Consider the following 64,612-nt stretch of genomic DNA (forward strand, 5'->3'; position numbering starts at 1 on the left):
ACCAACGAATACCGAGCCTATATATCTCTCTAAAAATACCCTCAAAGTAACTCGAGCCAAATGAAGTATTAATTTTGTTACCTCCACGTGGTGGCGTGCGTGTGCATCATAACGTGAAGGCTACTCCTGTCATTAACTCTTTTCTTAACCTGAAGATAACCTAGGAAGGTCGAAACGTATCAATAAAAGTATTAATACCCATAACAGCCATTCTGAGATACAGTCCTGTTATTCATGGGTAAACGTTTGTTTGTTTTTTATTAATTTTGCACAAAGCTATCGAGGGCTATCTGTGCTAGCCGTCCCTAATTTAGCAGTGTAAGACTAGAGGGAAGGCAGCTAGTCATCACCACCCACCGCCAACTCTTGGGCTACTCTTTTACCAACGAATAGTGGGATTGACTGTAACATTATAACGCCCCCACGGCTGAAAGGGCGAGCATGTTTGGCGCGACGGGGATGCGAACCCACGACCCTCGGATTACGAGTCGCACGCCTTAACACACTTGGCCATGCCGGGCCATGAGTAAACGAATATCCCAAGCGTTGATGATGGCTGACTATTTCTATTAATAGGTTTATAAATGACTCAATTTTAAAAATGTGTGCTTTACTTAGTCAAGTGTTTCCTTGGTTTACCCTTAAAAAATATTATAAGATTTACATTCATTAAGCGCTATTTAACTCAAGTTTCACCTAGTCTATCATTGGTAAATTCTTTACGGCTAGCTCAGATGACTCTCGTGTAGCTTTGCGCGAAATTGAAACCAATTCGTTCCCAAAGAACTACTAAAAGGTAGGAAACTTCGAGAGTTTTAGTCACCAACGAACACACACAGGAGACCAAGCATGCTTCGTAATGTATAAATATATATGCGAGTGTACGTCTATTTATCATAAGTGGACAAAATGAGTAACGTAACCATGTGCGATGTGAGCTGTTCACTTGTTTCGTACAGTGAATATGCTGTTTAACTGTCGTGTTAATTTTTCACAATAATCCACTTAAACACACATAAAAAATAATTTATTTATGAGTCTTCCTCACTCTTACCTTCAAAGTTGATGTCGCAAACCACGTTGTGAGAACATTTTTCATTCAGCTAATTATGTCTCATATAAATTTACTGTTTCTCAAAAACTGTGTTCGTCTAATTAATAGATTCTAATTTCTTTCTTTTAATTTAAGCTAAAAGTCAACTGCCGCTGTTTCTCTATCTAATTTGAACTTTTTTCTTTCTTTCTTAAGAGCTAATCATTTGCTTTAAAACTGTGGGCGAAAAGTCTGGTCGATCAGCAAAGACGTTTTGAAATCAGTTTTTGTTAGGTTTTTTCTTTTGTTAACCAGCTAATAAGCTTGTCACGTTACGTTCCAAGAATGTGTTTAATCACGTCTTACGGTGGCATTCTCGTATATCTTCAAATTAATTTTCGTATGTTTGTTAAAATTAACCGAAACGCGATCTACGGGCTAATATGCTGTAGAAAGAAGGCGATCGCTTTGTACAATAGAAGTTGTGTCTGATAGTGTAAGAGGGCAGGGCAAAATTAATTTATTAACAATATTTGGGCTTATAGATTGAGATTTAAAATATTTATCAGTTTTTCCAAATACGTAATTTACACTCTCCTTTTAAGGGCTATAAAGTTTAAAGTTTGGGGTTTGATCCCCGTGGAGATCACGGCGTACTGCTTCAAGCAAAGGAAACCTTTTTAATTAACTGTTTATAATTTATTTACGAGTCTTTGGTTAGTATGTTTTACGTTTACGAACGTGATGCAAAAGCACGTGATGCGACTCCTCGCGAAGTACACGGCAGATAACCAAATATGGCGTTGTCATAAAATACTCACATGCGCCAAAATGCTAATAATCTTTAGAATATCAGTGCATGGGAGTATTCTATCGCCATCTGGTATAACAATTTAACATGATATAATATATAAATATTTCTTATATAATTCAAAAGTATCAGAGTGCTACAGCAGAAAGTTCATAGCTCTAAAAACCTGGTTTCGATACCAGTGATGAGCACAACACGCATCGCCATTGTGTCTCTTTGCGCTCAGCTACACAAGAAAACAACAAGAACAACTGTAATTAAAAGATATTCGTTTAATTAAAACTCATCTACGTATTAAGAATAAAATCAATTTAGTTTCGTATCGCCTTGTATTTCTTTGATTTTATTTAGATAATTAAAGTTCCTCAGAGGTAACTTTTGCATTATTCTCGCAACCTTAATAGATGCTAAATTATTGTGTTTGTTATAATAGCTATATTGGCTTTAAATAGAAAACTGTTTCCAAATCCGAAGGATTCAGTAACCTTGTAGGAGGTGGTGTTTCTTGGACATAATTTCTGAAGATAAATTATAATCTATAAAAGCTGCAGTTAATTGTGACGTTTAAGGTGAACTCCTTTCTACAAACTTGATACGATAGCAAATTACTGTTACTGGAAATTTAAAAGTATGATTTCTAATCTGTGCAGAATTAAAAACCAAGTGATTCTTATATCTTTGATATAAAAGTTGTGCAACTCGCTACTACATTAGATATGTCATAAAAACGGAACTTTATCACGTTACAGAAATTGTAATAAAATGTATACTAGCAGAACATTAGTACGTCATAGAAATTGTAATAAAGCGCATACAAACACAACACTAGAACGTTATAGAAATTGTAATAAAGCGTATACAAACACAACATTAGCACGTTATAAAAATTGTAATAAAGCGTATACAAACACAACATTAGCACGTTATAGAAATTGTAATAAAGCGTATACAAACACAACATTAGCACGTTAGAGAAATTGTAATAAAGCGTATACAAACACAACATTAGCACGTTATAGAAATTGTAATAAAGCGTGTACAAGAACAACATTAGCACGTTATAGAAATTGTAATAAAGCGTGTACAAGAACAACATTAGCACGTTATAGAAATTGTAATAAAGCGTATACAAACACAACATTAGCACGTTATAGAAACTGTAATAACGCGTGTATAAGAACAACATTAGCACGTTATAGAAATTGTAATAACGCGTGTACAAAAACAACATTAGCACGTTATAGAAATTGTAATCACGCGTATACAAGAACAACATTAGCACGTTATAGAGTGTAATAAAGCGTATACAAACACAACATTAGCACGTTATAGAAACTGTAATAACGCGTGTATAAGAACAACATTAGCACGTTATAGAGTGTAATCACGCGTATACAAGAACAACATTAGCACGTTATAGAAATTGTAATAACGCGTGTACAAGAACAACATTAGCACGTTATAGAAATTGTAATAAAGCGTGTACAAACCAACATTAGCACGTTATAGAAATGTAATAAAGCGTATACAAACACAATATTAGCACGTTATAGAAATTGTAATAAAGCGTGTACAAGAACAACATTAGCACGTTATAGAAATTGTAATAAAGCGTGTACAAGAACAACATTAGCACGTTATAGAAATTGTAATAAAGCGTGTACAAGAACAACATTAGCACGTTATAGAAATTGTAATAACGCGTATACAAGAACAACATTAGCACGTTATAGAAATTGTAATAACGCGTGTACAAGAACAACATTAGCACGTTATAGAAATTGTAATAAAGCGTGTACAAACACAACATTAGCACGTTATAGAAATTGTAATAAAGCGTATACAAACCAATATTAGCACGTTATAGAGGTGTAATAAAGCGTGTACAAGAACAACATTAGCACGTTATAGAAATTGTAATAAAGCGTGTACAAGAACAACATTAGCACGTTATAGAAATTATAATAAAGCGTATACAAACACATCATTAGCACGTTATAGAAATTGTAATAAAGCGTATACAAACACAACATTAGCACGTTATAGAAACTGTAATAACGCGTGTATAAGAACAACATTAGCACGTTATAGAAATTGTAATAACGCGTATACAAGAACAACATTAGCACGTTATAGAAATTATAATAACGCATATACAAACACAACACTAGAACGTTAGTAAAACTGTAATAACGTGTATATAAACACAACACTAGAACGTTGGTAAAACTGTAATAACGTGTATACAAACACAATATTAGCCCGTTAGTAAAACTGTAATAACGTGTATACAAACACAACACTAGAACGTTAGTAAAACTGTAATAACGTGTATACAAACACAATATTAGCCCGTTAGTAAAACTGTAATAACGTGTATACAAACACAATATTAGCCCGTTAGTAAAACTGTAATAACGTGTATACAAACACAACACTAGAACGTTAGTAAAACTGTAATAACGTGTATACAAACACAACACTAGAACGTTAGTAAAACTGTAATAACGTGTATACAAACACAACACTAGAACGTTAGTAAAACTGTAATAACGTGTATACAAACACAACACTAGAACGTTAGTAAAACTGTAATAACGTGTATACAAACACAACACTAGAACGTTAGTAAAACTGTAATAACGTGTATACAAACACAACACTAAAACGTTAGTAAAACTGTAATAACGTGTATACAAACACAACACTAGAACGTTAGTAAAACTGTAATAACGTGTATACAAACACAACACTAGAACGTTAGGTAAAACTGTAATAACGTGTATACAAATACAACACTAGAACGTTAGTAAAACTGTAATAACGTGTATACAAACACAACACTAGAACGTTAGTAAAACTGTAATAACGTGTATACAAACACAACACTAGAACGTTAGTAAAACTGTAATAACGTGTATACAAACACAATATTAGTCCGTTAGTAAAACTGTAATAACGTATATACAAACACAATATTAGCCCGTTAGTAAAACTGTAATAACGTGTATACAAACACAACACTAGAACGTTAGTAAAACTGTAATAACGTGTATACAAACACAACACTAGAGACGTTAGTAAAACTGTAATAACGTGTATACAAACACAATATTAGCCCGTTAGTAAAACTGTAATAACGTGTATACAAACCAACACTAGAACGTTAGTAAAACTGTAATAACGTGTATACAAATACAATATTAGCCGTTAGTAAAACTGTAATAACGTATATACAAACACAACACTAGGGACTTTAGTAAAACTGTAATAACGTGTATACAAATGCAACACTAAGAACTTTAGTAAAAACTGTAATAACGTGTATACAAACACAACACTAGAACGTTAATTAAAACTGTAATAACGTATATACAAACACAATATTAGCCCGTTAGTAAAACTGTAATAACGTGTATACAAACCAACACTAGGAACGTTAGTAAAACTGTAATAACGTGTATACAAACACAACACTAGAACGTTAGTAAAGGCTGTAATAACGTATATACAAACACAACACTAGAACTTTAGTAAAACTGTAATAACGTGTATACAAATACAACACTAAAACTTTAGTAAAACTGTAATAACGTGTATACAAACACAACACTAGAACGTTAGTAAAACTGTAATAACGTATATACAAACACAATATTAGCCCGTTAGTAAAAGCTGTAATAACGTGTATACAAACACAACACTAGAACGTTAGTAAACTGTAATAACGTGTATACAAACACAACACTAGAACGTTAGTAAAACTGTAATAACGTGTATATAAACACAACACTAGAACGTTAGTAAAACTGTAATAACGTGTATACAAACACAATATTAGCCCGTTAGTAAAACTGTAATAACGTGTATACAAACACAACACTAGAACGTTAGTAAAACTGTAATAACGTGTATACAAACACAATATTAGCCCGTTAGTAAAACTGTAATAACGTGTATACAAACACAACACTAGAACGTTAGTAAAACTGTAATAACGTGTATACAAACACAACACTAGAACTTTAGTAAAACTGTAATAGTGTATACAAATACAACACTAAAACTTTAGTAAAACTGTAATAACGTGTATACAAACACAACACTAGAACGTTATAGGAGTATATTAGGGCTAATACAAAAATTATTTCGGGCGCTTAGAAAATATATTATTTTTATAAACGATAAAATATAATAGAAAGTTACATAAAATGATTCTAAAAAATCGTCACCCTCTCTAGGACGTAAATTTCAAGTATTTCATGCTACGTGGTTTAGGTTTCTGTGATACTTTTACAAACCCTGTTTATAACACTGATGTAACGAAATATTTCAACAAGAACCGACACTGATTACGTAGCTCAGCACTGAAAGTGTAACCACAAATACATGTTTAACCTCCAATGTTTTTTTTTTATAATACACCAGATCTGTACACGTAAACATTTGAAAACAAGGAGTGTTAAAATATTTGGTAGTTTATGGTTTAGTTTGTTTTGAATTTCGTTCAAAGCTACGCGAGGGCTATCTGCGCTAGTCCTCCCTAATTTAGCAGTGTAGAACTAGAGGGAAGGTAGCTAGTCATCACCTCCTACCGCCAACTCGTGGGCTATTCTTTTACCAACGAATAGTGGGATTGAACGTCACATTATAATGTCCCCACGTCTGAAAGAGAGAGCATGTTTGGTTCGACGGGGATTCGAACTCGCGACCCTCGGATTACAAGACTTGCGCCATAATTATGTACTCCGTGTGTTCAGTGTCTGTGAATTAAGCCTTAGATGTAGGCCTAAGGCCGACACGTCGGTACATCAAAGTTCTTTCCTTTTACTCTTGTAATTTTTATTCCTTTAAAACTTCAGTAAATTACCAATCATCATGTAATCTTTACCTTTTTTACAATAATATTACGGTGTTAAATGTTTAATTATTTATTACTTTTAACTAATTTGACGTTATAAAATGTTTAAGGATTTGTTACTTTTTAACTACTGTTACGGTATTAAATGTTCAATTTATTATTAGTTTTTAAGTAATATGAAGTTATTAAATGTTTAATTAATTGTTACTTTTCCATTAACATTACGTTGTTAAATGTTTAATGTATTGTTACTTTCAAACTACCATTACGTTGTTAAATGTTTAATGTATTGTTACTTTCAAACTACCATTACGTTGTTAAATGTTTAATGTATTGTTACTTTCAAACTACCATTACGTTGTTAAATGTTTAATGTATTGTTACTTTCAAACTACCATTACGTTGTTAAATGTCTAATGTATTGTTACTTTCAAACTACCATTACGTTGTTAAATGTCTAATGTATTGTTACTTTTAAACTACCATTACGTTGTTAAATGTCTAATGTATTGTTACTTTTAAACTACCATTACGTTGTTAAATGTCTAATGTATTGTTACTTTCAAACTACCATTACGTTGTTAAATGTCTAATGTATTGTTACTTTCAAACTACCATTACGTTGTTAAATGTTTAATGTATTGTTACTTTCAAACTACCATTACGTTGTTAAATGTCTAATGTATTGTTACTTTCAAACTACCATTACGTTGTTAAATGTTTAATGTATTGTTACATTCAAACTATCATTACGTTGTTAAATGTTTAATGTATTGTTACTTTCAAACTACCATAACGTTGTTAAATGTCTAATGTATTGTTACTTTCAAACTACCATTACGTTGTTAAATGTTTAATGTATTGTTACTTTCAAACTACCATTACGTTGTTAAATGTCTAATGTATTGTTACTTTCAAACTACCATTACGTTGTTAAATGTTTAATGTATTGTTACTTTCAAACTACCATTACGTTGTTAATTGTCTAATGTATTGTTACTTTCAAACTACCATTACGTTGTTAAATGTTTAATGTATTGTTACTTTCAAACTACCATTACGTTGTTAATTGTCTAATGTATTGTTACTTTCAAACTACCATTACGTTGTTAAATGTCTAATGTATTGTTACTTTCAAACTACCATTACGTTGTTAAATGTTTAATGTATTGTTACTTTCAAACTACCATTACGTTGTTAAATGTTTAATGTATTGTTACTTTCAAACTACCATTACGTTGTTAAATGTCTAATGTATTGTTACTTTCAAACTACCATTACGTTGTTAAATGTCTAATGTATTGTTACTTTCAAATTACCATTACGTTGTTAAATGTCTAATGTATTGTTACTTTCAAATTACCATTACGTTGTTAAATGTCTAATGTATTGTTACTTTCAAACTACCATTACGTTGTTAAATGTTTAATGTATTGTTACTTTCAAACTACCATTACGTTATTAAATGTTTAATGTATTGTTACTTTCAAACTACCATTACGTTGTTAAATGTTTAATGTATTGTTACTTTCAAACTACCATTACGTTGTTAAATGTTTAATGTATTGTTACTTTCAAACTACCATTACGTTGTTAAATGTTTAATGTATTGTTACTTTCAAACTACCATTACGTTGTTAAATGTCTAATGTATTGTTACTTTCAAACTACCATTACGTTGTTAAATGTTTAATGTATTGTTACTTTCAAACTACCATTACGTTGTTAAATGTTTAATGTATTGTTACTTTCAAACTACCATTACGTTGTTAAATGTTTAATGTATTGTTACTTTCAAACTACCATTACGTTGTTAAATGTCTAATGTATTGTTACTTTCAAACTACCATTACGTTGTTAAATATCTAATGTATTGTTACTTTCAAACTACCATTACGTTGTTAAATGTCTAATGTATTGTTACTTTCAAACTACCATTACGTTGTTAAATGTCTAATGTATTGTTACTTTCAAACTACCATTACGTTGTTAAATGTTTAACTGATTTTTATCTTTCCATTAACATTAGGTTGTTAAATGTTTATTAATTGTTACTTTTCCATTAACATTACGTTGTTAAATGTTTAATTAATTGTTACTTTTTAACTACTATTACATATTAAATGTTTAATTAATTGTTACTTTTTAACTACTATTACATATTAAATGTTTAATTAATTGTTACTTTTTAACTACTATTACATGTTAAATGTTTAATTAATTGTTACTTTTTAACTACTATTACATGTTAAATGCTTAATTAATTGTTACTTTATAACTACTATTACATGTTAAATGTTTAATTAATTGATATTTTTAACTACTATTACACGTTAAATGTTTAATTAATTGATATTTTTAACTACTATTACACGTTAAATGTTTAATTAATTGTTACTTTTTAACTACTATTACATGTTAAATGCTTAATTAATTGTTACTTTATAACTACTATTACATGTTAAATGTTTAATTAATTGTTACTTTTTAACTACTATTACATATTAAATGTTTAATTAATTGATATTTTTAACTACTATTACACGTTAAATGTTTAATTAATTGATATTTTTAACTACTATTACACGTTAAATGTTTAATTAATTGTTACTTTTTAACTACTATTACGTGTTAAATGTTTAATTAATTGTTACTTTTTACCTACTGTTACATGTTAAATGTTTAATTAATTGTTACTTTTTAACTACTATTACATATTAAATGTTTAATTAATTGATATTTTTCCATTAACATTACGTTTGAAATGTTTACTTCATTGTTACTTGATTGAATGTTTGCTTTGAATAAACTTATTGAGTTTTCGTTTAATCATGCTCGTGTCACGAATCATCTCGCAACCAGTTCATATCAAGAGCGTTAACTTCATAAAAGACTTGGAGGGATGGTGGACAGAGAATGCTTGATTAGAAATGTCTCACATAAGCTAACCCTGAACTTAAAAGGAGTGACCTCCCCTGTCGATTCTTCCAAATTGACGCTACTGGATGGTATTTCTGATTTCATGAGAAAAAGTGAATATTAATACATTTGTCATCATTCATGTCCAGCATAGATTTTTTCATAATCTCCAGTAATTAAGTCATAATAATAGATGTTTTGTAAAGTCAATAGATTAAACATATATTTATCCTAACATCTACTGTTTGTTTTCGCGAGGTTATTTAGCTCAAAAATGACTTACCTCCTTTATTTTAGTAAAAAATTTGATGCCGTTTTTCATGATTATAAGTTTTATGTGACAAAGCTGGAATTCAAATTTAGATTTCATAATTGAAATGAAAAATCTCAGTTACTTTATAAAACGTTAGAAATAAAACTGAGGACCAGAAAACGTTTTATGTGAAAGCGGTTCACGACGCACGAGAAAAACAAAACGACTAAGATAAAAAACAACAAAAGTTAGAATTTATTAACAGAACGGTTGTTGTTGTTGTTGTTTTGAATTAAGCACAAAGCTACACAATGGGCTATTTGTGCTCTGCCCACCACGGGTATCAAAACCCGGTTTTTAGAGTTGTAAATCCGCAAACATACCGCTGAACCACTGGGGGGCTTAACACAACGGACTAGGTAACATGAGTTTGCGTAATCAGGTCAAGCATGGCCAGGTGGTTACGGAGTTCGACTCGTAATCTGAGGGTCGCAGGTTCGAATCCCCGTCGCGCCAAACATGCTCGCCCTTTCACTATATATTGGTACAAAAGTACCCCAAGAATTAGTGATGGATGGTGCTGACTAGCTGCCTTCTCCCTAGTCTCACACTGCTAAATTAGGGACAGCTAGCCCATATAGCCCTTGAGTAGCTTTGCGCGAAATTAAAACAAAAACATTCGTAACAGACCAAAGAGTTACTGAATATATTTGATACCACACGAGTTTCAAAAAGTACTAAACACTAAGTAAGAGTGGCCGCTTGTAAGAAAATATTTTTTAGAAAAACAGGAAAAATAAAATCATCTTCTCCTATGGGATTCCTTTGAACAGTAAAACCGGTGTAAACACAGCGTGTACTATCATTATTCTAAATGACATTGATTTAATGTATCACTTCGAGCTTTGGTGTGTTTTCAGTCGAATTACCAAGACAATTTCTTGCCAGAAGTTTAACCCCAATTCGTTAAGCATTCTTCCAACATGTTCACAAAGAGTTAGACAGACCCACTAATTAAACCGATAACCCATCAATTCCGTCAAGCTACGTTATAGAATAACTCTGTACTACTAATTTCACTAAAGCAACTCCTATGCAAATAAACAAGAACACGGAAAGACACGCGCAGCTCTGTAATAGCATGTCACTTAGACAGTACCCACGAAGAAATATAATCAAGATAGATCGCGTCGATGAATGTCAAATTAACATGAAAACAGCTCGAGATCTCTAAAAGGAGAACCTTACCACAAAGATGTTTGTGTCTGGAGCAAACACAGGAAGAAATTCCCCAGGGAACTGTTCCAACAGAGGTCGCAAACCAACTATTATCGAGATGGTGACAACCTACTGCATTCCAACCATGTGGTAATTTCTCGGCACACCACTATATTAGCTCAATTATCCGCGGCTCACTTTTGTAACTGGGTGAACGTTATCTCTGATAACTAGCAATGAAAAGTAATTTATTTTTATGTATGTTTTTTCATGTTTACATTTGGTTTGGAAAGTAATATGGCTTTGCACTTTTCAAAGAATTTGAGTAAAGAAACTCATAAATAAGTTTCATTCAAAGAAAATATTTATTTAAGTAAATAACCGTCTCTGCTCTCGTAAATTTCTTTGTTTATTTGAAGTTAAGCACAAAGCTACACAGTGGTCTATCTGTGTTCTGCTCACCACGGGTATCGAAATCAGATTTCTTGCGTTGTAAGTCCGCAGACATACTGCTTTGCCACAGGAAACTGGAATGTGATTACACCGTATTGAATACATAGAGATATTCTAAAATTAAATACATAATTCAAATATTTTCCTTCAATACGTTTGGAGGTGCAGGTGTTTTCTTATAGCAAAGCCACATCGGGCTATCTGATGAATACACAGAGGAGAAAAGAACCCCTGATTTTTAGGGTTGTAAATCTCTAGACTTACCGCTGCACCAGCGACCTACACTAAATTTGAAATATTTAAAATACTAACATGAAAAAAAGTCTAGCTTTATTCTACTAGGAAACTCACAGCCTGAACAGTTACCAAATTTATATTGTTTGTTTTGAATTTCGCTCAAAGCTACTCGAGGGCTATCTGCGCTAGCCGTCCTTAATTTAGCAGTCTAAGACTAGAGGGAAGGCAGCTAGTCATCACCACCCACAGACAACTCTTGGGCTACTCTTTTACCAACGAAAAGTGGGATTGACCGTCACATTATAAGGGTGAGCATGTTTGGCGAGACGGGGATTCGAACCTGCAACCCTCAGATTACGAGTCGAGTACCTTAACCACCTGGCCATGTCCGGGCCTCCAACTTTATACGATTTATAGCGCATGCAAGTATATATGAAGGGCATTCCAAACTATTTTCTAAAAACCAATAGAATACCGTGAGTTACCAGAAATATCAGGTGAAACACTTTAAGACGTGAAGACTGTATAACTTATTGTAAAAGACTGTTATTATAACTAAATATGGACTATAAGCATTAATAATCCATAACCTTAATGGTAATGAAATTCTACATAATGGTTGGTTCTTAGTTGTTTTGGTATTCACATATACTGATAATGATTGAAAGGTTCATTTTGTTGCCGTTGTAGTTTTATCACCTTCCTTCATCAAGAATACTTAAAAGTTTGAACGAAAGGTGGAGATTAAATCCCTTCTTCCTATATAACTTAATGGCATTTTCTATGACATCATTAAGAGGATTCTCACTTCCACGATATCTACATCAGTGACAGGCAGAAATGGTGTGCTTTCTTTTAATTTTGAAATTAAGTCTTTTTTTTTTTAAATTTCCAAAATCGCTTTAGGAATTCTAGTAAAAGCGTACTTATATCTCTTTTGTTTTATACGGGAAGTTATAAAGAAAAAATGTGCCATTAATTACGTGTATTAGCCACGTTTTAATCGTTACAGAATGAATTACGTGGAGTTTCAGAATATATACTTACACAATGAGTTACGTGGAGTTTCAGAGTATATACGAATTAATTGGAGTTTCAGTGTATATACTTACACAATAAATTACGTGGAGTTTCATAGTATATATTTACAGAATGAATTACATGGAGTTTCGGAGTATATACTTACACAATGAATTACATGGAATTTGACAGTATATACTTACAGAATGAATTGCATGGAGTTTCAGAATATATACTTACACAATGAGTTACGTGGAGTTTCAGAGTATATACTTACACAATGAATTACGTTGAGTTTCAGAGTATATACAGAATTAATTGGAGTTTCAGTGTATATACTTACACAATAAATTACGTGGAGTTTCATAGTATATATTTACAGAATGAATTACATGGAGTTTCGGAGTATATACTTACACAATGAATTACATGGAATTTGACAGTATATACTTACAGAATGAATTGCATGGAGTTTCAGAATATATACTTACACAATGAGTTACGTGGAGTTTCAGAGTATATACTTACACAATGAATTACGTTGAGTTTCAGAGTATATACGAATTAATTGGAGTTTCAGTGTATATACTTACACAATAAATTACGTGGAGTTTCATAGTATATATTTACAGAATGAATTACATGGAGTTTCGGAGTATATACTTACACAATGAATTACATGGAATTTGACAGTATATACTTACAGAATGAATTGCATGGAGTTTCAATGTATATACGAATTACATGGAGTTTCAAAGTATATACTTACACAATGAATTGCATGGAGTTTCAGAGTACATACTTACACAATGAATTACATAGAGTTTCAGAGTATATACTTACACAATAAATTACGTGTAGTTTTAGAGTATATACTTACTCAATGAATTACATGGAGTTTCAGAGTATATACTTACACAATAAATTACGTGGAGTTTCAGAGTATATACTTAAACAATGAATTACGTGGAGTTTCATAGTATATATTTACTCAATGAATTACGTGGAGTTTCATAGTATATACTTACTCAATAAATTACATGGAGTTTCAGAGTATATACTTACAGAATGAATTACATGGAGTTTCAGAATATATACTTACACAATGAGTTACGTGGAGTTTCAGAGTATATACTTACACAATGAATTACGTTGAGTTTCAGAGTATATACGAATTAATTGGAGTTTCAGTGTATATACTTACACAATAAATTACGTGGAGTTTCATAGTATATATTTACAGAATGAATTACATGGAGTTTCGGAGTATATACTTACACAATGAATTACATGGAATTTGACAGTATATACTTACAGAATGAATTGCATGGAGTTTCACTGTATATACGAATTACATGGAGTTTCAAAGTATATACTTACACAATGAATTACATGGAGTTTCAGAGTACATACTTACACAATGAATTACATGGAGTTTCAGAGTACATACTTACACAATGAATTACATAGAGTTTCAGAGTATATACTTACACAATAAATTACGTGTAGTTTTAGAGTATACACTTACACAATGAATTACGTGGAGTTTCAGAGTATATACTTACACAATAAATTACGTGGAGTTTGAGAGTATGTACGAATTACGTGGAGTTTCAGAGTATATACTTACACAATAAATTACGTGTAGTTTTAGAGTATATACTTACACAATGAATTACATGGAGTTTCAGAGTATATACTTACAGAATGAATTACATGGAGTTTCAGAATATATACTTACACAATAAATTACGTGTAGTTTTAGAGTATATACTTACTCAATGAATTACATGAAGTTTCAGAGTATACACTTACACAATAAATTTCATGGAGTTTCAGAGTATATACGAATTACGTGAAGTTTCAAAGTATATACTTACACAATAAATTACGTGGAGTTTCAGAGTATATACTTAAACAATGAATTACGTGGAGTTTCATAGTATATACTTACTCAATAAATTACATGGAGTTTCAGAGTATATACTTACACAATGAATTACGTGGAGTTTCAGAGTATATACTTACACAATGAATTACGTGGAGTTTCATAGTATATACTTACACAATGAATTACGTTAAGTTTCAGAGTATATACTTACACATTGAATAACGTGGATTTTCAGAGAATATACTTACACAATGAATTACATGGAGTTTCAGAGTATATACTTACAGAATGAATTACATGGAGTTTCAGAATATATACTTACACAATAAATTACGTGTAGTTTTAGAGTATATACTTACTCAATGAATTACATGAAGTTTCAGAGTATACACTTACACAATAAATTTCATGGAGTTTCAGAGTATATACGAATTACGTGAAGTTTCAAAGTATATACTTACACAATAAATTACATAAAGTTTCAGAGTATATACTTACAGAATGAATTACATGGAGTTTCAGAATATATACTTACACAATGAGTTACGTGGAGTTTCAGAGTATATACTTACACAATGAATTACGTTGAGTTTCAGAGTATATACGAATTAATTGGAGTTTCAGTGTATATACTTACACAATAAATTACGTGGAGTTTCATAGTATATATTTACAGAATGAATTACATGGAGTTTCGGAGTATATACTTACACAATGAATTACATGGAATTTGACAGTATATACTTACAGAATGAATTGCATGGAGTTTCACTGTATATACGAATTACATGGAGTTTCAAAGTATATACTTACACAATGAATTACATGGAGTTTCAGAGTACATACTTACACAATGAATTACATAGAGTTTCAGAGTATATACTTACACAATAAATTACGTGTAGTTTTAGAGTATATACTTACTCAATGAATTACATGGAGTTTCAGAGTATATACTTAAACAATGAATTACGTGGAGTTTCATATTATATATTTACTCAATGAATTACGTGGAGTTTCATAGTATATACTTACTCAATAAATTACATGGAGTTTCAGAGTATACACTTACACAATGAATTACGTGGAGTTTCAGAGTATATACTTACACAATAAATTACGTGGAGTTTGAGAGTATGTACGAATTACGTGGAGTTTCAGAGTATATACTTACACAATAAATTACGTGTAGTTTTAGAGTATATATTTACACAATGAATTACATGGAGTTTCAGAGTATAACTTACAGAATGAATTACATGGAGTTTCAGAATATATACTTACACAATGAGTTACGTGGAGTTTCAGAGTATATACTTACACAATGAATTACGTTGAGTTTCAGAGTATATACGAATTAATTGGAGTTTCAGTGTATATACTTACACAATAAATTACGTGGAGTTTCATAGTATATATTTACAGAATGAATTACATGGAGTTTCGGAGTATATACTTACACAATGAATTACATGGAATTTGACAGTATATACTTACAGAATGAATTGCATGGAGTTTCACTGTATATACGAATTACATGGAGTTTCAAAGTATATACTTACACATTGAATAACGTGGATTTTCAGAGAATATACTTACACAATGAATTACATGGAGTTTCAGAGTATATACTTACAGAATGAATTACATGGAGTTTCAGAATATATACTTACTCAATGAATTACGTGGAGTTTCATAGTATATACTTACTCAATAAATTACATGGAGTTTCAGAGTATACACTTACACAATAAATTACGTGGAGTTTGAGAGTATGTACGAATTACGTGGAGTTTCAGAGTATATACTTACACAATAAATTACGTGTAGTTTTAGAGTATATACTTACTCAATGAATTACATGAAGTTTCAGAGTATACACTTACACAATAAATTTCATGGAGTTTCAGAGTATATACGAATTACGTGAAGTTTCAAAGTATATACTTACACAATAAATTACGTGGAGTTTCAGAGTATATACTTAAACAATGAATTACGTGGAGTTTCATAGTATATACTTACTCAATAAATTACATGGAGTTTCAGAGTATATACTTACACAATGAATTACGTGGAGTTTCAGAGTATATACTTACACAATGAATTACGTGGAGTTTCATAGTATATACTTACACAATGAATTACGTTGAGTTTCAGAGTATATACTTACACATTGAATAACGTGGATTTTCAGAGAATATACTTACACAATGAATTACATGGAGTTTCAGAGTATATACTTACAGAATGAATTACATGGAGTTTCAGAATATATACTTACACAATAAATTACGTGTAGTTTTAGAGTATATACTTACTCAATGAATTACATGAAGTTTCAGAGTATACACTTACACAATAAATTTCATGGAGTTTCAGAGTATATACGAATTACGTGAAGTTTCAAAGTATATACTTACACAATAAATTACGTGGAGTTTCAGAGTATATACTTAAACAATGAATTACGTGGAGTTTCATAGTATATACTTACTCAATAAATTACATGGAGTTTCAGAGTATATACTTACACAATGAATTACGTGGAGTTTCAGAGTATATACTTACACAATGAATTACGTGGAGTTTCATAGTATATACTTACACAATGAATTACGTTGAGTTTCAAAGTATATACTTACACAATGAATAACGTGGATTTTCAGAGAATATGCTTACACATTGAATCACATTTAGTTTTAGAGTGTGTGTGTATTTTTATTAGATAACATAGATACTTTTAACAGTTGTAAAACTCAGGCTTACATAAAGTAGAACAGACGATAGAATAACAGTTAACAGTCGTATTATCCATTGAATTATGGTCCTTAGGCCTTTTTCAGCATGTTTAAATACTGAACTGAACGTATGGGATTATTTAAGTATTTAAGTGACAATTTACTTCTTTGTTTACTTTCCAAATTGGAAAATCAACTATAACCTGCAGAGGTCATTACTGAAACTTACTCCCGCCATTTTACGTCTTAAAATATTACTTTCTAATTACGGTAATGAGTAAAGCTCTTACGTGTCAGCGCATACAGATCATGTTTTTAACTTAACTAAAACAAGGGAAATGTCTCCTATATTTCCATCACAAGGACGTTTTATGAGAAACTGCTATCTGTTGAGTCTACCGAGGGGAATCGAACCACTAATTTTAGCGTTGCAAATCCTCAGGCTTACTACTGTACCAGCGGGGGGTACTGTTCTTTGTGAGAAACTTTGAAACAACACTTTTGAAGTGATTTCTTTCAAACGTCATAGGTTTAATGACGTTCTGCGTATATTCTAGTGACATTTGTTTATTTAAGAGCAATGTCATACGATGGGCTGGCTACCCACACTGTGCATAACACAAGGATTGCGCCTGAAACTTTGATGTTATGAGCCCCCACGTTTGCCCGTGAATGCTCCAGTTCGTCAGAAGCTATTTCTGTTTTTATCAAATGTTTCCAAACTGATAAAAGCGATCTTTAGTGCTAAACTGAGAACTCTTCAAGTGACGACACCTTTACTGTTTCTTTTATTGATGTCCATTCATAGAACCACATCACCAAAAATAAAATAATTCAAATTGTTGTTTCTAAGCTAGTGTGTTTTTCTTATAGCAAAGCCACACAGGCTATCTGCTGAGCCCACCGACAGGAATCGAGCCCCTGATTTTAGCGTTGTAAATCCGTAGGCATACCGCTGTACTAGCGAGGGCCAAGAATTCAAATACAAAGACATTATAGATAGAAAATCATGTTGGAAAATTGTATTATCAAAAGCATCTAATTTAGCGCTGTATATTTATAATCGTATCGTATGTGGTACATGAAAGTATTTGCATTCTTGCTGTATATATAAATCGCAAAGCTTCACTGTTGCCAATCTGGCCACAATAATATAATACAAGAATGCTAATTGTTAAGTTATAAAACTAAAGTAATGTTGTAATAATAATTATAATAAAAAAAAACCGTGGGAGAAATAACCTTCAAAAGTGAATTCCAACAATCTTAGGGGGCTTAGCTTTCCTATTTATAAATTTTTATAGATTAAGTAAGCAGGTGAAACCAACATTTCGATAAAAAGCAATAATGAAATTATAGATTTATTTTTATCAAATCTGGAAATTGGAATTATTCATTGTTTCAATAAGTCTAGAAGATTATAGGATAAAACAGCCATCATAACTTTGAATAATGCTACCATCAAATAACAGGACCGTCATAAACAGATTAATATTTTAAAATAAAGCACGATATATTATAAATCTTAAGAGCAGCAAAGATTGGGAAAAAACAGATTTTTTCTCTTATATATTTAAAATGCACTTATTGTGGCCTTAGACCATTTTGCTTAAACATTTGGATTGAAACGGATCCTCAGATGAGGTAAATGGCTTCCATCTAACTCATAAGAACTGGAACTTCCAATGAATGCTGTATTTACGAACTGCATAGGCCATCTTTGCCAGTGTCTGATTTATTTTCGGAGCATGAGAGGATCAGGTGTTACGTGTATCTCTTTCTCTTGTAACTACATTCAAACTGACTTAAATTATCATTCAACCGATCTTGCAAGACTATGTGTTATGTGCAAATTGTGCTTTATCAAGAACGATGACGTAAAATCACGTGTGGATTAGCGGCCTGGCTAATTAGAGTAAATCTTAGACACCGCGTCCTGACTGGCTACCTCAGGGTGAGAATACGGCTTCATTGTTCCACGAGGTGGAACCAGAGGGAGCATTGCTAGGGACACGTTTCTAGATATCATAGTTCCACAACGTGGAACATGAGGGTAGAGGAGAGAATGGCAAGGCCATCAGCTCCGATAGCTCGTGAGATAACCGCCAGATGGTTATGTGTATCATCATTGTATCAACTATAGAATAACAATCAGTCTTAAAGTTAATATTTTAACGTTGTGTTTACAGTTATCAATACCGAAAAGTATTTATTATAATAACAGTTTCGACTTATAAGTACAACATTAAATGTTCCATTTTAATATCTAGTTTTTTTACTGACAACTTTATAGTTTTCACTTATACATTTAATTGCGTACCATTTATCGAGGCAGATGTTGTGTTTATAGGTGGATACTGTTACTAAGCCTAGTGTTTTTATAGGCGAATGGTGTTGCTAGAAGGATAGTTCAATGGGATGATAAACTTATCATAGGGTCTTTTAACACTCCATCAAAATCTGTGTTTTATGAATAAAACTATAATTCTATTACTTATATTTCTATTTTTTATCCGTAAAAAGAAAGTAAATCTTAATAACATATTTCATAGAATAATATTACTATAAGCGGATGATGCTATTGAGGTCGATGTTATCACAGTTCGTAGAATGATCTATTACCCAATAGAATTTTACCTTGTGTGTATTGCATGTTATTTACAAATACCTGTCCTGAAACGGGTGGACTTTTCGCGGTAACGTCTCTAAACATTATGCAATAATTTAACGTACAGTCTTACTGTTTCACTTTATATACATGTTTCACTAATTTGGCTTTATATATTAAATATGTTCTAATGCTATTTCTCTATACATATAAATATGATTTTTTATATTTTTGCTTTGTGTAAAACAGTAAATTAGTTATTGAGAAAATACTTCGTTTTACACACGTTGACAGTTACCTCGTAATTTTCACCTACGTTTGATTTTGTTTTGAATTTCGCGCAGTCACGGTGGTCAAACAAATTTTACATTGTTCAATACGACATACAGGGTTTTCCAAAAAGTGTGGAGCCACCTACTTTCAATTCAATTTTATTGAACGTGTTCTACGTGTTGTACTTGTACTTTGAAACAAATTTGAATTAACAGCAGGATTAATTCGACCTTCTCGTGCTTTGACATAATCAGTCACGTGTCTGAAGTCACGAAAAGCTGCAAATAACCCGTTATTTGAGACTTTTCTGATAACCTGTATTTATTCCTTATAAAAACAAATGCAGAATCGGTTTCGGTTTCGAAAGAAAAAGCTATGATTTAGAGACTGAAATCGAAGAAAGTAAAATAACACAAGAAACCATTTTAAAGGAAAAAAATAGACATACATACACACACACACACACATATATATAAATATATGTGGTAAAGCTGCAGAAAAATATGTATATATATATAGACCCATAAACCACGTTTTCGACTTATGGGTAACACAGAGAACTTATAAACTTCGCAATGGGCTCGGCATGGCCAAGTGTGTTAAGGTGTTCGACTCGTAATCCGAGGGTCGCAGGTTCGAATCCCGGTCGCATCAAACATGCTCGCCCTTTCAGCTGTGGAGGCGTTATAATGTGACGGTCAATCCCATTATTCGTTAGTAAAAGAGTAGCCCAAGAGTTGGCGGTGAGTAGTGATGATTAGCTGCCTTCCCACTAGTCTTACACTGCTAAATTAGGGACGGCTAGTGCAGATAGCCCTCTTGTAGGTTTGTGTGAAATTCCAAAACAAACAATATTAACAGAGCACAACAGAAACGTAGAGTTAAAAGCCACTTATATTGCGAAACATATCAATAGATACAAGAGTCTTCGATAGCGGTCGAAAGTGATTCACACAATAACACTCTTTCTTAAATCCCAGTTATGGAAAAAAAAAATATTTATTTCACAAATTTCGAGTGTTCTTAAAATCATACTGAAACAGTTACATCAGTCATCCTATTTACTTTGTATTTATTTGTTTTGAATTTCGCTCAAAGCTATACGCTATGCGCTTACCGTCCCTAATTTAGCAGTGTAAGACTAGAGGAAAGGCAGCATCTTGTCACCAACCACCGCCAACTTTTGGGCTACTCTTTTACCAAGGAATAGTGGTATTGACCTTTACATTATAATGCCTTCACCGCTGAAAGGGCAAGCATGTTTGGTGTAACGGGGATTCGAACCCGCGACCCTCAGATTACGAGTCGCACGCCTTCACCCACCTGGCCATGCTGGGCCTTCCTCTGATTAGAACAATAAGTATCATGGATAATGTAGTGGACATTTTCAATATATTGGTGACCTTACAGTGAGGGGTATGGTCTACAAGGAAAGGCACATCTGTCGGTTCACGTGCAATACGTTTATAAAGAACGTCCATATAAATTTACATAAAAAAACATTTATGATATTCAGCAACCTAGTTATATTTATCTCTGTTTAATACAATTCCTACTAAATATGCTCCCTTCTGGCAAAGCGGAATATCTGAGCTTTCGATACCCGTAGTGGGCGGAGTACAGATAGCCCGTTGTGTAGCTTTGTACTTGATTCAAACACACAACAACAACCCACTGAACGTAACATAATAATAGAGTTTTAGGTTTCAGATCATATATGCCAACGAAAATGTTATAAAGTTGACTAAAATTAGTAAAGTTCTTGTAGTGATAGAAACAGAAATAAGGACCCGGTATGGCCAGGTGGTTAGGGTGCTCGACCCGTAATGTGAGGGTCGCGGGTTCGAATCACGTCCCACCAAACATGCCCGTTTTTTCAGCCGTGAGAACGTTATAAAGCGACGGTCAACTGTTGGTGAAAGAGTAGCCCAAGAGTTGGTTGTGAGGGGTGATGACTAGCTGCCACTAGTCTTACACTGCTAAATTAAAGATGGCTAGCGCAGGTATCCCTCGTGTAGCTTTGCGCGAAATAAAAAAAACAAACAAACTGGCGTGACCGCTACGTTAATCGCTGTTGAAATTGGCATTTTTTAGTTTCACGTGTACGACCGTGTTTAGAGGTGCATTTTACATTCATTATGTAAATCTGAAGATGAAATACTTTTACGAAAAACAAACCAGCTTTAAATAAATAAGATTAACATTGTGTTTCGTGGACTAAAACATGCATATTACGTACAAATACAAAACCAAAACCAAAACAAGAAACTGAAGACAGTACTGTATCCAGGATTTCCAAAAAAAAAAAACGTATCGTTAGCTAATAAATAATTTGGTGGCTTTTGCTCAGATTTGAATAATATTATGCACCATTTTCTTACTAGATGCAAAATAAATTCCACAAGAACATTTAGATACGTTAGGAGAATATACCAGTCTTCTGTGCATATATATATATGATGATTGAATACTGCCTGAAAACGTGCGAAAATATCGTTTCATACAATGCAAGCACGTGCTTGATTTATTTATGCATCATATTTCGAAGCATAAAAATGTCTTTAACCGACCCGTATAAAACCAAATGTCAACTATGATATCCAGAGCGTGAACACAAACAAAACTATGGTATTGATTTAGAATTAGCAACAGTTAACATGGTTGTTCCATTTGGGTCAAACTTTCTTTTCGTATCTTCTGTCAACATGCGAAGTATGTAAGGAATAATGCTGACCAAAAGTCCGCAATGTATAGTCGTCAGGGTCATTATACTCACAAACCAGAGACGAAGGAAGGAACATTTATTGGGTTCTCGATCAATGTCTTCGTACGGATATAAAGGCCCTGCATGGCCAATCAAACAAACACACTTCTCCTCTTTCTATCAGTGGTTAAGACACTCGACTCGTAATCCGAGGGTTGCAGGTTCGAATCCCCGTCACACTAAACATGCTCGCCTTTTCAGCCGTGGAGACGTTATCATGTGACGGTAACTCCCACTATTCGTTGGTAAAAGAGTAGCCCATGAGTTGGCGGTGGGTGCTGATGACTAGCTGCCTTCCCTATAGTCTTACACTGCTAAATTAGGGACGGCAAGCGCAGATATCCCTCGTGTAGCTTTGCGCGGTATTCAAAACAAACAAACAAACGTGATGAAATGAGGAAATTCCTCAGTTATGGCTTTATATTGGTGTAGCAAACAAGCAGTATATTGACAGGTATTACCTAAAATAAAACGGCCCGTTTTCGAAAGAAAATCGTAGGTGGCGTTCCAAAATGCACTTCAATATATTAAAGCGTTAATTTGTTTCTTTATAAAACGTAACAATCGGAGAGCTCAGACTTTACCTTGTTTTAGTGAGTTGACAATATTTCTTTACGACATGAGAAGGTGCTATAAAACCAAATCACTTGCAACATCTTACTGCTTTCAACTTTGTTTTATCTTTAAGCCAAAATATAGTCAACAAAGATGTCGTCATAGAGTTTCATAAGGCTTTCTCTGTGAGAGTTAAAGACGTCCCTAAGCTTGAGTTTATAGTCCAAAAGAAAAGTAATTGGTAAACTTGGTCTACTCTTGTCCAACCAGATAATGGAATTGGACAATCAATCTCGTAGGGTATCTCCTGCCTCAAAGGGTTAGAGCGCGTTTTATGCACAAATGTGACACGAACCATTAATTCTGGGATCCTAAGTTCTCGAAACTAGTCGTTTGCTCTGGACGTATTACGCATACACACACATATATATACACGCGTAAATAAATACTTACGCACATATATATGAAATATAAAATACATGCATACTCATTCATAAATTCTCACGTAAATACGCACACGTATATACTTATTTAAGTAGATACATACGCGCGCGCGCACGTATAAAAGGGCGTAACTACAATTCTTTCTCCCTAACTACAGTAGGATAGATATTATAATACTTACTTAATACGTGCTAAAACTTACAACGAAGCTCTAAAAATAGTTATTTTTGTTGTTGTTTAGTCGTCACAAATGCAACATTATTTAGTAAAAATATATTTGCATGTTTTGAAACAATCCGGTAGAGGAGCAGTTGTTCCAAAAGTTTAAAAAAATCGGACAATTTTGTTTTAAAATGAAACGTTTCTTTGTGTCATGTTTAAAAGGAACATGAAAATGCACTTTTATTTATTCAGTAATTTCCTCCAATAAGTGGTTTATATTTTGTTTTGTAATTAATTTAATTTTTTCTAATCATGAATTTGTTGTAATTATTACCCTTAAAATAAACTACAAATTTTCTTTCGGAGTTATCCAAGGGCCCAGTGGATTTCAAGACCTGTGAAAAATTCATAACTACTATAATTGTCCGTGAGATATTCGTTCGGCCCGGCATGGCCAAGTATGTTAAAGCGTTCGACTCGTAATCCGAGGGTCGCGGGTTCGAATCTCGGTTGCACTTAACATGTCGTGGGGGCGTTATAATATGACGGTCAATCCCCACTGTTCGTTGGGAAAAGAGTAGCCCAAGAGGTGGCGGTGGGTGGTGATGACTAGCTGCCTTCCCTCTAGTCTTACACTGCTAAATTAGGGACGGCTAGCGCAGATAGTCCTCGAGTAGCTTTGAGCGAAATTCAAAACAAACAAATAGATATTCGTTATACTTGGTCCAGGTATTTCTTAAAAAAAACAGGTATTTTTAACCTACAAACATCTAAATTCTTATAAAGTTTGTTGATTACTGTAATCGTCTTTTAATCTATCGTCTCTTCGAAACGTTTTGAGAAAAGCAACGTCTGAGCTGAGTACTTTGAAAGTGTCATTCGTATTTTCTTTAAATAGCTATGAGAGGTTTAAAAAAGAAAAAAGAACCAAGCAAACAAAATATCTCGCCTTCCGAACGATGAAACTGACAAAAAAAAATCGTTTTCATAATTTCTTTCTCTGTCTATTAATTCTTGTCTAAGATAAGTCAACTTCGAAGTGTGGAAGCAAGTCAAATAGCTCCCAGTTTGTGGTGGCTCCAAATACCCCCCAGTAATTGAAAGTAAACAGACATATGGTATTAACAAATCGATTTCCAGTAAACTTCCCCAGACTGAGTCAACATAATAGTTGCAGCCACGAACACGTTAAGTAGGAATGTCTTAGATGATATATAGTTTAAAAGAACAAATCTTTCAGAGGAAAGAGGTAATTCAAAAGTTTGCTCTTATCGACTTCCGAACTGACTTATCTTAAGAAACAGCCCTTTCTTTAAGACCCGGACCTCTTAAATAGACTTTATATTAAGAAACGAGCCCAGGGCAAAGCCATAATTGTCTTATTTACACAAGAATTACAATGGAATACCTGGCTTCTCGCAGATAAGGTATGTTAGAGCATCAACCTTATCAAAAAATCTGAGCTTTCGTAAAAGCAGGCTTAACTTTCTCTTATAGCAAGTCTCCCTGGTTGATGCACGCGCCCTGATGTTAGGATTAGTGTTAGTTGTCAAATCGGTGTGTAAGTTATCAAACTTTACAATATTTTCATTTTAAACTTAAAGATGGCAGCACTAAAAAGGAAAATAAAAATAAATAAACATATTTCTCTATCCAAAAATAAAGTAAAATATTTGAAATACTTAAATTTAAATTTTGTTTAGTAATGTACATGGATCTCTGTATTCGACGTTTCGAATAAACAAGTCAAAACAACTGAGAATGAATGTAATGTAAAAAGCTGTAATCTTTGTTGTGTAAGTTTTGCATATATAGAAAATATTAAATATTTGAAACCAATTATTCTAAAGGTAACAACGTAGCTGTGCGTTGATTATTTCACAAGAAGTCAGAAAAAAAAAGTGTTCCAATATGGGACACGGACTCGCTTTTTACCTCAGAATAAATAGATCGATTATAATTAAACCCCAATAACGAAAGAAAAATTTTAAATCAACGTAGTATAGCGTTGATAGACGTAGAAGTTATGCAACTTCTACGGATTCATACGATAAGCTTGGGGTCTTATTACAATAAAATTTGGGTTTCGATCCCCGCGACGAACACTGTTAAGGTAGCCTATTATGTAGTTTGTTTGTTTGTTTTTGAATTTCGCGCAAAGCTACTCGAGAGCTATCTGCGCTAGCCGTCCCCAATTTAGCAGTGTAAGACTAGAGGGAAGGCAGCTAGTCAGCACCACCCACCGCCACATTGACTGTCACATTATAACGCCTTCAGGGCTGAAAAGGCGAGCATGTTTGGTGCGACGGGGATGCGAACCCGCGACCCTCAGATTACGAGTCGCACGCCTTATCCCACCTGGCCATGCCGGGCTCTATTAAGTGGTTTTGCGCTTGAATAAAAGACAAGCTTTCTTGGGTTATGAACTACCACAAAAGAACTAAGAGAAAATATTATTTTCAGATTTTCTCTTAAATAATTCGATCTCTATTGAAAAATATTTTGTTTTACTTGATAAAGTAATGCTTTAACCAAAACCTTTCATTCGTAACATCAAATGTTTTTTTTATATTGCTGTATAATGTTACGGTCAATCCCACTATTCGGTGGTAAAGAGTAGCCCAAGAGTTGGCGGTGGGTGGTGATGACTAGCTGCCTTCCCTCTAGTCTTACACTGCTAAATTAGGGACGGCTAGCACAGATAGCCCTCGAGTAGCTTTGTGCGAAATTCCCAAACAAAAAAACAAACAAATCTAAATAAACCCTATGAGCAAAATTTCAAACACCTATACTTTAGCGCCATCTTTCGCTAGACATTTACCCTAATGATAAAAATATAATACTGAAACACAGATGCATTTCAGTAAACATTTTAATATATACGTGCTCGAAATATTCATCACAAAACCACCTGTGATACTTACTTCTTTTTAATGAATATATTGAAACAAAGCAGAATATGTAAATATGTACATTTTGCCTTTCCAAACTTAATAAAATACTATTTTCAATTTCACTATTTCTGTTACATCTGAGATTAATTATGTGACCAAAAATCTAATAGATTCATAGTTTTCATCAATATTGGCGCTAGAAACAGTGAAATTAAAAAAATATGTATTGACTGAAATTATAGAAAGAAAGAAAAGAAAATCGCACATGATTTAAAGAAACGATGTAAAATAGGCTAAAATATCAAACAGCATTTCTTATGTGTCTCCAAGTTACATGAATTACAAAACAAATGAATAATACGACATCTGTGGTACACTGATTATTAGCGTGTATGTAGTTAGCACTATTGTAGAAGCCTAGTGGTTAATGTGTGGGGCTGTGAATCGGAATGTCCAACGTTCGACTGACATTCAACATTAGTCGTATCGGTGACAAACTTTTCTAACAGGTTGCTCTTCCTCCAGTTAACAGTTTTAAATTATAAACAGGCCAGTCACTTGATGTTTCTGACCTGGGTATTTAACCCATAGCTAGTGACTTGGGCTTTTAATCCGGCTGTTAAACGCGTAGCTAGTGACTTAAAGTTTATAACACGGCTGTTTAGCCTATAACCAATGACTTGATGTTTATAACCCGGCTGTTTAAAGCATACCCAGTGATTTATTGTTTCTGACCTGGCTCTTTAGCCCATAACCAGTGACGTAAGGTTTCTGACCTGGCTGTTTAACTTATACTCAGTGGTTTGAGGTTTATGACCCGGCTGTTTGACCCACATCCAGTGATTAATTGTTTCTGATCTGGCTGTTTAACCCATAACCAGTGACTTGAGGTTTCTGACCTGGCTGTTTAACCCATAACTAGTGACGTAAGGTTTCTGACCCGGCTCAGGTTGAAAATGTCAAAAATTGTAACAAGTAGTAAAACTATACTTTTTAGGACTTTAGTTGTTCAGTCGTTATGTGGTTTTGTGATGGTAAAGAATTGAATCATATAAAATCATTATTATTGTTTGTAGATCCATCTAAATCACATAAAATCATTATTATTGTTTGTAGATCCATCTGAATCACATAAAATCATTATTATTGTTTGTAGATCCATCTGAATCATATAAAATCATTATTATTGTTTGTAGATCCATCTGAATCATATAAAATCATTATTATTGTTTGTAAATCCATCTGAATCATATAAAATCATTATTATTGTTTGTAGATCCATCTGAATCATATAAAATCATTATTATTGTTTGTAGATCCATCTGAATCATATAAAATCATTATTATTGTTTGTAGATCCATCTGAATCACATAAAATCATTATTATTGTTTGTAGATCCATCTGAATCACATAAAATCATTATTATTGTTTGTAGATCCATCTGAATCACATAAAATCATTATTATTGTTTGTAGATCCATCTGAATCATATAAAATAATTATTATTGTTTATAGATCCATCTGAATCATATAAAATAATTATTATTGTTTATAGATCCATCTGAATCATATAAAATCATTATTATTGTTTGTAGATCCATCTGAATCATATAAGATCATTATTATTGTTTGTAGATCCATCTGAATCATATAAAATCATTATTATTGTTTGTAGATCCATCTGAATCATATAAAATCATTATTATTGTTTATAGATCCATCTGAATCATATAAAATCATTATTATTGTTTGTAGATCCATCTGAATCACATAAAATCATTATTATTGTTTGTAGATCCATCTGAATCATATAAAATCATTATTATTGTTTGTAGATCCATCTGAATCATATAAAATCATTATTATTGTTTGTAGATCCATCTGAATCACATAAAATCATTATTATTGTTTGTAGATCCATCTGAATCATATAAAATCATTATTATTGTTTGTAGATCCATCTGAATCATATAAAATCATTATTATTGTTTGTAGATCCATCTGAATCATATAAAATCATTATTATTGTTTGTAGATCCATCTGAATCATATAAAATCATTATTATTGTTTATAGATCCATCTGAATCATATAAAATCATTATTATTGTTTATAGATCCATCTGAATCATATAAAATCATTATTATTGTTTGTAGATCCATCTGAATCATATAAAATCATTATTATTGTTTGTAGATCCATCTGAATCATATAAAATCATTATTATTGTTTGTAGATCCATCTGAATCATATAAAATCATTATTATTGTTTGTAGATCCATCTGAATCATATAAAATCATTATTATTGTTTGTAGATCCATCTGAATCATATAAAATCATTATTATTGTTTGTAGATCCATCTGAATCATATAAAATCATTATTATTGTTTGTAGATCCATCTGAATCATATAAAATCATTATTATTGTTTGTAGATCCATCTGAATCATATAAAATCATTATTATTGTTTGTAGATCCATCTGAATCATATAAAATATTATTATTGTTTGTAGATCCATCTGAATCATATAAAATCATTATTATTGTTTATAGATCCATCTGAATCATATCAATTATTGTTTGTAAGATCCATCTAATCATATAAAATCATTATTATTGTTTGTAGATCCATCTGAATCATATAAAATCATTATTATTGTTTGTAGATCCATCTGAATCATATAAAATCATTATTATTGTTTGTAGATCCATCTGAATCATATAAAATCATTATTATTGTTTGTAGATCCATCTGAATCATATAAAATCATTATTATTGTTTGTAGATCCATCTGAATCATATAAAATCATTATTATTGTTTGTAGATCCATCTGAATCATATAAAATCATTATTATTGTTTGTAGATCCATCTGAATCATATAAAATCATTATTATTGTTTGTAGATCCATCTGAATCATATAAAATCATTATTATTGTTTGTAGATCCATCTGAATCATATAAAATCATTATTATTGTTTGTAGATCCATCTGAATCATATAAAATCATTATTATTGTTTGTAGATCCATCTGAATCATATAAAATCATTATTATTGTTTGTAGATCCATCTGAATCACATAAAATCATTATTATTGTTTGTAGATCCATCTGAATCATATAAAATCATTATTATTGTTTGTAGATCCATCTGAATCATATAAAATCATTATTATTGTTTGTAGATCCATCTGAATCATATAAAATCATTATTATTGTTTGTAGATCCATCTGAATCATATAAAATCATTATTATTGTTTGTAGATCCATCTGAATCATATAAAATCATTATTATTGTTTGTAGATCCATCTGAATCATATAAAATCATTATTATTGTTTGTAGATCCATCTGAATCATATAAAATCATTATTATTGTTTATAGATCCATCTGAATCATATAAAATCATTATTATTGTTTATAGATCCATCTGAATCATATAAAATCATTATTATTGTTTATAGATCCATCTGAATCATATAAAATCATTATTATTGTTTGTAGATCCATCTGAATCATATAAAATCATTATTATTGTTTGTAGATCCATCTGAATCATATAAAATCATTATTATTGTTTGTAGATCCATCTGAATCATATAAAATCATTATTATTGTTTGTAGATCCATCTGAATCATATAAAATCATTATTATTGTTTATAGATCCATCTGAATCATATAAAATCATTATTATTGTTTGTAGATCCATCTGAATCATATAAAATCATTATTATTGTTTATAGATCCATCTGAATCATATAAAATCATTATTATTGTTTGTAGATCCATCTGAATCATATAAAATCATTATTATTGTTTATAGATCCATCTGAATCATATAAAATCATTATTATTGTTTGTAGATCCATCTGAATCATATAAAATCATTATTATTGTTTGTAGATCCATCTGAATCATATAAAATCATTATTATTGTTTATAGATCCATCTGAATCATATAAAATCATTATTATTGTTTATAGATCCATCTGAATCATATAAAATCATTATTATTGTTTGTAGATCCATCTGAATCATATAAAATCATTATTATTGTTTGTAGATCCATCTGAATCATATAAAATCATTATTATTGTTTGTAGATCCATCTGAATCATATAAAATCATTATTATTGTTTGTAGATCCATCTGAATCATATAAAATATTATTATTGTTTGTAGATCCATCTGAATCATATAAAATTTATTATTGTTTGTAGATCCATCTGAATCATATAAAATCATTATTATTGTTTGTAGATCCATCTGAATCATATAAAATCATTATTATTGTTTGTAGATCCATCTGAATCATATAAAATCATTATTATTGTTTGTAGATCCATCTGAATCATATAAAATCATTATTATTGTTTGTAGATCCATCTGAATCATATAAAATCATTATTATTGTTTGTAGATCCATCTGAATCATATAAAATCATTATTATTGTTTGTAGATCCATCTGAATCATATAAAATCATTATTATTGTTTGTAGATCCATCTGAATCATATAAAATCATTATTATTGTTTGTAGATCCATCTGAATCATATAAAATCATTATTATTGTTTGTAGATCCATCTGAATCATATAAAATCATTATTATTGTTTGTAGATCCATCTGAATCATATAAAATCATTATTATTGTTTGTAGATCCATCTGAATCATATAAAATCATTATTATTGTTTGTAGATCCATCTGAATCATATAAAATCATTATTATTGTTTGTAGATCCATCTGAATCATATAAAATCATTATTATTGTTTGTAGATCCATCTGAATCATATAAAATCATTATTATTGTTTGTAGATCCATCTGAATCATATAAAATCATTATTATTGTTTGTAGATCCATCTGAATCATATAAAATCATTATTATTGTTTGTAGATCCATCTGAATCATATAAAATCATTATTATTGTTTGTAGATCCATCTGAATCATATAAAATCATTATTATTGTTTGTAGATCCATCTGAATCATATAAAATCATTATTATTGTTTGTAGATCCATCTGAATCATATAAAATCATTATTATTGTTTGTAGATCCATCTGAATCATATAAAATCATTATTATTGTTTGTAGATCCATCTGAATCATATAAAATCATTATTATTGTTTGTAGATCCATCTGAATCATATAAAATCATTATTATTGTTTGTAGATCCATCTGAATCATATAAAATCATTATTATTGTTTGTAGATCCATCTGAATCATATAAAATCATTATTATTGTTTATAGATCCATCTGAATCATATAAAATCATTATTATTGTTTGTAGATCCATCTGAATCATATAAAATCATTATTATTGTTTGTAGATCCATCTGAATCATATAAAATCATTATTATTGTTTGTAGATCCATCTGAATCATATAAAATCATTATTATTGTTTGTAGATCCATCTGAATCATATAAAATCATTATTATTGTTTGTAGATCCATCTGAATCATATAAAATCATTATTATTGTTTGTAGATCCATCTGAATCATATAAAATCATTATTATTGTTTGTAGATCCATCTGAATCATATAAAATCATTATTATTGTTTGTAGATCCATCTGAATCATATAAAATCATTATTGCTTGTAGATCCATCTGAATCATATAAAATCATTATTATTGTTTGTAGATCCATCTGAATCATATAAAATCATTATTATTGTTTGTAGATCCATCTGAATCATATAAAATCATTATTATTGCTTATAAAATCATTATTATTGTTTGTAGATCCATCTGAATCATATAAAATCATTATTATTGTTTGTAGATCCATCTGAATCATATAAAATCATTATTATTGTTTGTAGATCCATCTGAATCATATAAAATCATTATTATTGTTTGTAGATCCATCTGAATCATATAAAATCATTATTATTGTTTGTAGATCCATCTGAATCATATAAAATCATTATTATTGTTTATAGATCCATCTGAATCATATAAAATCATTATTATTGTTTGTAGATCCATCTGAATCATATAAAATCATTATTATTGTTTATAGATCCATCTGAATCATATAAAATCATTATTATTGTTTATAGATCCATCTGAATCATATAAAATCATTATTATTGCTTATAGATCCATCTGAATCATATAAAATCATTATTATTGTTTGTAGATCCATCTGAATCATATAAAATCATTATTATTGTTTATGTAGATCCATCTGAATCATATAAAATCATTATTATTGTTTGTAGATCCATCTGAATCATATAAAATCATTATTATTGTTTGTAGATCCATCTGAATCATATAAAATCATTATTATTGTTTGTAGATCCATCTGAATCATATAAAATCATTATTATTGTTTGTAGATCCATCTGAATCATATAAAATCATTATTATTGTTTGTAGATCCATCTGAATCATATAAAATCATTATTATTGTTTGTAGATCCATCTGAATCATATAAAATCATTATTATTGTTTGTAGATCCATCTGAATCATATAAAATCATTATTATTGTTTGTAGATCCATCTGAATCATATAAAATCATTATTATTGTTTGTAGATCCATCTGAATCATATAAAATCATTATTATTGTTTGTAGATCCATCTGAATCATATATAATCCATCTGAATCATATAAAATCATTATTATTGTTTATAGATCCATCTGAATCATATAAAATCATTATTATTGTTTGTAGATCCATCTGAATCATATAAAATCATTATTATTGTTTGTAGATCCATCTGAATCATATAAAATCATTATTATTGTTTGTAGATCCATCTGAATCATATAAAATCATTATTATTGTGTTTGTAGATCCATCTGAATCACATAAAATCATTATTATTGTTTGTAGATCCATCTGAATCATATAAAATACTATTATTGTTTATAGATCCATCTGAATCATATAAAATACTTATTATTGCTTATAGATCCATCTGAATCATATAAAATCATTATTATTGTTTGTAGATCCATCTGAATCATATAAAATCATTATTATTGTTTGTAGATCCATCTGAATCATATAAAATCATTATTATTGTTTGTAGATCCATCTGAATCATATAAAATCATTATTATTGTTTGTAGATCCATCTGAATCTCATAAAAATCATTATTATTGTTTGTAGATCCATCTGAATCATATAAAATCATTATTATTGTTTGTAGATCCATCTGAATCATATAAAATCATTATTATTGTTTGTAGATCCATCTGAATCACATAAAATCATTATTATTGTTTGTAGATCCATCTGAATCACATAAAATCATTATTATTGTTTGTAGATCCATCTGAATCATATAAAATCATTATTATTGTTTGTAGATCCATCTGAATCATATAAAATCATTATTATTGTTTGTAGATCCATCTGAATCATATAAAATCATTATTATTGTTTATAGATCCATCTGAATCATATAAAATCATTATTATTGTTTATAGATCCATCTGAATCATATAAAATCATTATTATTGTTTGTAGATCCATCTGAATCATATAAAATCATTATTATTGTTTGTAGATCCATCTGAATCATATAAAATCATTATTATTGTTTGTAGATCCATCTGAATCATATAAAATCATTATTATTGTTTGTAGATCCATCTGAATCATATAAAATCATTATTATTGTTTGTAGATCCATCTGAATCATATAAAATCATTATTATTGTTTGTAGATCCATCTGAATCATATAAAATCATTATTATTGTTTGTAGATCCATCTGAATCATATAAAATCATTATTATTGTTTGTAGATCCATCTGAATCATATAAAATCATTATTATTGTTTGTAGATCCATCTGAATCATATAAAATCATTATTATTGTTTATAGATCCATCTGAATCATATAAAATCATTATTATTGTTTGTAGATCCATCTGAATCATATAAAATCATTATTATTGTTTATAGATCCATCTGAATCATATAAAATCATTATTATTGTTTGTAGATCCATCTGAATCATATAAAATCATTATTATTGTTTGTAGATCCATCTGAATCATATAAAATCATTATTATTGTTTATAGATCCATCTGAATCATATAAAATCATTATTATTGTTTGTAGATCCATCTGAATCATATAAAATCATTATTATTGTTTGTAGATCCATCTGAATCATATAAAATCATTATTATTGTTTGTAGATCCATCTGAATCATATAAAATCATTATTATTGTTTATAGATCCATCTGAATCATATAAAATCATTATTATTGTTTGTAGATCCATCTGAATCATATAAAATCATTATTATTGTTTGTAGATCCATCTGAATCATATAAAATCATTATTATTGTTTGTAGATCCATCTGAATCATATAAAATCATTATTATTGTTTGTAGATCCATCTGAATCATATAAAATCATTATTATTGTTTGTAGATCCATCTGAATCATATAAAATCATTATTATTGTTTGTAGATCCATCTGAATCACATAAAATCATTATTATTGTTTGTAGATCCATCTGAATCATATAAAATCATTATTATTGTTTGTAGATCCATCTGAATCATATAAAATCATTATTATTGTTTGTAGATCCATCTGAATCATATAAAATCATTATTATTGTTTGTAGATCCATCTGAATCACATAAAATCATTATTATTGTTTGTAGATCCATCTGAATCACATAAAATCATTATTATTGTTTGTAGATCCATCTGAATCACATAAAATAATTATTATTGTTTGTAGATCCATCTGAATCCTCAAGTAATTCTTCATATTGTAGTTAAACCCTTCATAATGCAACTTAATATTAAAGTCAAATTACGTCTAGCAAAATCAGCTGGGTCATAAGTGAATTTTACTAGCTAATGGTGACGGGCAAACGTACACGCCTGAGGAGAAATCTCTTTTAAGAAGAAAATATTTACCCCTAAAATTACCAATCGGGATCTATGGACCCCATAGATTATTTCTAAGGATAATCTCTACTTTATTTTACATTTAAAAGCAATCTGTGTGCTCTTCACGACGAATGAGTCGCACAAGGAAAATGTAAAACTTAAATGTAATACTGGAAATGTAATGTGTGTTGAGATTTCCAGTATATGCCACATATAAAATAAGTAATTTTACTAAACGTGTCACAAGAAACAAACACACAAAACTTTTGCTCGATGTGACACAATTTATGAACCCAATCAAGAGTTAACCATATGTACAGATTTTTGTAATCAAAGGACTATATTCAGTTGAAGCCTATGTTTGTGTCTCTCCTTGACCATTCGTATTCCCCCTCATTTCTCATCAGAATGACCCTACCATCCACCCATTTCCAAAGCTACCTTACCTTTCATAATAATGAGGCGTTCGAAATTTTGGTGAGTTTGGTATATGTCTCTTGCTTAGTTAACAGAACATTATTATTGTAGCGTCTAATTAACAACCTCTACTGATTATACCACATCTGCTAGGTAAAGATTTCTCCAGTTTGTATTATAGATTAATAGCAGAGGTTGTCTTAGTTTTCAAGAGTAAAACTATTTCTGGTATTTGGCTTGAATAATCACAGTTGTTAATTTCAAGACAAATATGGCGAGTAGAAATTATTAGTTCATTAAGATTTGTATGGATGTATTATAGTCAAGGCGTCGTTTCGGTTCACTTCTGTCAGATCAGTTCATTTTGGTTTGTAATATTTCTACACTTGTATTGTTTAGGTAGTTTTCTTAGTTAGGACAACGTTTCGGTTCACTTCTGTCAGATCAGTTCATTTTGGTTTGTAATATTTCTACACTTGTATTGTTTAGGTAGTTTTCTTAGTTAGAACAACGTTTCGGTTCACTTCTGTCAGATCAGTTCATTTTGGTTTGTAATATTTCTACACTTGTATTGTTTATGTAGTTTTTTTAGTTGGGACAACGTTTCGGTTCACTTCTGTCAGATCAGTTCAGTTTGGTCTGTAATATTTCTACACTTGTATTGTTTATGTAGTTTTTTTAGTTAGGACAACGTTTCGGTTCACTTCTGTCAAATCAGTTCAGTTTGGTTTGTAATATTTCTACACTTGTGTTTTCTAGGTAGTTTTTTTTTTTTTAGTTAGGACGACGTTTCGGTTCATTTTTGTCAAATAAATTCAGTTTAGTTTGTAATATTTCTACACTTGTGTTGTCCAGGTAATTTTTAGTTAGGACAACGTTTCGGTTCATTTTTGTCCTCTTCTATCAGATCAGTCCAGTTTGGTTTCTATGGTTTCATCAGTAATATTAGGGTTAAAGATGTAGGCCTTATTTATTCAGATACGACTATAGCAACACTAAACTTTGCTTCTAACTGAATAAAATCCTATTAAAGTTTCACATATCTTCACGTCCTCAGTGAAAAATATGTATCTACCTAATTGAAATCATGCCACGCGGAGAGATTAAAGTGTATTTTCAGAGCTATTATCATGAAGAATAGAGAACATTGTCAAAATATGTGTGAAAAAAATGATGTTAGGTTACCAGTAATAACTCTTTTGTACAAAACGTATCTCAGCTAACGTTACTGCAAATAAGCCCTTTTCTATCCTTTACTCAATACATGACTCAAACATTTTAGCACATATTGTCATTTTAAGGCATCGGTCTTCGATTTGGTTTTGAATTTTGCGCAAAGCTAAACGAGGACAAATCTGCGCTAGCCGTCTCTAATTTAGCAATGTAAGACTAGAGGGTAGGCAACTAGTCATCACCACCCATCGCCAACTCTTGGGCTACTCTTTTACCAACGAATAGTGGGATTGACCGTCACATTATGACGCCCCCACGGCTGAAAGGGTGAACATGTTTGTTGTGACGGGGATTCGAACCCGCGACCCTTAGACTACGAATCCAGCGCATTAACCACCTGGCCATGTCGGGCCAATAGTTTCTGACTTATCCGTTTGGCTGATGTGTACCTTTTTTTTTTTTTTTTGCAGTAAAGGTAATTATACATTTGCTCATAAAACAGTGCTCTTAAGGACGAACAGAAAGTAAAATTCGGAATTCCTATTGAGGGAAGAAAGTTCGAATTATAGTCGTTGTATCTTAACTTCTTTAGTTTTGATATAGTTCAGGTAATAACTTGTTGTAAATGAAAATCAATGTATAACCAGCACAAGAAGCGACACTTCAGTTCGAAATACTGATCGTTTGTTGTTGTTGATATAACAAAGTCCATCCACGTGACTAGTAAAGTGCTTGCTAGTTTAATATCAGTGAGAAGTACTTGCAGTTAACTGCATAGGTAAACGTAGACACGTAGCCTGAAGTTAAAAACGTAGAATTTTAATTTATTAAGTGGAAACAGCAACAGTTGGAAATGCAGCGGCTGATGAAGGAACTAATTTACAGAGAGGTACCACACTTCCATTTTTTTTAATAAACATACATTCTAGTGTACCGTTTATCCACAGTTTCTGACGTGACTTCTGCGACAGCTCTTTCATGACTTCTATACAAGACCGGAATAAGTCCAATAGAGTAAAGCAGAACTTATTCGTTTTGTTTTGAGTTTCGCGCAAGACTCAGGAGCTGTCTCTGATTTACCAATGATAGGCTGGAGAGAAGGTAGTTAACCACCACTAACCACATGGGTTAATTTTTATCAACGAATAGTGGGATTGATCGTCATATTATCATCCCGTCATGCTCGTCCTTTCAGCCGTGGAGACGTTATAATGTGATGGTCAATCCCACTATTCGTTGATAAAAGAGTAGCCCAAGAGTTGGTGGTGGGTGGTGATGACTAGCTGCCTTCCCTCCAGTCTTACACTGATAAATTAGCGACGGCTAGTGCAGATAGCCCTTGTGTAGCTTTGCGCGAAATTCAGAAAACAAAACAAACAAATATATTATCACACTTCTAAGTCTCAAAGGCAGAACATGTTCGATGACGGGATTCGAACCCGCGACCCACAGATTGCAAGTCGAACACCTTAACTACAAAGTCATAAAAGGCTGTCCCCTGTTAGTACAGCGGTATGTCTACGGATTTAAAACGCTAAAATCAGGGGCTCGATTCCTCTCGGTGGGCTCAGCAGATAGCCCGATGTGGCTAAAGCAGCACTAATAGTCTTCATTTAAATAACCCTGCAAGATGTTTTAACGGCATTACCATAGGTACATTATGTATTAGAATCACGCAAAAAAATCAGACAATAAATCATTAACTCTGCTACAACAATAGCGAATTTTTGATACTTTAGCTTGTTGGTAAGATAGTTCGTTTTTTTATGATTTTATCATTTAAGAAATGTTTGAACAGCAACCACGTCTAGGAGAAGATAAATAATATATGTATTTTATTGTTGTTCAGTTGGGTTCTGTTCCTTTACACAGCTTGTTTGATGTGTGAATGTTTAACTTATCCTGAATAGCTAAGATAATAAATTATTAAAACAAAATTTTTCACAAACTCTCGTCACACGTTAGAAGCCTCTTATTCCTAAAATATATAACATTTATTTTCGAAAAAGCAGGTTTACCGATCACTCCATATTTATACGCGTGCGCGCGTGTGATGTTTAATATTTCATATCTATTATGAGAAAGACTTTTCAAACGTCTACAAGGAAATTTTCATCTCATTCTTTGTTTCCAATATATGCAAGTAAACTACTGAATATGTTATAATAAAGAAAAAAAAAATTCCAGAACTTATAGAAAATAAGATTCAGTGTGATAACCACTGTTGGCTTTTGTATTCGGCGAGCGCAAAAAAAATTAAATTAGACAGAAAAACCTCTCTGTGAAATGAAGTCACTACAATTTGAAGTAAACTGAAAAAGTAGTAAATACAAAAAAAAATAAAACATAAAGATTTGTTTCATATGTGTCGGCCCGGCATGGCCAAGCGTGTTAAGGCGTTCGACTCGTAAGCCGAGGGTTGCGGGTTCGAATCCCGTTCGCACCAAACATCCTCGCTCTTTCAGCCTGCACGGCATGGCCAGCTGGGTTAAGGCGTTGGACTCGTAAGCCGAGGGTCGCGGGTTCGAATCCCGGTCTCACCAAACATGCTCGCCCTTTCAGCCGTGAGGGCGTTATAATGTTACGTTCAATCCCGCTATTCTTTAGCAAAAGAGTAGTCCAAGAGTTGGCGGTTGGTGGTGATGACTAGCCGCCTTACCTCTAGTCTTACACTGCTAAATTAGGAACGGCTAGCGCAGATAGCCCTCGAGTAGCTTTGCGCGAAATTCAAAACCGACAAATCATATGTGTGTTATGTTTACACACAGTTTTAAAATAATATATTCTTCCTTTACCTCAAGGTATCACAAATCCATTGATTTTTGTTTTAATTGAAAAAAACAGCAATATTTCCAAGAATGTTTAATACTGATATATACAAAAGGTGAATATGGGATTTAGAGTTATAGTTATAGTGATCTTCACAGGGCGTGTGAATCACCAAAAAATTATATTATTCAAAACAATAAAATGTCTTAGTTTATCGTAAGTGATAAATTAAGTTTATATTATCGTAACGATACGAATATACTTCAGGTGATGCTAAAAACTTGTTAGTCTTACATAAACATTTCATTGGATCTATGTATTGGCCATGCTTATCCTTGCACTGAAGACTCAAATATCAAATAGTGTGGATTTAAGACTAATAAAATTAGGCTTAGCTACAAGACCCATACGCGAATGTTTCGCTGATTTCAAAGAAAACATCAAAACTTGGGCAGATGCTCTTAACCATAATCCTATGAAAACACTTCTGTTAAAGAACCCTCCAACTTTTCTTTCTTTTTTTTTTAACTGGCGGAGAAAGAATTTGGATCTTTTTGGAAAATATAAGTACCTAATCCTTCTCGAAAAGAAATAGTTCCAATTAGTTACTGGTAAGTATTTAATTTTTATGGCTACTAATAAATCAGAAATTCCTAGTTTATAGCTCAGAAGGACTTAGTTTTATTTTATGGCACTGTTACTGTTACTGATGAATGACTCTATAAATTATTAGCGAAAAATTAGTATTCTAATTGCCAGCTCTTGGCTTAAAATTATTTTAGTAATGTTACTTAATTAAGAGTAGTAATCAAGTATTATGGATGTACCGTGCTAACGTTTCTTTTTTCTTTCAGTGTGAACAAAATTCCAATTTGATTGTATCACCACGAGATCATTTATCGTTCACATCAAAAAAAAAACTTTATCATGAGATTAAAATTGAAAAACAATTACTATATGTTTGAAAAACTAGTGTTAAACAAAGCATAGCTAATCATATCTGCTTAATATTGTTTCTGTTATCTTACGTCACTTCCGCTTTGTTATCTTGCGTCACTTCCGCTTTGTTATCTTACGTCACTTCTTGAAATTTGACAATGAATTCGATAAGAATACAAGCTAGGTTTTTTTTTCATTGTTCCTCCTCAGTGTACCTGTGATGTTTAGGAAAGAAGTAACAAAAAAATATCCTTATTTTACTTTTTAAGAGAATTTGTGTTCATCCACGGGCGGAACATGGGTAGCACTGTTGGGTAATTAGTTCCTTTTTTACGAGAAAGAGTTCCGTCGTTGTTCCGTACTGGATAAGTGGCTATCATGATAGGTAACTGTAGCTTCAGTTCCTTCTCCAAACCTTTAGGCTTGATGATGAACTAAAATAATAGGAAAAAGAAAATTGAACAAAATAAATGTTTAGTATTCTTACTATTTATTATCTAAAAATACTTTTGACACCAGACTTCTAGCCGCTGGACGACCAGATGATCTTGTAGTACAGTGACTGTTGTAAGGTACAGTCAAGTGTTATTTTTATATAGTTACTACAATACGAAACAGCCAAATGTTCTTGTTGTACAGTGACTGTTGTAACATACAGTCAAATGTTATTTTTATACAGTTACTAGAATACGAAACAGCCAGGTGTTCTTGTTGTACAGTGACTGTTGTAACATACAGTCAAATGTTATTTTTATATAGTTACTACAATATGAAACAGCCAAATGTTCTTGTGGTACAGTGACTGTTTTAAGGTACAGTCAAATGTTATTTTTATACAGTTATTACAATACGAAACAGTCAGATGTTCTTGCTGTACAGTGACTGTTATAACATACAGTCCAATGTTATTTTTATATAGTTACTACAATACGAAACAGCCAGATGTTCTTGTTGTACAGTGACTGTTATAAGATACAGTCAAATGTTATTTTTATACAGTTACTAGAATACGAAACAATCAGATGTTCTTGTTGTACAGTGACTGTTTTAAGGTACAATCAAATGTTATTTTTATATAGTTACTACAATACGAAACAGCCAGATGTTCTTGTTGTACAGTGACTGTTTTAAGGTACAGTCAAATGTTATTTTTATATAGTTACTACAATACGAAACAGCCAGATGTTCTTGTTGTACAGTGACTGTTGTAATGTACAGTCGAATGTTATTTTTATACAGTATCTGTTTTATCTGATCTTACAGTAGTTTTGGAAGAATAACTGTTCCGGTGACAACTGTGTATCTGACGCTGTATTTGATAGCTGATTGTTGACATTATATAATACAACTTGACTAATGTGTTTGCCCCAAAAGTGCTGTTTACTTAGGTAATAATGTTCTCGTATTTTGTTACTTGGAATCCACTACTTTCTAAAAAAGTAAGGTGACATTACAAACTCATTCCATTACTCAAGGGAAACAACAAACCCAGACAGAAATGTGTTCATTTCCGTGTTCAAAATGTTTGTTTGTTTGTTTTTGAATTTCGCGCTAATCTACACGAGGACTATCTGCGTTAGCCGTCCCTAATTTAGCAGTGTGAGACTAGAAGGAAGGCAGCTAGTCATCATCACACACCGCCAACTCTTGGGCTACTCTTTTACTAACGAATAGTTGGATTGACTGTAACATTATAACGCCCCCACGGCTGAAAAGACAATCATATTTGGTGCGACGGGGACTCGAACCCGCGACCCCTGGGTTACGAGTCGAACGCCTTAACCCACCTAGCCAGTGTTCAAAATGTACCACTTAATTAGAGAGAGATGCAATAATAGACCCTTATTAACAACTGTATTTTCAAAAACAAAACTAAATTCAGAAGTTTTCGGGTAACATGTTTTTTTTTTTTCTTTTTCCTGGTACGTCTTTAGTGTGTCTAATAAACTTTAATAATTAGTGTCACTCTTACAACATTGGTCAAATATCAATATAATTAATAGTGATTACAGTGTTGTCCACGTAAAAACGTTTACAAATCTCCTCTAGAATAACCTAGGAAATGTTCCCTTTCAAAACCTTTCGGTTCCCCAGTGGCTCAGCGGTATGTCTGCGGACTTACAACGCTAAAAATCGGGTTTTGATACCCGTGGTGGGCAGAGCACAGCTAGCCCATTGTGCTTAATTCAAAACAACACCAAAACATTGTATTGAGTTTTTAAAGAAACACGGGTTGAAATTATTTTTAGTATCTTTTAATTCAATTACGTGACAAAATAAGATTCTTTAGAAATTTTTGTAGGACCATATTTTCTATATAACTGTTTACAAACTCAAGACAATCTTCTTACATAATTAGCCCGGCATGACCAAGCGTGTTAAGGCGTGCGATTCATAATCTGAGGGTGCGTGGGTTTGCGTCCCCGTCGCGCCAAACATGCTCGTCCTTTAAGCCGTGGGAGCGTTATAATGTTACGGTCAATCCCACTATTCGTTGGTAAAAGAGTAGCCCAAGAGTTGGCGGTGGATGGTGATGACTAGCTGCCTTCCCTCTAGTCTTACACTGTTAAATTAGGGATGGCTAGCACAGATAGCCCTCGAGTAGCTTTGTGCGAAATTCCAAAATAAACAAACAAACAAACAAGTCCGTATTTAAGAGTGAAAATAAGAACATTGACTTTAACTTACCATCAGAGTTAGCTACTTAACTTCAACGAAACGATCATAGTAAGTTATGTACGTACAGCGAAGCGATCACAGTGAGTAATACTGTAGGTAATTAAATAACATACCTTTCTTATCGTAAATATTTCAAAGTTTCGTATGTGAAGGAGAAAACATAAAATTCATTGTTGTACTTAACCTAGTAAGAGTCATTATTTATATTTTAAACCCGGCAAATGTTAACCTGTAGTGACTTAAGCAGGTCGATACGGGCGTACTTGTTTTAATATAAGATTTTGACACTCATATCAGACGTTTCTGTTATATACAGGGTGTCCGAAGAGTATGGAACCATAGACACTTCAACGAATGTAACAGAATGCGACCCACGTTCACATAATTCTAAAAAAAAGGTTGAATTAATTCGAGTGTCGCGTGCTTCGACGGCGCCATAATCAGTCACGTGTCTGAAGCTGAAAAAACTGCAAATCACCTGCGATTCCAGACTTTTCTCGTACCCTGTATTTACCTCAAATGGAGTCCTTGACATCATGAAGAGTCTTGTTTGTTTTTTTAATTTCGCGTAAAGCTACTCGAGGGCCGTCTGCGCGAACCCTCCTTAATTTAGCAGTGTAAGACTAGAGGGAAGGCAGCTAGTCATCACCACCCACTGCCAACTCTTGGACTACTCTTTTTACCAACGAATATTGGAATAGACCGTCATATTATACGCCCCCACGGCTGAAAGGGTGAGCACGTTTGGTGGGACCGGGATTCGAACCCTCGACCCTCAGATTACGAGTCGAACGCCTTAACGCACTTAGCCATGCCGGGCCTCGTGAAGAGTCATTATTATTTATAAGAATACTTTAGTGTGTTTCTTTCTACCAATTCTTTACACTGAAACTCACCAGACAAACGTGTACGCAGGTAAACGTAATTGTGTTTGAATCTCACTTACATAAACGTCGTATTGCACACGAATCAAATGACAGCCCCTGAGGTTTGTGGGTGGTAACGGTGGTATGTGCATCATTTCGTTTCTCCACTGGTCAGTTGACCCAGCCTCTACCCGACCCTTCTGTAAGGAGGCCAGCTCCCTGGTTTCTGTCTCCATCATCTTACTCTTAGAAGTGTACTGAATCGTCTACCATGGAAAAGAAATAAAAGATTACCATGGTTACCGGTAAGTAGTGCCTTGCTTTTAGAACAGAATGACGCAAACAAAAGAATCAAAACAATTTCCTTAGTTGCATGAAAAGCTGGTATTTCGCATTAACTATGTTTGGATATTCAATAAACTTTAGGTAACTTTGCTTTAATTAACTTAGTACGTGTCTGTTGTCAAGGCAGATTCAACTTCTATATATATTTATATATACACACACTTCACAAATTAGGCGTAGAGTGCGCTCGAAAGCAATATACTTATCTATAAAAAAAAAAGGACATAAAAGCATAAAAGACATATATATATATATATATATATATAAATCAAAACTAAAACTTTTGCAATGATATTTCAAAACCAACAACAAAAATCTGTCCATTTACTGGTCCTCGTCATTACGTCATAATAGAATATTCGTGCGATCATAGTTCCAGAAATAGTTAAGAATATTCCATCTATGAGACACGATCCAAACGTAGATGTCGAACGAGTAGTAGTCAGTGAGGATTAATTAGGTTTTAGGTGTTGAGTGCTTCAACCACAATGTCTCAACTCCTACTGTCTCCAGCCAGTTGTCCAGTTAACCATAATCCTTAGATACATAAAATTATGTCCAATTACGAAATCACCCGAGCATTTAGACGTATTTAGAACCAAACCATCCTGTGTAGCACGTAATACTTGTTGAAAATGGTTTTAAAACTCTTGAAATACAAGGTGATTTATTTCTACTATAAGGCTTTGGTCATAACTGTTTTCCCACTCACAACTGGCTATATACATAACTGTTTTCCCACCCACAACTGGCTGTATACAGTGAAAGGCAGCAGGAGCTTAGACATTGTTGATTTAAGCTCTCGACCCCTAACCCCTAATTGATTTTACATGGTCGATCACTAGTTCCATGTCTATGTTTGGATTATATCTGATAGATAAAATATCCCCACTGCTTTTTGGGAGCTATGACCAAAAGGCATTTTCCCATTATGACCTAATAACAAGACTGGTGCTGGACAATTTTTTAAAAGTCTCATTGTAAATGCCCCCCGCTAGTGCAGAGGTAGGTCTACGGATTTACAACACTAAAATCAGGGGTTCGATTCCCCTCGTTAGGCTCAGCAGATAGCCAGATGTGGCTTTGCTATAAGAAAACACACAAACACACACTCATTGTAAATGTTTTGATTTGTATTGATTTCTTTATTGTTACATAGTACCGATTTGATTTTCTGTTTATAATTATTGTAATGTATACTACTGGAATTATTCATTGGCTGATATAAATATATATTTTCCACTGTAATCGTAAAAACGATAAGCGTACGATTTTGAAAGTTGTTTAAGCTAAATGTTCCAATTGTGATTTTGATTTTCAACACATTTTTAAAAGACCCCGGCATGGCCAGGGGGTTAAGGCAGTCGACTCTTAATCCGAGGGTTGCAGGTTCAAATCCCTGTCACACCAAACATGCTCGCCCTCTCAGCCATGGGGGCGTTATAATGTGACGATCAATCCCACTATTCGTTGGTAAAAGAGTAGCCCAAGAGTTAGAGGTGGGTGGTGATGATTAGCTGCCGGCTAATTAGGGACGGCTAGCGCAGATAGCCCTCGTGTAGCTTTGCGCGAAATTCAAACCTTTTTAAAAAGCTTTTAAATTTACATGATAAAACAATCTCAAGCTATAACTTAAAAAAATACAACCATTTCTTGGCTTAATATAAAACAAATATATTTAAGAAAACAGTAACAAGCGTCTCTGCTATAAAATACAACAAAGTAAACCTAGCAACATAAATTTGTTACTTTGCAATAACTCTAGCATGAAACTTCACAAAACGTAAAAATCAAATCTATTTGTAACAAGACATGTAGAAACAAAGAAAGTTTATATTTTTCACAAAAAGTAAACAAATATGAGTGTGTTTTCTTTACGTGGCAGATGATAAGGTCCAAGGTTCGAGTCGCAATATTCTGCTGAACACACCACTCCAAACTTTCAACTGTGAGAGTGTTTTAACCGTGATAGCTAATCTCGCTTTGTGGTTACTGCGGCTGCGTAGGTAACATATTCCCTAGGTGTAGTTGATACTTTTAAATTAAGGACATCAATAAACGTACCATTCAGGTTGAAAACAATAAATACAAAGTTCAGAAACAAGCAAACATATTACAGATATATAACAAAGGGAAACGTTTTGGAACAAAAATAAAGTAGCTCTTTTTTAGCTCAAAAACACAACATTACCTCAGTTAATACAGCTCTGGTTAAAACACAACATTACCTCAGTTAATACAGCTCTGGTTTTTTTTATCGTGACCTTGCTGTTGTTTTCTATCGAGGCATAAATACATATGCACTCTCCGGGTACGTAGCCCCCACGGTCTAGTCGAATCCTACAGCTGACAGGACCAGCTGACAGACAGGGTACACCAATTGTATCTTCAATCTCGCAGAGAAATGGTTTCTAGGGGTAATAAATATAAAAGCGTATTTTTTTAGAAAAAGTCGTTAAAGAACCAACAAGTGAAAGTACGTTAGAGAAATAGTAAACACCATTAGAAGTTTAAGTGTATTTTAAATGTCCTCCCTATATACGGTTTACCACATTTATGACATGAAAAATAGAAGAAATCTTTGGCATAGCTACCTCAGTGGAAAAAAAAACAGACAGTGTTTTTTTTAAATTAACTTGATGCAAATGAATAATCATTGTTTTTAGAAACCTAACAATGTTTAAAAACATAATTCTTTAGAATTTAAGTTTACTAATCGGTGACCTGTTCTGTAGCTACTAACGTGTAAAACAGCAAAATATGAAATGTTCTGTTCATTACAACCAACATACTGAATATTTTACTATCAACATCTGGCAGTGACAACCGCTTTTTTAGTCAAGTTTTAATAATGCCAGCAAAGTCCAGTTTTTATATGAATCAGTTAATAAAACATAAAATTTAATTACGTTGTATGTATTAAACAAAGTACATTTCAAACGCAAGTTACCTATACTTTGCCATTTAGTGGTTGTTGTCTTTAGGCTTGTGTAACTAAAAAGAGTTAGGCTTATGTAACTGAAAATCTTGATATCCAACGGTTATAACAAACAATAACGTTCGATAATAATTATATGCCAGTAGGCTTATAGTAGATAACATTGTATTTCTAGAGTATCAGGCAATTAATATCAACGTTGTGGAATAGGTCAAAAGTTGTATAAACCTGAATCTTGTCCCCAGATGTCGCCACATATCTCACTCACATGTTGAAAGTGAGAACCTGGTCCAGGTGTCGCCACATGTCTCACTCACGTGTTGAAAGTGAGAACCTTGTTCAGATGTCGCCACATGTCTCACTCACGTGTTGAACGTGAGACTTTTTTTTCCTTCGCCATATTTTCTTAAAATGTAGTTGTGGTTATTGTTAGTAAAGAAATCAACAAGACCTCGAATAAATTATATTAGTAGGTGCGTGTCTTGCGGAACCTATCATGATTTGGAGATACATAAATATATAATTTAAAATATCAATCTATCTGTTAGTGAAGTTTAATTTCAGTTTCAATTTTGTGTTTTTTTATGTGTTTAGAAATACGTGTTGTTCTTTTTAAAAAATAGAAAAATGTAACATTTACCATCTATAGGTTACAGAAACATTGAAAAAATAAAATTGAAAGTAAAATAAAGTTACATTGTGTTTCTTTGTTTAACTTATTTTAAAGTTTCGTAGGTCAAAATGATTAATGTTATTCAATTTCTGTGTTTCTTAAGGATAATACCTTGACTGGTTGACAGAGGGAGCCACATGCTATTACTCTGTTGGTTATTTCCAAAATTAATTTTTTGTGTGTGTGTTTTTTGTAGCAAAGCCGCATTGAGCTATCTGCTGACCCTTTATTTTAGCGTTGTAAATCCGTATAATGTACTAGTGGGCAATCTTAAATTGTAGGTTTTTCAATGTGTGTGTGTGTTTTCTTATAGCAAGCCATATCTGGCTATCTGCTGAGTCCACCGAGGGAAATCAAACCCATTATTTTAGCGTTGTAAATCCGTAGACATACAGCTGTCCTAGCAGGAGACTTTAATTTTTTGAAATTATTCGCTTAAGCAATTCAGCCGTAATTCAAACACAAGCGAATATTTATGGATTAACAACAGGTTTTTAAAACTAGGCGAGTAACCTTATAACATAATAGTTACAGTGTGTGTATGGTCTTGAGGATTTGTGGTGAATTATTTTTTAAAGCAAAGAATTAAACCAGATGACAATACTATATAAACATTTATAAATGTAAAAAGCGTAAAATTATCTCATCTCCTTGAATGACATTTCAATAGAGCCTTCCAAGCAGTTAGACCAATAAAAAACTTTGCACATGAAACTTTTACATATAAACAAAGTTTCTACTGAGTACAGACTATGATGTGGAGAAGGTAAAATGAATCCCTAGTAGAAGAGGTATCTCTATAAATATCACTCTCACAGATTTGGGGATAAACCGATGATACGTCCCTATTTCCAAGTGAGTTTGAAATAACACAAATAGTAGTTTCTTGATTATAAAACACAGTGAGAACTCAAGTTTAGAAAGTCTAACATCTTAACCAACCATTCATCGTCTGCAGCTTGTCGTGTAAAATTAGTTAGTCCTAAAAAACAGAAGCACAAGAGGGGATTTGATAACTGAATTCAAAACACAAATCATTACAATAATCGGAGTGATTAAAAAACTTAACTCCTAAAGCTGCTACTCTTAACAACTTGAACAATGACCTCGATTTCGGGGTCATGGCAGGACTTCTTCGGGCTAGAAGGTAAGTTTTATTCAGTGTAGCATCTGCACTTGAACAAAAAACACGATTTGGAGTTTGGGGTCAGGACAGCAATTTTTGGGCAAAATGATATATTATTCTACGTGGTTTCCAAGTCATGATATTAATCAATATCTTGGAGTTATTCCTTCCATAGATCAGGTCGTAACTCCATACAACTGACTCGATAGAAATTTGACCTCCCCTTGGCACAGCGGTATGTCTGCCGACGTACAAAGCTAAAAACCAAATTTCGATACCCGTGGTGGGTAGAACACAGATAGTTCATTGTGTAGCTTTGTGCTTAATTCAAAACAATATTTGTCTTTTCTATCTTACGCTTGAACTGTCTGAGCAAAACACAAAAACAAAAAAACGTTACAACCAAAAATCCTATTACCTCTCGCTTACATAATTAGGACATGTATTATCTAATTGGCGGGAAGCGCGTGCTTCTACCTCAGCGGTTAAACAGAGTAGAAAGGCAACACCTACGATAAAAGAATAGGTGTAATTAGAAAAAAAAGATTATGATCCTCTCTGAAGCACCTAAGGGAAACTTAGTTCACTAGGAGACTAGATGAAGATAGGCATAAAAATATGCTCAAGTAGCCTGTCTGAGGTAAAGGAGACACAAAAGTGAGTGAAGGTTCAATGAATGAACGTCATACACTGCGTAAAAACCTTATTTCTTCAGAGCTATGTTACAGTTGTTGGCAATTCCTTGTTTTAACCGTCTTTAAATTAAGTCTTCCACACGTATTATTTTAATACAATTTCAAATTATTCGCCACGTTTTAGAACGAAGCTCTTAACTACCACCAGTAATTTGCTTTTTTTTTATCAAATTTTTGCTTTATCTCGCAATTTTTTCACTTCTAATCTTTTTCTGATTTAAAAATCACGAAATCAATTTAAAGTCAAAGCATTCTAATCTTCCAGTTGTTGTTGTCTCTTAACTGTCTTTAACATAAAAATACGACATTAAAAAACATATTGAATCTTGACATCTTACATAATTTTCGATTTCCACAGAATCCATAAATATTATGAAATAGACGGCATTTGTAATGTCTATGACCTATTAATGTCTTTTTACTCTGGCTGTGAAGTTTGAATTTTACTTACATGTTATTAAGGACAAATTTAACAAATTATTGTTTCAAGCAGTTCGAACGTTACAATAACTGTAAGTGAACCAAAACAACTTCCTTTAACCCTACAAAATTAATACAGTAAGAAGTCGAGGTTGAAAACAGAAACTAGTGCATATTAGCAACACAGCCCTAACTGGATAGAAGATTCTAAATTAAAAGTAATTTAACGTTTGTTTGTTTTTTTGAATTTCGTGCAAAGCTACTCGAGGGCTATCTGCGCTAGCCGTCCCTAATTTAGCAGTGTAAGACTAGAGGGAAGGCAGCCAGTCATCACCAACTACCGCCAACTCTTGGGCTACTCTTTTACCAACGAATAGTGGGATTGGCCGTCACATTATAAGGCCCCACAGCTGAAAGGGCGAGCATGTTTGGTGCGAGCGGGATTCGAACCCGCGACTCTCGGCTTACGAGTCGAACGCCTTATCGCATGCCGAGCCCGATAATTTAACCCCACAAAACTCAAACAGTGAGAAGTCAAGGTAGAAAACAGTAATTAGCATATTTATTGATAAGTAGAGAATAACATTTCGACCTTCCTAGGTCACCTTATCAATAAAAGTGTTAATACCCATACCAGCCGTTCTGACATTCGGAAATTAGCACAGGTCAGCGGTTTCGTCCTTGATGGAGAGAATAATCCAAACTAAGAATAATTTAATTCGACAAAATTCATGTGTGTTTTATCTTCCTCAAAACCACTTTTAACAAAAGCTTTCTTTGTGAAACTAATATGCCCTAAGTAATTGAAATAAACAACTTCTATGTTTAAGTTTTTTTCGTCATCCTACGGACGGGCGAATTAGGCTTAACGAGCCTGTTTTATGTCTTCAACACAGGTTGTTTAATTCAGTTTTTATCTTGAAGTCATTACAGTATTTCATTCTTAATTTAACAAACTTCTTAAAATAGCTCTTTCGGCCTCGAATTGTCTTGTTTTTCGTCAAGGGTGATGGGAAATTAACTTCTTAACTTCATGTCTTGCAATTTACTTAAAGGCTTTAAGTATAATGCCGCGAGCTGTTGTTTATAACAGCAAACTTTTCTAATAGGTTTCAAAAAAATTAAAAGTTATGAAATTTTAAATAGTTTTGCATGTCTAAAAATATTTTAAAAATTAAATAATTTGTACGTGGATGCAAAATTTTATCAAAATCGTTAAATTCGTTTCATCAATGCGAACGTAATTAACTATTTTTCATTTTTTTAATGTGTAATGTAATTAAAGAAAAAACAAGAGTTAAGTGATTTGTCTGTTTGTTTGTTTTTTTGAATTTTACGCAAAGCCACACGATGGCTATCTGCGCTAGTCGTCCCTAATTTAGTTGTGTAAAACTAGAGGGAAGGCAGCTAGTCATCACCACTCACCGCCAACTCTTGGGCTATTATTTTACCAACGAATAGTGGGATTGACCATCACGTTATAACGCCCCCGGGGGCTGAAGGGGTGAACATGTTTGTTGTGACGGGGATTCGAACCCGCGACCCTCGGATTTCGAGTCGAGCGCCTTAACTACCCGGCCTTGCCGGGCAATTTGTCATTAATATAAAAAAATGATAATTTCAAAATATAACCTGTTGTTAATTAAATTATCTTAATATTTCGTATTCATGAATTATATTTTAATAATAAAAAACTGCATAAATAGAATAACTTGTTATCCCAGAGTCGACTCGATTGTCGCCATTATTCACACTAAAATTCACGTGAATTTACGTCATAGATAGTCGTCTGCTCTATCCTTCTATAATATCAAATCGCCCCCAAAAGTTTATGGACTTTCAACACCAGAGACCGGGTTTCAATACAGATAGTCGCCCCCCGCTAGTACAGCGGTATGTCTCCGGATTTACAATGCTAAAATCAGGGGTTCGATTCCCCTCGGTGGGCTGAGCAGATAGCCCGATGTGGCTTTGCTATAAAAAAAACACACACAAACACACCCAATACATATGGTAGGCAGAGCACAGACAGCCTATTGCGTAGCTTTGTGTTTAATTAGAAGCAAACAAACCATATAAAACCTTATTTGTCTCTTATCGGGCATTGCTGCCCAGATAAAAAATATAAGGTCTGAAATTGTTGTTGTTTTTTTAAGATTTGAAAAACTTAACGTTTTTCTCAGATACCCTCTGTTTACTATTGATTAAAGTGGTAATAAAATATATTTAATAGCAAGTAACATTCTATTGCTGTTCGAGTAGTGCAGTTTCGCGCTATATCATCCTAAACATTTATCATTCACCCAGGTTAACTGTCCAAAGATCTACAGAAATTCGTATGTTACCTTTGGCTAAAGATTTTTCACACCTAGACATATTTAAACGATTTTGGATAGTATTACTTGTCATGGAACTTGTTGGACTGGTAAAAGTTGGTTGAACCTGAAACATTTGTTCCCTGTTAATTGTTATGGTATATTTAACCAATAATAGTAAATACGATTATGTTATCATAAACAGAGGAAACCTGGTTGTTACTTCTAACTGTTATAGTCTTCCTTAGCTATTTTTTTATTATTACATACGTTGGTTGATTGGCTGTAGTCAAGCACAGAGTCACACAACGGGCTATCTGTACTGTATCCCACCAGGGGTATCGAGACTCTGTTTCTAACGTTATAAGTCCGCGGGCGTGCCTATGTGCAACGAGGGAGTAGGCTTTTCGCGTGAGTGTGAAAAAGTATAAAAATATGTGGCCCACTGGTCAGCATCCCGAGGATTCGTGGTTCGTACCCTGTTTCTGTAACTGTAGACTAGCTCCAATTGTTCACCTGGGTATGTTGAAAAATAAACTGTATTCCGTTATCAAAGACAACAGGAAACCTCTGAACCATTATTTTCCGTGAAATATACAATGATTTCATGGGGAAAAAAAAACACAAACGTGTCTGGTTATATCATATTTCGAGGGCGTTTTTTTTTACAAAGGGCGTAATTTAGTTTCTGTTCTTACTCTAAATTTATTGTCATAGATATTAAACAAACTCAGTCAACTTACCATAAGAATCGCAGGTTCTAGGTTCAAATCTATTGGGTTCATGATTATAAATACTTGTTGGTTTTTGTGCACAACACCAGATGGCTCTTTCAAGGAAGCTTTGCAGAAATACTGAACCCACCCGTGTTTCCCAAGAAATGTAGACGGAAGTCCGAGAGGTAGGCCTAACTTAAATGGAAAAGAATGTACACCTGGAGACAACACTACAATTCTGGCCCCTGCAAAAACATGCAATATATAAATATATGTACTAAATATTTTATTAACAAATACATTAATTTGTTTATTTATTTGTTAGATTTCGTGTAAACCTACTAGTAGTCTATTTGCGCTAGTCGTCCTTAATTTGGCATTAATTTGTTTGTTTGTTAGATATCCTGCAAAGCTACTAGTAGTCTATCTGCGCTAGTCGTCCTTAATTTAGCATTAATTTGTTTGTTTGTTAGATATCCTGCAAAGCTACTAAAGGTCTATCTGCGCTAGTCGTCCTTAATTTGGCATTAATTTGTTTGTTTGTTAGATATCCTGCAAAGCTACTAAAAGTTTATCTGCGCTAGTCGTCCTTAATTTAGCATTAATTTGTTTGCTTGTTAGATATCCTGCAGAGCTACTAAAGGTCTATCTGCGCTGGTCGTCCTCAATTTGACATTAATTTGTTTGTTTATTAGATTACGCGCAAAGCTACTAGAGGTCTATCTGAGTTGTCGCTAATTTTAAAGTAATAGGCTGGAGAGAGAGCAGCTATTTAAAACCACCCACTGCCAACTCATGCCAAGCTGAATACAAGGACTTCAATGTTACTCTTATGAAACACCCACGAATCCAAACTACATAGCGCAATTCTTTATTCTAATACGACGCAAAATTTAGTCTCACATTCAGATACACTAAATTGTTGTTTTAAATTACACAAAAAGCTACACAAATGGCTCTCTGTGCTCTACCCACCACGGGTATCGAAACCCGGTTTTTCGCCTTGTAAGTCCGTAGACATACTGCTGAGCCACTGGCGGGGGGGGGGGCGATATACTAAATGTTCGACCTTAACAAATAAGTGAACGATTCCCCCACCAGATAGGAACTTCCAACAGTCAGACAGTTAAGTTTATCCACGTAAAAAGGCCCGGCATGGCCAAGTAGTTAGAGCATATCACTCGTAATCTGAGAGTTGCGGGTTTGAATCCCCGTCACACCAAACATGCTCACACTTTCAGCCGTGGAGACGTTATATAGTTACGGTCAATCCCACTATTCGTTGGTAAAAGAGTAGTCCAAGAGTTGACGGTGGGTGGTGATGAATAGTACCCTTCCCTCTTGTCTTTCACTGCTAAATGAAGAACGGCTAGCGCAGATATCCCGCGTGTAGCTTGGCGCGAAAATTCAAAACACCAAACCAATCAACTTAAAAAGTTGATCTTGATAGATAACCGTTAATGGACAAAGCTTTACAATGGTTTTCATGACTAGCTAAGTAACGTTACGTACTTCTCGGAGTTTCTCGGTGAGACAGCAGTAAACTATCGGACTTACAACGATAAAATCCGGGGTTCTATTTCCTGAGGTGGACTCAACAAACAGCTGAACTTTGGTTTGCTTTAAAAGAAAACAACAGAAACGACAAACTCATAACATTGAGGTCTGATGTATCATTCGTAGGACTAATTAAAAAAAATAATATATAACACATTCATGTCATTTCAAGGGACACAGCGGTATGCTTATGGTCTTACAACGCGAGAAACCGTGTTTCGATACCCGTGATAGGCAGAGCACATATAGCCCATTATGTAACTTTGTGCGTAGCTACAAATAAACAAACGCTTCTCACATAACTTTGTCAATTGTTTTGTATCTTTCGTGTCAGATATCACTAAAGTGAATCCAGACAAGTGATGGACCCGGCGTGGCCAGGTGTGTTAGGGCGTTCGACTCACAATCTAAAGGTCGCGGGTTCGAATCCCCGCCCCAAAAATGTTCGCTCTTTAAGCCATGGGGGCGTTATAATGTAACGGTCAATCCCACTGTTCGTTGGTAAAAGAGTAACCCAAGAGTTGGCGGTGGATGGTGACGACTAGCTGCCTTCCCTCTAGCCTTACACTGCTAAATTAGGGACAGCTAGCGCAGATAGCCCTCGTGTAGCTTTGCGCGAAATTCAAAAACAAACAAACAATTATTTTCAAATGTTAAGTTTCATTATTATCATTCCATTACTCAGTAAATTTTTGTATTAACTACATGCATGAAAAACGTACTCTCGCACTCAGTTTGTTTGTTTACCTGGTATTATTTATTTGTGTCGCTTATATAACCCCATCAAAGAAGTTCTATTTTGTGTGTTAGTAAATGCGTAGAATACAATTTAAAGGTTTTTGAAGACACAGCTTAGAAGAAACTTATTAGTAAATTCCTGGGTATTGTGTCTTAAACCTTATTTCGATAATTAAAAAAACACCTTATTTGAGTAACTAAACAAAAACTAGAGGGCGCTTTTCTTTTACTGAATTTATATTTTCGACCTTGTTTATCATACGTTACTGATATCGTACATTAACTACAATACTTTTTTATGTACCTAATCCATTCATACATCTCATGTTATACAGGTAAATAATAAATATTATGATAGTTTAATTTTGCTATATCATCCTCGAAAGTTAGACATATCACATTCTAATTTGCCTTCCTTTCCAAATCATCCTGTAATACTCACATAAACTGGTCGATACCTCTCACTGTCTGACAAGCGATGTCTGGCAGTACAATTAAAAACAAACCATTCCAGATAGGATATGAGTCAAAATCGATTTTAGAAAGAACGCTTTACGTGCTTTAATATAATACATATCTGCGCGTGTGTTGCTATGGATACAATTGAGCTTGCCCTTCCTAAACAGGTATGAAATACGGTGTTCCCTTGCACAGAGCATCTGTCTTAAATAGATGCTTACAAAGTAAGTTGGCAGTTACGTTGTAACATTCGATCAAACAACTAATATTTTTTTTTTCATGAATATCATATCAAAACGAATCTCTGTAAGACAGTTTCATTTTTAACTTTGAATGGAAATGCATGGAGTTAGTCCAATTGGATCAACCAGCACGGCCGAAACAACAGTTTCATTCCCCATGGGGTCGGGAGTAACCTAGTAGCTAGTGTATGTCTATGAATCCCGAGGTTCGTGGTTCGTCAACCGTTGATGCAAAAACGCACTACCGCACTTTTGAGGTCGTGTTTTCTGATTTAAGAGTGACACTAAAGTCTCAAAATTCGGTCAGATGAGAATATATCCGGAGCTGAGACTGTTGGTTGCCTTCCATCTAGTCTATCAGGTGCAAATAATTAGTCCATTGCTAAAACAGCGGTAACTCTACGGATTTATAAAGCTAAAATCATGGGCTCTTTCCCCTGGATGGACTCAGCAGATAGCCCGATGAGGCTTTGCTGTAAGAAAATACAGATACAATCAATGAATTAGAAAAAACAACTAAAACTCGAGCGATTTCGAACAATTGAAAAACGAATAGTCAACTAATCAAAAGGTTTAGAGTTTTGGGTCTTTTGTGAAAGTCATTGCACCTGTGATTCAGTGTGCTGAGCCTTCTAACAAACGAGTCCCAAATTTAGGACTGCTACACATAGGTAAACAAAACGTATGCCTGACGTACTTTAAAAAAAATTACGACAGCAAACAACGAAGTAGCTGAGTGAAGGTTTCCTTTTGTTTTAAAGGAGCGTCTATTACATTTATATTTCTGTTTGATTCACTTTGTTTTTATCTTTGCACAAAGCTACACAATGGGTTATCCGTTCGGTCAATTCTCAGAGTATCGAGCTCAGTATTCAAGCGCTATAAGCCCCAGAGAATTTCCACTAAATCACCAAAGAATTATCAGATAGATAATGAAAGAATAGCCCCTTAATATGCGATATACAGTAGTTCGGTTAATCAATATCTTCAGCTTATTTTAAATCAAAATCGATTTAATTTGCTGCATAATTATAATTATATTGGATTATTAGGCTACAATATAAAAACTGTTGTTATGGTACAACGTGCTTCAAGTAATATGACGCACGTGTTTTCTTATAGCAAAGCCACATCGGACTGTCTGTTGAGTCCACCGAGGAATATGACGTAAGTAAAGTCAGTGGTTTTCAACTTACCAGGTCCTGAAGGTCCATCCCCTAATAATCTCATACTGAAGTCGATATAATTTTCTTTGTCACTGATTTTACCTTGTCCTCTATCAGCAAATCTTATTACACCTTCACCAGCAATGTAAAAGAACAACCCTAAAGATATAAATATACATAGATTATTTAAAAATATTGTATTAAGAAATCCATATATTTTACTATAAAAAATTCAAGTAAGAACGTCATGATCTATAAGAATTTAAATAAATAAGGTTTCTAGTTTTAATGAAATAAAATTAATATAAAAATTAATTAATTAAATTGTAATTATTTTGTAAATTGAACCAAACAGGAGTACAAAAAACTACTTTATCTTTTATAGTATACTGTTTTAGAATATTTACATTTCTCATAAACTTAGGTCATGAGAAAAATAGAAACAGGGTTGTTTTGTTTGTTTGTTTGTTTTTGAGTTTTGCACAAAGCTACTCGATGGCTATCTGCGCTAGCCGTTCCTACTTTAGCAGTGTAAGACTAGAGGGAAGGCAGCTAGTCTTCACCACCCACCGCCAACTCTTGGGCTGCTATTTTACTAACGAATAATGGGATTGACCGTCACATTATAACACCCCCACGGCTGAAAGGGCGATCATGTTTGGTGCGATGGGGATTCGAACCCGTGACCCTCAGATTATGAGTCGAACGCCCTAACCCACCTGGCTGTGCCGGGCCTTCACGAATGGTACGTAAATATTTGTTACACAGACGAATATTTCTGTTACACAGAAGTGACATCTTCCAGCTTTGCGGATTTCAATGCGTGATTTGATTTTTAGGAGTTAAATGTGTGTGTTTCTTGTAGCAAATCCACATCGGGCGATCAGCAAAGTCCACCGAGGGGAATCGAACGCTGGAGTTTAGCGTTGTAAATCCGTAGACTTACCGTTGTACCAGCGAGGGGGTAAAGTGTTAAATAAATGCGTTTAAAGTATTTGGTTTATTCATAAGTGTAAACCTTCGGCTTGCACAGTTTCGTATTGTAATCCTAATATTCGAAGCTTCAATAATTCAAAAGCCCACAAAATCTAAAAGAATTGTTTTGACATTAAGTTGCGTATGACCTAGTTCCAGAGAATGAAATATATATTTATATATATTACTCGCAATGAAATCTCCAAGCAACAGTTTTCCTAAATATATTTCTATTTGTTCCCGAAGAAGGTCGAAACGTTGTTCGCTTTTCTATGTAAAATATTTTCTTAACCCAAACGAGCCGTTTTGCGTATATGTTCTCGTTTAGCTACTAGCAACATTTAATCTATAACACAATAAACAGATAAGACGTGTTTATTATTTGTGTGCGTTTTGTAATAACAAATCCACGTCATGAAAACAGGCTTTAGTGCTCTACATCCGGGAACCGTTGTTTTTTTTGTTTCACTAAAACAGTGAAACTTACCATTGTAAAACAAATAATACTAATATTTTTCTAACGGTGTCTTAGATGATATGGAATCACACTTCGGTGAGTCGACACAAGTAGCCATGTTTTATTTTACAGCCATTTTTTTTACTTTTAATAAACTGGACTGTAATTTTTAAGATGTTGCGTCACGTTTACACTTACACACGACGTAAGTAAAACTCAAGAAAACTTTTTTTTTACTCAAGGGTTTGTCAAAGTTCAAACACCAAGTAACTGAGCCTTGTACAACATAAGCATAATTTGTGGACGTGTTCTGTATTTATTTTATTTTCAGTACTATTTTCGTTCGTTTGTGTTTGAATTTCGCGCAAAGCTACACGAGGGCTATCTGCGCTAGCCATCTCTAATTTAGCAGCGTAAAACCTAAGGGAAGGTAGCTAGTCACCATCGCCCACCGCCAACTCTTGGGCTACTCTTTTACCAACGAATAGTGGGATTGACCCCACGGCTGAGAGGGTGAGTATGTTTAGTGTGACGGGGATTCGAGCCCTCGACCCTCATATTACGATTCGAGTGCCTTGACAACTTGGTCATGCCGGGCCCGTCTATTCGTAACACATCAGAAATTCCTGTGCTTCATGTTGTCCAATAGGTTGTTATAGAATATATCTGATAATGTATTTCTTATTATTAGCCGTTCAGTTAGGAGGTGGTTTATGTTTCACATTAAATTGCGTTTTTCCCTTAATGTTTTCGTAATTAGTTTGTTCTATGTGTCAATTCATTGTGTGTTATTGGTTTTCCCTTGTTTGTGTATTATCTCGTTTAATGAACAATCGTGTAAACAATCGTTCACACAATGCATGAGCTAACACTATTGTTTAAAGTTTACAGAATAACTATATTTCAATGGAAACTTCAAGTTTTATTCAATTGTAAGGCTGTTTATGTCAAATGTCGATATGCGTCTAACAGAACAAATAATGAACGTCAACTGAACGTTCGATCGTTGTTTCTTAACATTTGGTTCCGTATCGTCAGTAGTTTTCCAAATAACTTTGACCAAGACAATACATTTAAATAACGACAAATATGAAGTAATTATTTTGTAAGGATATTTATATTAGCGGTACAAAGTTTATTAATATTTCGAGGACAAAGCTTCTACACTCGCGATGGACACAGCACAGATGGTCAATCCATTGTATATATATTTGTGTTTCATAATAAAAACGCCCAGCATATCCAGGTGGTTAAGGCACTTGACTCGTAATCCGAGAGTCGTGGATTCGAATTCCCGTCACACAAAACATGCTCACCCTTTCAGACGTGGGAACGTTATAATGTTACGGTCAATCCCACTATTCGTTGGTAAAAGAGTAGCCCAAGAGTTGGCGGTGGGTGGTGATAAGTAGCTGGCATGGCCAGGTGGTTAAGGGGTTCGACTCGTAATCTGATGGTCGCAATTTCGAATCCCGGTCGCACCAAACATGCTCACCCTTTCAGCCATGGGAGCTTTATAATGTGACGGTCAATCTCACTATTCGTTGGTAAAAAAGTAGCCCAAGAGTTGGCGGTGGGTGGTGATGACTAGCTGCCTTCCCTCTAATCTTAACCTGTTAAATTAGAGACGGCTAGCGCAGATAGCTCTCGTGTAGCTTTGCGCGAAATCAAAACAACCAAAGAACCTCTTTTGTTTTCATAAATCCTCGACTAGAAGCTGCTTACGGTCATAATTACAGAATCCAAATCAACTTAGTTACTGTTGAAGTAAATACGAACAGTAATTTTCGAGGAAATTACTTAATTTTTTATTACAAGAATGCTTTTAGAAAAGTTTACTTGGTACTTTGAACTGTGGATTTAGAATTAACCTTTAGCAGTGCATTATCAACTACCAATAATAAGTTACTTGTTCCTAACTCAGGTCAGAAACAAATTTAATAAACAATAACGTAAACATCTGTGACTTTTGTTAGCCTGAAACAACTAAACATGACACATTTTTAATGTCAAATACGTACTCATAAAGTATATATAAAACGAAGTTAACAAACATTTTCGTTTGACAAAAAAATAAAACACAAACGCAAAGAGTTGCTGTTTTAACATATCCAAAGATGGCGAGAGAAAGCGAAGTTAGTTTTTTTAGTTATGGTCCATTTAGTATCCTTCTAAGTTTATAAAAAATATTCTGATTAATTTCGGGTCCTTTTAAGAGTAGAGTACTTAATTTGAATCGTCTTACTTAGACTGTACTATCCTATACTGCAGGATTATTAATACTGGGCTTATACATGTAAAATCGGCTCGTTTGGGTTGACAAAATATTTTACGTAGAAGAGCGAACAAAGTTTTGACCTTCTTAGGTCATCCTGAACCTGACGATGACCGAAGAAGGTCGAAACGTTGTTCGCTCTTCTATGTAAAATATTTTCTCAACCCAAACGAGCTGTTTTTACATATAAATTTCTCTACAAGTGAGTTTCTCGATATCACTGATTAATACTAGGCTTACCTATATTTACCTTGTTGGTGTAGTTGTAGTCAAGCTGATAATTTAGACAATAAATTAGACCTAGTTTTAGGCCTATTTGTGAATTGTAAAGAATGATAGTAAAAGGGATAAAACTTTGCTATGAAACGACGACTTAACTTCAATGTCTTCTATTGAAACTTATTATGTGAAGTCAGTTATGTTAAACTATTGAGTTACTTGGAATACCGTTGTGAATATTACACAATAAGAGAAGAAACTGTTTGTTTGTTTTTGGAATTTCGCACAAAGCTACTCGAGGGCTATCTGTGCTAGCCGTCCCTAATTTAGCAGTGTAAGACTAGAGGGAAGGCAGCTAGTCATCACCACCCACCGCCAACTCTTGGGCTACTCTTTTACCAACGAATAGTGGGATTGACCGTCACATTATACGCCCCCACGACTGGGAGGGCGAGCATGTTTAGCGCGACGCGGGCGCGAACCCGCGACCCTCGGATTACGAGTCGCACGCCTTACGCGCTTGGCCATGCCAGACCAGAGAAGAAACGCCACACGAGAAAAATATTTGGATTGTGTTCTTTAGTCGTACACAACTTATTGAATCAGTTTAATGCAATGAGTTCTGTACGACTAAAGAACACAATCCAAATATTAAAGTTTAAAAGTGGTACCGTTTATGGAAAAAAAATATTTTCAAGAACTCCAGTTTCTCAGTAATACGTTAAAAATTACATCACTAAAGGTATAATTAAATCCTCACGAACAATTCTAGTCGCGCTGTTGTTGTGAGTACAGTACTTTTATTTAAAGTTGTGTTCTGTGATGAAGAAACTGTTGTTGTACATACCCCTGTTATCTTTTCAACTGTCTGAATCTTCATGGCGAAATATTTTATGTATTTTTGTTTGTGAGGCCGTTCAATAGATGGCGCAGGAGTATTCGTTAGACACATAGATACTGGCATCCTCGCTACGTTCATTATATATAGTAAGATAAGAACAGTATTAGGCTAGTTTAGTAAGATAAGAACAGTATTAGGCTAGTTTACTAAGATATAAATGTCTATTTAAGTATCCCCTCTAAAAAATATAACTTATAGTTAATTATATTAAAGTTTTTAATCAATTTGTTCAATTACAGATTAAGTTAGGCTATGTTTTTACCCTATTATTGTAGTATCTAGCAGCGCTTGGCATTACTAAAATCCTTACGTTTGTATTTCCTATATTAAAAGCTTTGCTCAGTTTTACCTACTGTGGGTACAAAACTAAAGGGCCCGGCATGACCAGGTGGGTTAAAGCGTTCGATCGTAATCCGAGGGTCGCGGGTTCGAATCCCCGTCGCACCAAACATGCTCGCCTTTAAAGCCGTGGGGGCGTTATAATGTGACGGTCAATCCCACTATTCGTTGGTAAAAGAGTAGCCCAAGAGTTGGCGGTGGGTGGTGATGACTAACTGCCTTCCCTCTAGTCTTACAATTAGAGACGGCTAGCGCAGATAGCCCTCGAGTAGCTTTGCGCGAAATTCAAAATAACAAATAACAAAACTAAATGATTAATAAAAGCAAATTAGAGTGAATTTAATAATTTAAAGTGTCCTAGTCGCATAAATAACTTCTTAAAACAAGGGTGTCATCATTTAGGCACAATTTTAAATTCTTTAAGATTTTCTTTTTATCCCTAACGTAATGAGATTAACTTGCCCCTTGTTCGAGTAAGATAGGAGTTAAAACTATTTTACAAACAGACAGTTAAACCTGAAAACTATGAATCAAAAATTAACAGCCGTGAGGGCAGAGAGGGGCAGCAGGTGCATGCAAGTTCAGTTATAACTCCCAACTAATGTCTAGCGTTGCAACAATGGTAAGGGTATTGACCCCAACGAGAGGGTGCCGCTTGTTCCAACCCTAGCAGCCTCAGGGTAGTAAGCTTTTACTGTAGTAGCTGTTAACAGAACCAAACTATGAAAGTGTAATAACGAAGTACAACAAATATAGATGCAAAAGTCGCCAAACTATGAACGTGTAAAACTACATCGTTTGTTGTTTGTTAGTTTCTTAAAACTCACCCAAATAACAAATCCTCTTCAACACATATATCTCAGGTGGCACTATAATTAATTAGGTTACTGAATCCTTTCGTGAGTATCAGAGCCCTGTTTAATTGGTACAGACCGAAATGTGAAATTAAGATTATTAGGAAATGTATTACAAAACATTAAGTGTATTCTAGGCCATAACGATACTTCATAAGAATAGCAGAGAGGGAGAAAAACTGATTTAACCATTGACCTAACCCTTGTTACAACTGGTACCTTTTAGCAGTTGAAATGGAAGCTTTTGGCTCTGATATGAAGAGACCACAAAGAATCGTTTGAAAAACCCACTCCCTCAACAGCCCTTCATTACAGAACAG

The 64,612-nt window shown here is 33.2% G+C and overlaps 2 protein-coding genes across 2 annotated transcripts in view; one reads left to right on the top strand and one right to left on the bottom strand.

The window, feature by feature from the left end:
* Positions 1-40,472: 40,472 nt before the first annotated feature.
* On the bottom strand, positions 40,473-58,429 carry LOC143222416 (arrestin domain-containing protein 4-like). The gene is made up of 5 exons (XM_076448917.1): positions 58,303-58,429; positions 54,138-54,355; positions 47,456-47,638; positions 44,963-45,148; positions 40,473-41,771 (listed from the first exon to the last, which is right to left on the bottom strand). The coding sequence occupies exons 1-5, from the start codon at positions 58,334-58,336 to the stop codon at positions 41,595-41,597; spliced, it is 798 nt and encodes a 265-aa protein (XP_076305032.1). The 5' UTR covers positions 58,337-58,429; the 3' UTR covers positions 40,473-41,594.
* A 3,392-nt stretch (positions 58,430-61,821) lies between these two features.
* The window catches only part of LOC143223909 (mitochondrial import inner membrane translocase subunit TIM44-like), a 38,452-nt gene continuing 35,661 nt past the window's right edge, over positions 61,822-64,612 (top strand). The window contains exon 1 of the mRNA XM_076452384.1: positions 61,822-61,839. Within this exon, the coding sequence (XP_076308499.1) occupies positions 61,822-61,839 (18 nt within the window). The remainder of the gene's footprint in view (positions 61,840-64,612) is intronic.

This window comes from Tachypleus tridentatus, chromosome 8 (assembly GCF_004210375.1).
Source record: "Tachypleus tridentatus isolate NWPU-2018 chromosome 8, ASM421037v1, whole genome shotgun sequence".
In the NCBI taxonomy this organism is placed as follows: domain Eukaryota; kingdom Metazoa; phylum Arthropoda; class Merostomata; order Xiphosura; family Limulidae; genus Tachypleus; species Tachypleus tridentatus.

Excerpts from the sequence above, each read along its gene's own strand:
- LOC143222416 (XM_076448917.1), bottom strand. The coding sequence starts at position 58,336 with ATGAGATTATTAGGGGATGGACCTTCAGGACCTG. Across the intron at positions 54,356-58,302 it reads GGATGGACCTTCAGGACCTG|GGGCCAGAATTGTAGTGTTG; the intron begins GTAAGTTGAAAA and ends ATGTTTTTGCAG. Across the intron at positions 45,149-47,455 it reads CCAGAGCTGTATTAACTGAG|ACGATTCAGTACACTTCTAA; the intron begins GTAATGTTGTGT and ends TTTCCATGGTAG.